A 72,089-nucleotide genomic window follows, 5' to 3' on the forward strand; every position below is an offset into this window, starting at 1 on the left:
AGGCTTTTGTGGTCATCCTTGGCAGTGTGAAAAAGAGGACCTGCAAACGAACAGCTGCCACTACATTCTTTACAAGACAGCCTTGGCGATGCATCATGGTGTTCATCACATGCAGAAAGCCAAGGAATCACTCAAACTCCATGTAGAGCCTTAAGCGAATTAAGAATTATAGTGATAGTAGGGATATATATTTCCTCTTTAGAGAACCAGAGTAGACATGGATCGTGGAGGTCTCATTTGCTCAGCAGCCTCTTCAAAAACAGCTACTCTTGATGAATTCTTTGTGGACGCATGCTGCAGAAACTGTTTCCTTTTCTTTAATCCAAAAACATTTGTCAAAACTGAAGAAGAGAAGGGCATATTATTCCAAAATAATATCCAAACACAGTAATAGTTACAATTTACAAATCAGCACAACTTATCTTTAATTAATAGGGAAGAAAAAGAAATTGAATAGCTAATATACCTTTTTCAATTTCTCTCTCTAAAAGCACTTCTTTCTGTCTACTCCAGATTCTTATTTCAGCATTATGATGCTACCGGAGACAGATGTATATTCTTCACCACTTAGTTTTTCTCTTTCATCCTTCCATCTGTTCCAGCTATTACAACTCTATAACTATATTAATTATATTAATTAATAAATTATAATTATAATTATAATAAATTATAATAATTAATTAATTATATTAATAAACTATTATTTTCAACAGAGATGTATGCAATATGCAGATTTATCCTGCAGCTGTTGTCCTGAGGAGAAGAGGCATAGTTTGTAGTAATTCATAACCTGGTTCAGGCCTACTTGTTCTAGAACAGGTCATTTGTCTTTATGTAGTTTCATTCTTTCAAGCATTCAGAATGACTGTGAGTATATGTGCATGCATGAAAGCTGCCCAAAACCAGCCTAGGTTTAGAGCCCTGCTGAAATTCTGTTGTTAGGACTATATTCCAACTCTTAATCAACAAAGTTGCGCTCAGCCTATTATTGTATAAGAATCATAATATATCACATCTTGAGATTTAGTACTTTTTATGTGGTAGTTTTCCTTAAAAACTTCTGCTTGTCCAGACTGTAAGCTAAAGACCATTTGCTGCTATTTTCATGTTAGAGATAAGTGGGTGTAAGAAACAAGGCATTGAATGATCTTCTACTAATGCAACTTCATCACAGCTCTGAGTATGAGAATGCCTTGCACTAGGCTTTTGGAGTAGATGCAAATCTTTTGGCTTTTGAGATTTTGGCCACCAGGCTGTCTCAGACTGCTGAAAAAAGTGCGTAGAGGATGGGTGGGAATAATATTATCTGTCTGCGAAGCAAACAAAATAAAGAAGGCATGTGCTTGCTGCCTTTCTCTTGCTTTTCAAATGCAAGCATTTTTGATTGTTATGCTTACAGTTTCTGCTCATGGTATGAAGAGAAATATTTCCTTATTCTTGCGTATCCAATATTTATTTTGTTCAGAGAAATATGTGAATATCAACTGATGAAACAATGATTATGGATATTTCCCTCCTAAGGAGAGTTTTCCACATAACATTGTGAAGTTGGTGGGAGTTCTGTGGGCTGGTTCATAATAAATAATACATGTGTTTTAGAGCACAAAGACAAATGAGAATTGTTAGAAATGAGCAGGGAATATAAAGCACTGACACAAGTAGTTGTCCTTGACCAGACAGTGTAGAAGCTGGTTGTTGGGAAATATCTCTTATCTGCTTTCTGCCAGACAAAGGACCATTTATTCTTCTGAGACAAAATCTAGGGTCAGAGGAAACAGTGAATACTGGAAGATCTGAAACTGGGGAAGGTTGGATTTCAGTGATTGGCTAAGTGCTCCAGATGTAGCTGAATAGCAATTTATCATTTCATTGTCATTGCTGATTAAACAAAGCAAACATGGAATGCACAAATTGTTTGAGTAGCAAAATTACATTGTGTTTAGTTAGGATGAGGTAGTGTGTAAACAGCACAGTGATTGCTGAAGGTATTTTCTGAACATTCTTATAACTTATTTCAAGGAAATAAGCTCAAATCTGAATGACTTTTCAATTATAGTTCATTTTTCTCCTTATCACGGTGAAAAATCTTTCCAAAGACCTTTCTGGGGGTCTGCTGAACACACTTGCGAGGTAACCCTCGGTAGGCCACAAAGTGACTTGTCAGCACTCCTCGGTCTGTAGCTGCAGTACTTTGCATTGAAATTTTTATGTAATATTGGCTGGAAAAGGAGTGACAGTGAAAAAATAAGGGAAAATGTGAATTGTATTTGCTATTTATTTGTCTGACAATTTATGAGCCAGTCAAACTACACTTCCACTATCTTCCAAAGATCTCCAACTGTTAATTTTCAGCAGAAGTTCTAACCAGGTCTCCAAAATGTTATCATTCAATAGCAGGTCCAACTTCAAAATTATTTACAGAGTTTATTTATCTGCACAGAAGTGAATTGAATCTGCAGTCTGTAACAAGGAATTTCCAAAGAGTACGTACAAATAGCTGGATTTGGTTCTTTCTATTTTTTAGTAGCACTTGGGCCTATATGTTGATTTTTGTTACTAATTCTGTTCCTGCCTATTAGGGTAGAAGGCCCGTCTTGCCCAGGCTGAGCAGCCCTAGCTTTCTCAGCCTCTCTGTCTGTCGATCATCTCTGTGGCCACTCACTAGGCTCCCTTTGGTAATTCGGGAAAGGACTCTCTTGTACCAGAAGCAAGCGCTGCACTCAGCACTACAGATACAGTGTTGAGCAGAAAGAAAGGATCAATCTCTAACCTGCAGCCCAGGATTCCATTGGCCTTCATCTAGGTTGGAAGACACTGTGACATAAGTCCTTCCTGATCCAGTGCACAAACCTGAATTTCCACTCCACTTTTCCCAGATGGCTACTCTAGCTACTGTACTGTTCAGACTTTTTGTGTGAAGGTGGGTGTAACCCTGTTGCAGTGCTGCAGTTTGAATGTAGTACCATTCTGGGGCAAAACCCTGTACCTCTGTATTCTTAGTTCCTCTCTGATGATGTCGTTCTATCAATAGGCTATTGAATATTTAATTATTTGTCTTTATGTGGGTTGATCAAATATTTGATCTCTTAGACCTATGTGGTCTTATAGTACAAACAAGCATGATGTTTAGTTATTTCTCATATGATTTACTAGTCAGTAATCTATATTTAAGCTTATATTAAATTATACTGGATTATATTCTCCCTAATTTTACAGACTTTTTCAAAGACTAATCCAAGTTCTGCTAATGTACCTTCAGAAACGTTCCTCAAAAAAGGAAGATTTTTATCCTGACTTGCCATGAAGTTCTTCACATTCAAAATTTTTAAAATATTAGTGGTAACATTTAAAATGCCACGTACAAAAGCAGCAGTTCTACTTTGCCAGTGTTGCTTCAGTTCTACATCTGCTGCCATCCTGTTCATACGGGAGATAGAAAAAGAACATGAAAGAGTTTGGAGATGATTTGTACATTCAATAGAACAGTATAGATTGAGGTCAACACTCAATGACTTGCAACAACTGCCTTTTTATGAAATAATGGTTTCTAGATGAGCAATTCTTCTCTCTTTGGAAAAAAAAGTTAGAAAAAAGAAACCAAACAATAGTTATAAATATTAATGTCTTTCTTGAGGCTTTATAGCTGTTGAAATGGAGGGCTATATGCATAAGCTAAAAATCTTGTAGTGTGAGTGAGAGCAACACATTTTTGTTAAAATTATCACCGCAGAAATAAAATGTTCACATTTATCAATATAATACAAAAACCTTATTTATGTTCATTAATAAGTTTGCTTTCCAAATTCCATGCTAAAGACACTTCCTTCATAGATGTGACATCTTGATTCCATACTTCAAATAATTAGGTTAGAGTGTTCACTGCAAAAAACTCAGATTCTCCCATCTGCATCAGCAAACCTTTGGTGTTCTCTGAGTAGAAAAGCATCTGATATGCAATTATTTCTTATTTCTCATGTCCTGAAATATTTCTGTTTCAGGATTTGAAATGTTTCCCGTTTCTTTTCTGTCTCTACTCCCTAGATTGTTGTTCAGTTCAGTGACTCCTTAAATCTAATTTTGTGACTCAAATTATTAGTTCTGTCACTTTTATTTATATGTAGCTTCAGCCAGATGCATAAAAGCAGCTCCAGTTGTGTTTTCCTTCTTGATAGATTCTCTCTACCATTAATAATTTTCTCTAACGCATTAGTTTAACACAAGTTGTCATACGTCTGGAGTTACAAAATGGATGCATGGGATCAGGCATTTTGCTTCCCTCCCTACAAGACTAGAAGTGTTAACAGCAGAGTCTGAGAGAACACCTCACACATAGTCTGTACATTCCCATTTTTATACTGACAAGAGTATACCTTGTTATTTGTGGCATATTATGTGCAATTACAGTAACAGTTAAGCTGTTTACTGCATTCTTCATTGGAAAGAAGTGTGCTGTAATGGTGGAGTTGGTGATGTTTTCTCTGTGCTGTTATGTAAAGGTGACCTAGAAATGGTTTCCATGGTAGTAGCATGTGCTACACACTCTCAATGGCAGCTCTCAGAGGGGCCCTGGGAGGCTGTTGTGTTTAAAATCTAAGCACATTCAAGAGTCTTTCAAATGACTCTCAAAACCCGGTGACGTTTTTGGGTGACTATCAGTCTTTCAGTGGATGAGGCAGTGGTGTCTCAGCCCAGCACATGACAGATGTTTGTTCATGAGCAATTAGCAGCAGCACTGACTTCTTTGGGTGTCCTCAGAGCTGATCCCTGCTGGTTAGAATTACAGTGCTTGACAAGAAAGCAAGCAGTACACAGTGCTGGACTAGCACTGTGAATGTATAATCAGTTTAAAAACAAATGACCTTCCCTTGCTATTGCTCTTTTTTTGGGCTGGGGGGCAGGAAGGGGAGGGATGTCTAAATATGGTTAGGGCAAGTTGTCTCCTTGTATTTTCAGCTTTCATGTGACCCTCCATGTATTTTCTGGTTTTGCTTTTTTTCTTGTGTTTTTTTTTTTTCTTCAGTTTTTTTTTTTTTTTTTTTTTTTTTTTGCCATCATCCAGACAGAAAATTCCTGATAATATACTGAACATTTACTTTATCAGAGTAATTTTTTCCACTCGTACTTGGAAAAAAAAAAAAATCAATAATAAAGAGTCAGCACAGCCAGAACAATGAAACTTTCTTCAAGAACTAAAATTATTTTCAACTACAGACACTTAGATCTTACGACCTTTTTGCTTTGCAGTGAGGATGTGGGTAAAACCACTTGAATGGTGATATTTTTCAATGTCATCCTACAGTCTTTGCTTACTCCTTGACAAAGATAAGTTAGCTCATAGTTCTTTGAGGCAGAATCATAAAATAGTAATTTGTAGGGTAATTGTGCCATGCTCTCAAGAGTGCCATTCATACCAAAAAACCCACACAGAATAGAGTATCTGAGTGTAGTTTGGAGCACAACTGAATTGCACACTAAGAAACACACTCTGGTGCTTTTGCATTATGCAGAATTATGAATAAAATTATTAAACAAATAAGATAATGTAAATATAAAAGGATTGAATGTCTTTAAATTCCATTAAATTATAAATCTATGAGAAACCCTTCGGCTGGTAATGCGATAAGACACACATGCTGGGAATATGTATTGTCATTCTATCATACCTAGCAATTCCATTTTATGCAGCACTGTTTAATAGTGTTCTTAGCAGTAAAATGAATACGAAGACTGAAGTCTAAACAGTCTTTTATCATGAAATACACCATCTAGTAAATTAATTGACCGTATCATAAAGGAGAGGAAATTCAATGTCAGCAAATTCAGCAAACATACATGCCAATGCCAGGGATTTTTTTCTTCCCAAAGTGTATGCAAACACCAGTTTTGAGCCTTTTAGAGCAGCTCTGGCTGGAGACTTCCACATTCATTTGGTGCTAAAATTCTGTAAATCCCATAGGTGACAAGAGGTCACTTTCAGCTGTTTCAGAGAGAAGTTCAATGAAAACAAATGGTTTAATCATTATATCATTTTATATGTCAGATGGAGTTTAAAACACTAGTAGTTCATAACTTGTAGTAAGTAAAAAATGGAGGAGACTTGTAGGGGTGAGGTCAGAAGTGCTGGACCATTCCAGGCAGCTCTTTGGGGAAAGGGTGGACATCAGTGTTAAAGCGTAATATCTGAGAGCCTGAGGACTTACTGCTCTGTAGTTAGTGGTGAGCAAGGAACTCCCTGTGGGAAATTAATTATATTAGGGAGTTCCAGCAGACGTGAATCAAAGGAAATTTTCTGTTTTCTGTAAGAATGGAATTACTATCTGGGAAAAAAAAAATGTAGATTTTGGAATGATCATGCTGGTGGCAGAATGAAATCAAGCATGATATAAGGCCGAAGTTCAACTACAGTGTCTCAAATCCAGCATAACTATTTAGCCCTTTTAGTCTTCTTAGCCCGTTTATAGATGCCCGCTGGCTTTTTAAACAAAGACAATAGTTCGGTTATCTTCTACAGCCAAGACCTAAGTGACCTTTCACCAGCTGGAACCTGTGCAGCAGAGCTCTGGTCTCATCTGGTAGCATGCCATGTGTGCTCTTCCATACTGTTCTTCCTACTGAACAAAGAAATGCTGGGAAGGTATGTTCTGAGGGCTTTTGACTATGTATGCAAAGTTTTAGATGGGCAATTACACTTGCTATGTTTGCAGCACATGTGCTGTGAATTTTTTTTAACTGACAAGTAAACATGGAAGTAAATGGCCATTTTATTACCGTGTGGTAAACATAAAAGAAAAGAGTTTGCAGAGATCTGTGATAGGGGTTTGCAGTTGTACTTTTTAAATGGGAGGCTCTTGAATGTGCTCTGTTATCTTTTCAGTTTTTGTCATGTGGACAATTTTTTTTACAAAAGGTGATCTGTTCCCTGCAATGTGAAACGCTCACCTCTGAAAATCTAAGATCCACATGCTAATGAGAAATCACACAGCAAGGGCCATTCAAAGGAGGTATTTGTTATGCAGCCAACAGTGCGGGTCATAACTGCTCCCACATTAATGTTTGAAATGGTGTGAAGATAATAACGAGACATGATCAGGTATTTCTGTTTATTTGGTAAAAATTCAAACACTACAAAAGGCAAGATTTTTTTTTTAATATATATATATAAAAAGAAGCTGAAATCTGCTGAGGTAATTGGACTGAAGGAGGTCTCCAGAAAACCTAGGGCGCTGGGTTTGCTTCTCAGGATTTCTATACAGTCTCTCTTGAATGAATTCCAAATAATAAATTAAGCTGTGGAAGCCTACCTGCTTTTGAGGCAGAGCTAGAAGTTTCTCAGTTACATTGATCTAAAATCAGATTTATACAGCTTTGTATTAAATATTAATCAGCCCCAGTAACACTGAGGTTGACAGACTTAGTATAAAACATTGAGGTAAAAGTATTTCAGAAAATAATCAATTTTAAGGTCAATAAAGAAGGTCTTTAAAAAGCACAATGCCTTATTCTGCCTCTGATTTACAGGATATGAGGGCTGCCTCTTGATCCATCCTGAAGAACATTCTTCTTAGGAAATACTGTAAGTTTGACTTGCTCCACATAAATTGCCTTTTGAAGTTAAAATAATCAGCCTTTTTTATATGCACCTGAATTGCTGCAGCAATGAAACATTCTCTCCAGCTACACTGAAAATAACAGAGGGAAGTGCAACTCTAAAGATTAATCAGGATATGCTGATGTATCAAAAATCATTTTGATATAGCCATTTCTAAGGAAATAAAGATGTTGTTATTTGAAGCTAACTTAACAAGATATGATTTAGGTGTTTCCTATGTCAGTTAAATGGTGTCTGTTTATTCAGAAAATCTTCCATCTATCTCAGCTGTTTGCTATTTCCTTAACACCAGCTTAGGTGATAAGTGGCATTTTCCAATTTCTGTTTACGGCTCAACTGCTGCTTGGCTGAGCTGGGCAGCACTCACTCAGACTGTATTGCTCCTCCCCTCTTTTGTTATTAGCACATCAGTCTGCTTACATCTACAGAAATAGATGAGAAGGTTAAGTAGAAACTTGGTGAAAAAGATACAAAAAGTATACAATTAACATAGCACTATTAAGGCATTGTTAAGTATATATAATACAAGTACACATGCATATGTATATCTAGAGTGGATACAGTAAATATTACTAATTTGGATGCTGATAGAATCCTGCAATACATTAAGGTAGCCATAATCAGGCATGTACGTGTATTACAAACCTATTTCTGAAATGCTCCTACTGCCAAATATACACACAGATCATGCTTATCTAATAATTTCATGACATTTTCTCTCTTTCTGGGAAAGTCCTAGGCATATATAAGCTATAGAGTGCATTATGAACAAAAAGAAATAGAAATCCTCTTAATCCCCAAATTGGATTGTGGCACGGATCTTTTTTTTTTTTCATATGAAATCAATTTTCATGGAAAAAAAATTCATATATGCACAGTTCTGAATTGAATGGCCTTATTTCATTGCTGGCACTGTCTCAGGCAAATAAATTCATATTCTTAGAAGATCTCCAGTGCATTTTCTAAATAACGTAAGTTCAACTGAATGGTTTAGGGACTTTGCTTCTTAATTTCTATGTTTGAGAGTTGAATAAAACAGTGAAAGTATTATGGAAGCAATATGTATTTTTCTTCCAATTCTGCCCCCAGGAATTATTTGGTTGCTGATTAAAATGACACCACGGTTAGGCTCAGCATTTTACTTTAATTTGTTTGCTAGTGGGGTCCATCTTTGTGTAAGTCCACTTGCACTGAGGGAAATTAAATGAGAGAACAAGGTCAGGTACTGCACATGGCTTTTGCTTGTGCAACAATGGCAGCTGCTGCAAAGTGAATGCTTCAGTCCTTCCCCTTGGGCTGGGGAGCAATGTTGTATTATACCTTTTCCAAGAAGTAAAATGCAAATTTTAATATAAAATCTAAGCCTTTTGTCAGCAAGGGCTATTGTAGGCATCTGTGTAATTGCAAATATGAAATTCAGCATAGCAATAGCAAATCTATCTTTAGCATTAAATAAAATGAATAACTGAATCACATATACAGACGCACACAAATATATTTTATACATGAGTCCTTAAGACTTGCACTACTGGCATACACTTGAGTGTATGTTTTTAATATAGTCAATTGGTTACTTGTATGTTACAGAAGCAGTTTACTTGCCACTGAATACATAGGCAGACTTTTGCTTTTGAACTGACTTATGAAAAAAGCTAGAATTTGTGCTCAGGCAGCGCATAACCAGGGCTGTAAATCTAAATGGGTCAGGTTGATGTATTTGGAATTCTTTTTATTTGGTTAACCAGTTCAGTTCCAGGTCCATTGTGCAAGCGTGGCTAAGCTGCTAAGTAAGGTAATGCTCTTTAACTTAAGGGAGGACGTGATGTTAGCTGACAAACCAATGCTCTTCCCAGAAATGGCAGATGTTTGATATCATGGCTTTATTATTCTGTTGCTCTTCTCCATTACTGAGCTACTTTGAATTTGACAAATCTTATTCATTCGTCCCATCTTTGAATGAATGAGAGCTGTTGCTCAGTTGGTCGTGTGGCTGTAGCTGGCACTGCTGCTCAGCAGGAGATGACCAGTGGGTTAGACAAGGACTGGCGACTCTGAGCCTTCTCCAGAGGCTGGCTTTGTAAGATTTCACAGGCTGTCAACTCATGGTAAAGAGTATCTAGGACTTCAAACAGGTGGGCTTTTCCTTTAAAAAGAAAATGGCAAACATTATCATTTGAACAAAGACAGAAATTTGCACTTAAGCTATCGTAACTCAAGCTGTCTTCTTTACAGGTACCAGTGCAAGTAGTTAACAAACAATATCTACATTCTGAGATCAAATGATGAATTCCCATTTCTACAAAAAAAGGGTCTGCTTTCTTTACTATTTCTCTTGCTTTACTCACTGCTTGTTGAGTTCTCATGTACTTGTATAAAAATTACTATTTTGTATCACAGTAAAAAGTTGCTCATCCAACCATCCGCTTACTTAGTCTTGTCAAACATGTAGGAAATGTTTGATTCAGAGACTTAGGAAAGCTGCTTAAGTCACATTAAGTGCACAGTCAGAAAATGGAAAGCAGAGAAGGTGAAGAGCTTATGGCAATGGTGATACAGAATGTACAGAGAGCTTCACAAGGCTACTTCAATATTTAACTCATTTTAGAAAGCTGAACTGTGCTGCAGTTACAGAGGGAGGTAGTTTGTTTCAGCAGCATCATTCAGAGTCACCACTCCCCTGCAGCATGACTAGCGCCTTTGGACATGTGCAGTGTGGATTCTCCCAGTCTCCTCTTGTGTTTGACGAGGCAATACCTGATCTATAGGTCAGATACAGTTTCTTTCTGTATGGGTGTCTTGGAGCCAGTTGCTGCACACTAGTAACAGCAAGGCTTTGGAACAGAAAAACCCAGGATGCTTTGTATTTGTTCTTTCTAAATCACTGTTACTAATATTCTCCAAAACCAAACCTTTGGGTCACATCTACTCTTCTATAATCTTGTCTTTGATTACCATCTCCCTGTTAAAAATCCCTACAAACCATGTTCTGAAACTTGGTACAGAATGTTCCTTCTTTGAAGGTAAGTACAAATGCTCTGCTAATAGGAACAAAGTAATCAAGTCTAAACCTCTGGGCTGTGATCCCTGTATAGTTCCTACAAAGACAGCTCTGGTACACTGGACCATTGTCCAGGGAGAGGATATTGCAAGCTGAATTTTCATAAGGGGAAAATGAAAGATTATTAGAGGAGTTCAAGGTTGAAGCAGTTCATGAAAATATTTTTTTAATCCCTTGTTGTTGCTGCAGAACAAGAACATGACATGCACCCAGAGAGGAACCTAATAAATAGCTGGCTTACATATTCAGCGTCATGTTTTTGAATGAGGCCCTAATGACATTAGTGGAGTACTGAACTGTTCCCCTACTGCCAAACTCCAATTACAATCTAGCTAAAAAATGCCATGGATGCTTTTCTGTTTCTGAAGTGTAGTAGACTAGAAAGCATCATTGTCTCCTCGTAATCTTCCTGGATAGTATTTCTTTCTCCCCGCCCTCTCCCCCAGCATTTGGAATATTTTTTTCACACTCGTTTTTTCATTATCCAGTGTTGTTCCTAAAAGGACTATTTTCATCCTTCTTGGTCTTCATGCATGATTTACTTTCTTACCATGTTGGGGGTCATGACAGGATTCCAAAGTGCTCAGCAAGATTTTCCCCAAGGCTCGCTTAGATATGTTCTTTGAAAAAACAAAATAATATTATGGCACAATTATGTTCTTCACCACTTTAAATGTAGGCAGTAAAATCTATGCACAATGTGTTTGCATTTGAAAAATCAAAACAAAACTGAATCCTGATGATACAAGACCTGGTACTGGCTTTATTTTCATGCATTTTAACTTAGATACTGCTCAAATAACGGCAGTTTGTCCCCAGTCCCTTAATGTGGATGTAAAAAGAGAATCTGTAGTCAGTCAGTGTTGTTTTCTGAGTCTTGTGTGTGAACAAATCTAGATGGCAAGCAGTGTAAGCAGCAGGTGCATAATAAATGTTCAGGCCTCTGCTAAGCCTGTGTTGAAAAAGAAATGGTCAAATATTGTAGTGTTATCTCAGAAGGAGCTTCTCAGCCCCATCTGTTCTAAGATTTACTGGGGACTATTTTACTTGTAGACAAATCAGAGATTGTTTATGCCATGTGGCAGGCCTGCTATTACCTTGAGATTGAGATGTAATAATCATTAGCAAAAGAGGACTGTAAAAACTACATAGGATTTGGACAGTCTGCTTTACTAATAGTTTTATATTAGAAATTTGTTGTGATGTTCATAATAATCTGGAAAGCAAACTCTCTTAATTTTGCTATCTAGACACTAATGCATGCTTTATGGGAAATGTTCTTGCAATTATTTTAATTAACGCTTAGAGCCTCCATGTCTTCAGGGACAGATTGTTCTTGTTAAAACTTTGCAAACTGAAATTAGATGAATGCTGTTCTGGAGGAAAGATGATGCACCTACCAGCAGCTCAGGCAACATTGTCACTGCTTTCTAAAGTCGGTCATCTGCCTTCTGCCTATCTGCCCCAGTGGGGCTGCTGCACAGTGAAAAAACAGGTTCACAGAATCAAAAATAACAGAATCACAGAATCTTAGGGGTTGGAAGGGATGTTTAGGGATCGTCAAGTCCAACCCCGCTGCTAAAGCAGGTTCCCTATAGTAGATTCCACAGGAAAGTGTCCAGATAGGTTTTGAATATCTCCAGAAAAGGAGACTTTCGTGGCATGCTAGGATTATGCAGGATCTCTGCAACACTTTGTGAGCTTTTAATACTCCTGACAAAGTGTGTTTGCCTTTGGAAAGTCATTGCTCTCTAGTAGATTCTGTTGCAAATGAGATACTGGGATGTTTGTAACATGAAGGAATATGTAATAAAAAAAAAAAAAAAAAAAAGCATTTAAAACTATAGTTACTGATGAATAAGTTTTCTTTTGCTTGAATTGTAACCCATTAGAGATTTAGGGGATCCTTGCTCAATTCTACTGGGAATGCTGTAAATTTCTTTGTTCATTGACAACATCATTGTCCGTACTCGTGCTATGGAAGCTGGCAGCATGCGATGGCTTATTTCTAGCAAAGATTAGCATTAAGTGCTATTATCACCAAGACATGGCACGCTGGGAGATGGATTGTCTCCTAAGCAGAAATGATTTGCAATAATATAAGTGACCAGTGAAAGACATGTTGAAGTCTTGACACAGGAGGTTATTATGCAGGCTGCCACTCATAATTGTTACTAGTTTAATCCTCCACTGGATTGTTATTGATGCATATGTCAGACTAACAATATGAAAGGAGAATTTCCTTGTCAAGTGTAGAATAAGTTACCACATTATGAGATATTGCACTTGTTCCCTGGAGTCATCAGTGGAACATGAACATGCTCCTACCAGAGCACAGTGCTCATCTGAGGAAGCATTCTCATCTCGCACAGATTAAGTAAAGCTTTGCTGAAAATTGAGGAGAATTCTGAATCATTATCAAAGATATTAGCTCCCAGCAGTACAGTATGGCTCCCAACATACCCCATGTTCTGCAGATTACCCAATTTGCTTGTCTTTTGGCTGGCCATTATCAGTCCCCAAGAAAGAGACTGCGATTTGTTTTCTAAAGGCTTACCAGCGTGGCCGTGTACTTCTGTGATGTCCTTGTATCCACCCTTATAAATCCATGCTTGGATTATTAATCAGATAAGAAACTTCTCACAGAAAAATACAATATTGGTATATGAGAAGGGGTATTTTTGCTTTAATACTGAATCAATGCTATTGTAGGATGCAGTTTAAAAAAGGCTCCCAGCTTTTTCTTTCTTTTTTTTTTTTTTTAATTTTGCTGCAGGCTTCCTAAACTGCTGAGGAGAAGCTGGACTCTTATTCACCTACAGAACACTGGCTTCAGGCTCAGGCCTTGGCCTCCATTGGTGCCATGAGCCCGTGCTTTGCAAAGGCAGGATCCCTCTGATCAGCTGCTATGGCAAGGCAGAAGATGCCACTGTGCACGGGTGCTGTACAGCACGTAGAGCCTGAGCCTGAGCACAGTGTTGCTGGTGCTCCTGGACAAGCTGTCATGGAGTGCTCACTTCCTAGCTTTCTACAACTTGTGACTTGAGGCTGAGACATAAAAAGGTTTGTGAAAAAAGAGATTAGAGTGTTTTAGCCAAATTCTAGTCTGGAAGGCCACTTTCTGCTTACCTAAGTACTTGACAAATATTTTCACTTCCTTCACCATAACGTCATGTAATGTACTGAAGGGATGGTGTTGTTGCTGCATTTTACCACACCTCCGTGTAGTCCATGCTGATATGTAATTTCAAAGGAAGTTTATCTTGTTTCCTCTAAATAATGAGAACTTGAGGACCCACATCCAAGGAGACCTCTAGGACTCTTTTTGAAAGTCATCCTGAGTAGTTTAAAAGTTTTTTGAAATCACTAGGCAGTTCCAAAGGCAAATGCATGTAAAAATGTTTCTTGGTGTAAAGGATTTTGTGCTGAATGGAATGTATGAATATCATTTTTTGGTTTGAAAAAACACTATCATAAAGAGCTTTAAGTTACTGGACTACTTTCTTGCCATACCAAGTCTCGCAGCTGTTGAAGAAGCTGTAAAACATCCATGAGCTTTTCTTCCACCAGTGACAGCCTAACTCTCTCAGTCTCCAACATCTGTAGCTCCATCTTCAACATTTCCGTTTCCTCCACCTTTTGCTGCAGTTCAGTTAGCAATGGGCCTTTCATCTGGATAATGACACAGGAATTAAAGCACTGGAGCTTTTAACTTTCTTGCCTAACAATTGCAAAGCTGAGTTATCCCCTTTATCTGGTAAATGTTAGTTCTCTTGAGAAGATTATCTTGAAAAATACATTTCTTTAATGTACTACATAAAGAATTAATAGTTGCTAGGAAATGCATGCTTCACACTTGCACATAATGGCAATTCATTCAAGTTTGGATGCTAGCAGATCATTCTAGATCTTGTAAGTTGTAAGTACTGGCTTTCCTACTTCAGCTTTCTAACGCTTTGCATTCCTGTGGTCCTCTATAAAACATAACTGATTTGTGTTCCCTCACCAATGTTGTTGTGTTTTGGTCTTGCAGCTTCTCCAAGTCAGTTATCTGTATATTCACTGAAACAGGAAGGTAATTACCCAATTTCTTCAAAGTATTTTGGCTGAGGGAAAAAAAGTCCTACAGAATGATTTCCAAGATTCTGGTTCTGCAAAACACTGGCACGCTTTGCAACTAAGCACATAAAGGTCCAGATTCAGCAAGACTTTAGGATGATCTACAAAAATTCTGCACAGGAGTGGTCTTCTTAGATCTGGACCTACCAAAGCTGAACCAATGTGTTAGTTTTCTAAACCTGCCTGTGAAAAAAAATGTTTAGGATTTGAACATTACTTTTTAATGCAGAACTTAAGTGACTAATACTGTACTAGAATGCCACTGCACCTTTTGAAAAAGTGAATATCTTTGCTTGACACAGACCCACACCCACTGCAGATGCATTACTAAATTGAGCCTGGAAAGCATCCTCTGGAAAGTACGTCACTTATATGTCAATTCTGGACCTTTGAGAGCACTGACAGATTTCAGTTTTATGAACTTCATTTCCCACTCGTTGCTGAACCTAGCATTCTGAAATTACCAGTTTATGAAATTTCTTGTTGCAAATAGAATCTAAATCTGTTTATTAACATTACACTGAAAACCAAAATCATGTGAGGTAAATGCTAAGTTTGCTGGCATTTGTTTGTCATCTTTAATCTTTACTGCAGTTTTAGGAGTATTTACAGAGAACCAGAAGGGCTGCAGACCTCAATATATGCAGTACTTAATAGATTTTATTTGTGGAGATTTCAATCCTAATGGATTTTTAATAAATGGGAAAGAATTTCAGTTCCCTAACACATAAATGTCATTAGAGTAAAAAAATAAATTAGTCCCTGATTCACAATGAGCCTTGCAGAAGGGTTTAGTTTCTGACAGTGCTAAAAGTTGGCTGTTAGTTGGCACTTATTGCTCCATCAGATGCAAATTTCCCTGTTACATTAACTCTCTGTGTGCTTTGCTGTGTGAGGCTTTCCAGCTCATCTGAGCTATACATCTCAGAACAGCTACAGAAGCCTGTATCACTTAACCTGGCCCATCTGCAAACAGTGATTTCAACATCACTGTCTGAACACCCTTTTAGACAAAGAAACTAACATTTTCCTGTATGTTGAGCCAACTTTGTTACCCTAACGTGGCAGCAGTCTGTCAGTCACAGAGTGGGATGCTCTAGAGGCTATGTGAGGCTTTCAGTGAATTAAACAGAAGGCTTCCTTTATTACATTGCAGAAAGCCTCTGCATTGTAAATGCCACCTGCCACAGATGTTCACTAAACACAGGAAGTGGTTATATTTCCCTGTAGAGCAGAAACAGTCATACAAAGTTACACAAAAGGAAGAAATGTCATTATTTTTATGTGGGAAATGGACTTTCCAAAAATGCAGTCAGATGCTCATGGAAATGGATAACTGGTGCCCATCTATCCTGGTACACCCTGCCAGGTCCCTGTGCCCATACCATCACGTTGCCACTGCTTTCAGCTGCTGCTTTAGTCGTGTTGGCTTGTAGTGAACCTTTTTTCTTAGCTGTTTTAGTATAACGGTCTTCTTGTCCTATGTAAGCGTGCTAGTTTCTAGATACTGTTATATTTACATACATTTGTATGTATGTGTAGGGTTTTTTCTCTCATGTGCTTTCAGACAGTAGCTCAATGTAGAGTTAAAACATTCTGACTGCTTTTCCTAGATAGGTTACATCTAACAGCTGCTGATAACATTTGCAAACAAGAAAATGATGATTGTAGAGCTATTTTTAAAACTTAGATAATGAGGAGGGGTGGTGAATAATTGGGTTGCAGGGCTCAGAGGAGTGGGTTGTGTCCTGGGTTCTACCCAAGTCCCTTAGCACAGCCCGATTTTGGATCTGCGTCTTGGTTGTGAAATGGAAATACTACCTTGCCAAATGCCAGTTTTGAGAATAAGCCGTTTGCTGGTAGGTGGTACGCTTAAAAAAGAGAGAGAATGCTACAGGAAAAACCTGAGCTCTGGAGTACAGCACACAAATAAAGCTAGAATAATGAATAAGAAGGATAATGAATAAGAAAGATGTGGAGCTCTTGGAGAGGGATCCAGAGGATGGCCACTAAGATGATCTGAGAGCTGGAGCACCTCTCCTGTGAGGAAAGGTTGAGGGAACTGGGCTTGTTCAGCTTGAAGAACAGAAGGCTCCGGGGAGACCTCAGTGTGGCCTTGCAGTACTTGGAGGGAGCGTATAAACAAGAGGGGGAACAGCTGTTTGTGAGGGTGGACAGTGATAGGACAATGGGGAATGGTTTTAAACTGAGACAGGGGAAGTTTAGGTTGGATATTAGGAGGAAGTTTTTCACCCAGAGGGTGGTGAGGCACTGGAACAGGTTGCCCAAGGAGGCTGTGGATGCCCCATCCCTGGAGGCATTCAAGGCCAGGCTGGATGTGGCTCTGGGCAGCCTGGTCTGCTGGTTGGTGACCCTGCACACAGCAGGGGGTTGGAACAGGTGATCACTGTGGTCCTTTTCAACCCAGGCCATTCTATGATTCTATGATTAATTAGTCTGCAGAAGTCCCTGAAGGACTGGATTGTATTTTCTACTGAAGTTAAGGAGGCTGTCATATTAGTCTCATGTTTGCCAGCAATGAAGCTGAGAAAAGTTTCCCAGAACAGGAAGAAAACAGCAACAAAACTCCAGAATGAAGTGATGAACTGTGCTGTGCAAACTATCTTTTAAATCAATTCACCCTCAAAGGAATGGAGGGTGGCCAATGTAGCACCAGTTTTTAAGAGATGCTGCAGAGATGATTTGAGGAGCAGCACATCGCCTTGGGAGTATCAGTTATGCTGTCTGGCAAATTGTCAGGAACTGTAATGCACAAGGGACTTGGTGAATATGTAGACAAACATAAAGAAGGAATCCATTAGATATATTTGAGAGTGTGTATGAATAATGTTAATTCAGATGAGTGTATTTTGAAAAAATAAATACAAGTTCTTCTCAAAATAAAAGTTTTGAGAAGATACATAGCCAAAATGTAACTGCCATAGGACAGTAGTGTAGGTAGCTCCTGCTGTGGACTCACAGTGATTAAAAGATGGGGGTTGAGCACAGAATGGCAGACCCAGACTGGAGGGTCAGCATTCACTAGCAAGGATCTCACAAAGATCTGATTTAAGACCTGAGCATTTTCATTAATTATTTTGAGGAGGAGTGAACATCAAAGTGTTTGTTTGCTACTGATACGTTTTGAGGGGGTGGGAGGAAGGATGTAATCAAAGCTGCCTGCAAAGAATTACTGCTGGATTGCATGAAACTGAATAACTGCAATAAAAGAGCAGAAGAAGTTCAATGCCAATATAGCAAAATAAGGCATATAGGAAAGGTACACCATGTCATAAACATGCAGTGATGATTACTACAATTCAAGGAGATCTAGGAGAGCTGTAATCTCCTGGGAATAGCTCTGTGGTCACCAGAGATCAAAAGGATATTTGCTAGGAGCTATTAGAATAGGAAGTGGGAACAGAACAGAAACAATAATTATGCTGTGATGGACTTGTATTCAGCTCTTCTCATTCAAAAAAAGGGTAATAGAGCTTGAAAGGTACATTGAAAAATAAAATAGAATAAGGGAAGGAATGGTTTCTATACAAAGAGAGCTGAAGCAGACTAGGAGTAGTTGGTTACACTCACTGCAAAAGACTATAAGCTATTTTTCCCAAGGAAAAGAACTAAGTAAGAGTGGATGATTCAGCGACGGATTTAAAGTGAACAAAAACAAGTCCTCAAAGCTTGTCTCTTTGTAACTAATTTGTGTGACTCCTAGCTGGGAGATACCAAATGCATTGACAGCGAAAGAAAGAGGATGTAGAGAAAGTAGATGTTAAATAGCTCCAAAACTGGCCATTAAACGTGAAGCTGTCAGTGCAGTGTCTGGTTGAAGGTGTGTCTGTTCCCTGTTCATTGGAAACCAGGTGACTAATACGAAGAGGAAAATTCTCTGTACTGTTTTTCATTCCTTTTCTCTAAATAACCACTGCCTGTTGCCATCAAGCATGTGATGTTAGAATGAACTTTTCATTTGAACCTGTATGACAGATCATTAATTACTGTCTTCTAATTAGACTGACAGTTTTAAAGGGATCTTTTAGAGAAAATCATTGGCATTTCTTTACAACACAACACCTGGCAGCATCTCTCTGTATTTTTAGAATTTGGTCATATTTTCTCCACCCGTTGTGCCCCTGTCCTGACATCTTCCTCCCAGGTCTTCAGTATTTTTTTTTAATAGTTCAGTTGTTTGAAAGAAGAACTTTCAAGACATGAAAAAAATTCACCCTGGTTTTACAGTGTTAGATTGGATCAGTTATTAATCAGTGTTTGAGAGTGTTGCTTTGCACTTGCCTGCCGAGTTTCCTTGTTAGCTTTGCTGTTATTTCTCTATTCTTTTAGCCTTGAGCAAGTCCAAACAGAAGTACATAGAGCAACACAAAGTATTTTTTTCAGCTCAGAAGAAGTGTTTTGGTGGTTTGTTTATTAAACCACCAAATATATTTATTTGCAAATCAGATCTGAGAGAGCATTTCTCAGTCTTCCAGTTAATGTGGTACTGATTACAAGGATGGTAAACGTCTTGACAGAAATTACTTATTACTCTTCTGCTTGTATTGCAGCAACAAAAAATACCAAAAGCTGTGCACGAGATACTATACTGGGTAAGTAAATGTAAAGGACCTTAAGAATACATTTCTACCAGGCTCAAAATGACTAATCCTTCTGATTTTAAATTTACATTGCAATGAGTCAGCAATCTGTCTTATTTTCTTTCATAGAAAGATTGATAGTATATAAATCTATGTCTTTCATTGGCTGCCATTTGCAGGATTTAAAGTTACATCACACGGGACTATCAGGATGCTGCACTGAGGCTTTGAACTACTATGGTTACAACTTCTGTTAAAGCAAAGATGAGCATGCTGCTAAACCTGGGAACTATTTTTTGATTTACAAATATGCTAGTTTTAAATCTCAGAGCTGGCCAGACTAAGCTAAACGATTTTCTTTTAAGGATAGAAAAACGGTGAATATCTGCATCTCAGTCAGCTGGAGGGATTTCTTGAGAAGTTGTTGTGCTCCTAGAGGAGTAGGAGGACACGAAGTGTGCATCATCCAGAGCTGAGGGACCACTGACAGCTGCCTATGGTAACCCTGTTGTTAGCACGTTGCCCTTTGGGCTATAGCAGCACCTGTCCTAAACACACTATCAGTGAACATCTTGGGCCAGTTCAGTAAAGAATAGTATTTGAAGAGCTTGGGTTTGACTGCAGCTGGTGCACATTTCATCCTCCAAACAAATGGAGGTTCAGATTGGAGCCATGCTGAAAATGCAGGTGGCACGGGAAAGCATGACATAGTTTTGCAAAAGAGTAGCACAGGGAGAAATGCCAGGGAGAGAAAGTGGAAGGGCTAGAATAAAATTCATATGGATACAGGCGTAGCCACTTAAAGGTACAGAAACAACTGCTTCAACATATGCTTGGCACCTGTTACCTCCTCCATATCTGTTTCCAGTTTCTTCACCTCGTGCCCCTTAAGCTCCAGCTGCTCACAGAGCTGGCTGATTCGCTCCTCTAGCTCCTCAGCAGCTTCATAGCCCTCAGCACTGCTGGTCTCCAAGTAAGTCATGAACTTTTTCCGTTTTTTTTCATCACATCTATGAGTACATATATGAAGAAAAAAGTGAGTGAAAACTCATGATGATCTGTGTTTTAAAAATACATATAAAACAACATCAAAAACACACAAAAAAACCCCCAAACCAACCTTCCCCCAGATCTTTTGGCAGAGCAGGTAATGAATAGGTCCCAGCTGATGCTGATTAGGATTAGGTGTGAGCATTTAGGTCATTGTTTGCCCCATGCTGCACATGGGCCTGCTGATTTTGGTTCTACAAGATTACTGCCTCTTACTGAAGCCACAGTGCCCACAGATCACGAGGAAACATTCTCAAAGGGCTCAAGTAAAACAAATCTCAGGAACATACCCACTGCCACAGCAAGGGAGCTTGGCCACTGTTTCCTTTACATAGGCTGCCTGGGGCTGCTGGTCTCCTGCCCACTTCTCCTCCTCTTCATCAGAGGCCGCCTGGCCCTCCACTGCCCGGAACAGCTGCTCATCTGCTAAGAAATCAAAGCTGCTCAGCTGCAAAACAACCCCAATGTACCACAGCTGTGACAACTAACACTAGTGAGACAGAGGTTTAAATTGCTTGAGTAAGGCACAGTACTGGGTCTTTCCTCACCTGTGGAAAGAGGCTTAGAGCTTGGGCAATGTCATCTCAGCAGAGATTATTATTTTAGGAATGCTGAGCACTTCAGCACCCTCTTGCAGGGTCAAGTAAAGGTTTCTTTACTTTTATTTAAGTGTGAATAGATGATGTATTATTAAGGAGCACAGTTACCTTTCACGTATGAAATTGAATATATGATCTTCAGCAGGTATGAAACTGTTGTATTTGTTAGGGTGGGCTTTTTTTTTTGTTTGTTTGTTTTTCACCTTCCAAATGTGTATCTGGAGTGCAAGAGTTTGAATTAATTTTTCTCTGATTTGTTGTCTTACTGTTTTTTATGGGGAGGGTGATTTACATTTGACCTGTAGGTACCAACCTTAGGTGTATCTCTGTAATGTAAACGTAATGCCTCCTCATGTGCCAATATGTTACTAATGATGTGCCCATAACGTGTGTATGCATACATGTACCGCTTCAGAAATATTTCAATACTTTTTAAGCTGTACGTTAGAAAAGCCGTTGTATTTACCTCTTGCTTCTACTCCAAGAAGGTATTTGCTGGATCCCGGGAGGCTCGCGCTGCTGGAGCGGACGCAGCGCTCCATTGCGTGCCGTTGGAGAGCCCAGCACCGCGCCGTGCTGCTGGCAGGAGCCCCTCCGGGGGGCAGCCGCGCTCCGCCACCGAGCCCGGCAGCACGCGGCCTTCGGGCGCTGCCGGCTGAGGGCGGGCGGCCCCTGCTGCCTGCTTTGCCTTCGGTCAGCTCGGCACGTGTGTGTTAATGACATTTCGGTTCCAGTAGCGTTCAATAAGTTACTGACTGAACACGAATAAACATTATTCGGGAGCTAATTCCTTATGGTTTTTTTTTTTTCTTTATAGGCATTTAAAGGGGTAATGATCAGAGTTCACAAACACAGCGAACGCAGCACTATGCAGCCACTTCAGAACTTTGAACTGGTACGTGTAATCCACTGCATTCCGTTTGCACCTGGTTATTATTTTTGCTAGCTGATACTCGGGTTAGATTTTTAAAAATAAACAAAAAGTGTATGAACCTCAAAGTATTCTCACACGTATCTGAAGAATTCCCAATACTTTCCCTTTCCTATGTGATAATTTTCTCTGCTCTGTTTGAAAATGCATGTAGGAAAGGCTATTTTAGGCATCCCTCATGTAGGTTATGATTAGCAAGTTTGGAAGCCAGAAAGGAAAAAGCCAAAGTTCTTAAGTATCTCTCTTTATGTAAAGGCAGTATTTTAACAAAACACTTCCATTCATAAAATCACGGAGCACTTCGTTATTGTGACACTTAAGCAGTAATTTGTAACAGTTAATGCAGAAAAATTTGCACAATTCCATTGATCCAAGTGCTCCTCTGCTGTGAGAAATTAATATTTGTTAAAGTGTAACTAAAGATTTCTGAAAATATCTGGATTCACACACCTATTGTATCTGGGTTTATCCCAGACGTCCAGGCTTTTTTTTTTTTTTTTTTTTTTTTTTATTTGCTCAACTTTACAGTTCTGTTCTGACTCATTTTTCTTCTCTGGCTAACTTATTTGAGAAACTTTTGCTAGAAAGCTCTCTGAACTTGAACTGTGACATATATCAGATGTAGAATCTATCTTTGAGCTGGATAAGTGCCTGATTTAATAATGTTTGTGTATGCAGGTTCATTTTGTAAGCCTAGCCAAACGGAGAACATGCTGTAATGCTGTGCTTACGTTTATTGTTTTTTTGCATCCCTGAGCAGCTGCTTGCCAACTCCATTACATACCCCAAGCCTAATTTTACGCATTAGAAATAGATCTCTTAGTCTGTGGTAAAGATGTGTTATTACTTGCAGTTGATCTCAGGTAGCTGTTTTTCACATCTTTGAATGAGATGTGTCAAAAATCACTGAATTGAATTGCAGCTGGATTTGCTTTGCTGTTGCTGTCTACTTGGCATTGAGCAGGAGGTTGGGAGAAGTTTGGCGTTGTCATAAATGTCTCTAACGATCACGGCAGTTAAATGATCCACCAGAAGTTGTCATCTCTTTAACAGCCCTAAATCCTAGTCTAGGTCAGTTTCAGCAAGAGCCTCTCTAAGCAAACCTGAGGATCTTAGAAGACTTTCAAAGAACGCTTCATTGAGTCCCATGAGGAATCTTAAGTGAGTGATGCTATGACAGTGGTTAGGGCTACGTGTGCTAAATAAGTTGGATCTTCTCAGAGCTGCTGAAGCAGCCAGAATGTTTCCAGGTATTGTGATTAAACTGTTTTCTTGTAAATAATTTTAGCTGATGTTCTGAGGTTTTTATTGTTGAATTAAATAAATAAAAACTTCATACTTCTAAGAAAGGAAGGCTGCTTTGGTAAGGCGAATAATGAGGGAAAAACAGTTACTTTAAGTCATAACACTAAGTGAGATGTTCAGTCTTGCATGAAGCAAAACTATGTTGGGAGGGAGAAGTAGAAAGCTGCGATATTACCTTTCATTTAAATCTAGGGTTTCAAGCTATATTGAGGCTTATTTGTGGCTTTGGTGGATTAATATCTAATCAGTTTTCTGCTGAGGATCTTTAAAAATAGGTGAGGGAGTTTAGTACTGGGCTTGATACCGTTTTCAGAAATCCCAGCTCTGCCCATGGGAGATGTTCGATCTTGTTGCACAACAGAGAAGCAGCATCTTCCATCTGACAGCGCTGCTGCATCTTTCTGCTCTGGGCTGCTTCTGGAAGCAAGCTGAAATTTCACAATTTCTGATCTGGAAAAAAAAGACAAAGTAAGGTGAACTTGTAGGAAATTTGGAGAAAACACAATGAATGTCCACAGTGTGACATATGAACGATGAATGAAAAATACACTGTTCAAACAAAGAAAGGGTCATCATCCTTCAATGCCTGTGAAATCAAACTGCCAGGGACTGCATTGAGTCCTTTTTTGCTGGAATCAAAGGAAGGTGCATTTCAACTATTCTTATATTTAGATAATAAGAACTAAATATTGCCTGTAGCTTTTAGTTCATGTCAAGGGCATCTGGAAAATATATATGGAAACAGTCTACTCTGGCCATAAAGTCTCCCTTCTCCACTGGCAGTGATAGAGCACATGCTTCATTTTTAACATGAACACACTTATAGCTAGGGTAGCAAGTCTTACATCCAGTCACTTAGAATGGTATCCAGGCTTACAAATGTCAGGCTACAGCACTGAACCAAGACTCAGTTCAGCCTAAAGACCAGCAATAGAAAGCAGCTCTGCAAGAATATCATCTTCCTTAATGCTGATATTAAAGGCTTTTTGTGAGTCCCTCAAATCAAATTGCAGGGAACGAGGTGCCATGTGGATAGCAGTAGCAGCCAGCAGGGTTGTATTTCTCAGGTTCAAACACTTCATATGTACTCAGCAATTGGTTTTCATACTGCCCTTGTCAGACATTTCAGTATACCTTATACGTAAAAATACGTATTTTGTGGTCTGCATTTCATAAAGACATACAAAACTTGTTTCCATTTGTTTCAGTGACACTGAGATTTGAGTTATTTTGTTTGCAGGAGCTTTTAATGATACTATGCACTTAATTCAAAAGCAAAGTTAAGATTAGTATGAAGTACTTCTGCCTTCTAATTCTGTGCTCAGTTATTTATAGCAGAAGACATCATTAAGGTGCCTTTAGGCAGTTCAGATCCAAGTTTCCTGAGTACAGGGGATGAAGAGACAGGAAAATCAAAAGGAACGACACGTGAACAGAGTCACACACCTGCAAATGGGATCACTGCTCTTCTGAACTGCTAGCAATCCTAAATCTCTCTTAAAGAAAACGATTTTTCAAAGCATGCTACTCCTGTCTTTTTTAAGACAGGGAAATACCCTGATTATCAGCTACATTAGACACAAGTAGCATTGCTTATGGATTAAAAAAAGTGTACCTGATGAATGCAAGTCCTTAAACTTGTCAACAAAATCTGTTTTTTTAAATGTAGCTGAATTTATGAGAAAATAATGATTATTTGAACTGAGGAAATCATAGTTAGCAAAATGGACAGAGTTGAGGCAGTACCTTTAAGGAAATTCAAAGTAGGAGTAATAATACAGAGTTAATTTTCATGCAGTTGAGATTAAAATGCTCTAATGGATACACTGAAAGACAGTGTAGTTATCACCATTGTTACTTTAGACAAAATACAATGGCAGTGTGCAATATTGGTGACAAAGGAAGCGAATCCAGATGATCCTATTTACATCCAAAATAGTAGAAATGCAGTTCATGAAACTGAGACAACTGACAGTACTGAATTTATTTCAGCAGTCCAGTTCTTTTCACTATGTATTAGTAACTCAATTCCACAAATGGTTAGTGAAATTAGAGTTACGATGGAATTCTAAGGCCAGTTATTTGTAATAAATACATAGTCGTATCAGATAAATGCAAAATCAGTCTGTTCATAAACTTTGTATCAAGTATTTTCAGAGGTAGGAATAAGCAGCCTTTTGGATATGAAGCTCAGTGAACAGAGACAGCTCATTACAAGGCTGTATACATTACACGTGTATGCTGTGTATGCAATGAAATGTAATATACTTCATTAGAGTACTTTTCTATTGTTTCCTTTTCTACAACTTGGAGAACAATTGACTTTCAAAACTGAACACCAGTATACTTTCCCATTTACACCACACAAACAGCACCGTCGCATTGTTTTCCCAGTAGGAGCCATCACATAGTTCATAAATTTTCTTCTGCATGTAGATAGCAAAACAAATTCAGATCTACAGTAAATTAAGTTCCCTCTAAACACTTCCTAGGATTAGTTTTGGTTTGATGAATGCTGATTATTCCCTGCATTTAACACACTAAATATTCATCAGCAAAAACTGAGAGTTAAAACTCCTGGAAAATTCTGCTGAAGCGAGTTATAGAACACAATATTTCTGTGCAAATCTTACAAGTATTTCCTGCCAGTAAGTTCAACTACTGCTCAAAAAAAGACATGACATGTAGTAAGATGAAAACTGGTGCCAAGTTAGAGATAAGTATTGCTGGGAGCTTTTGTTTAAAATACCACAGCTGCCGTTGGTTTCTGAAGAACCACAGCAGTACTGGATCTCATGGTGTCTGTGGGTGTACGTGCACTGGGTGAAGACAGTTATGAGTTTAACAAAACAGAAAGTCTATTTCAAAAATCTTTAGGCTAAAAACTTGAGGCAAACCATGTTAGAAAACGTTGCTTCTTTTTCACTCCCTCCAATAGAGCCAACTGCATGAAAATTAACGATGTGTTTTGTTTACAGCTTATGGTATTAACTTAGCAACAATCACACTTCCTGCAAAGTCAAGGGAAACAGCAGCCTCCAGAATGAAGCCTGGCTGGTCGTTTAGCTTTCATCAGTTCAGGGAGTGGGAAGAGGGAGGGAAATCATTAAGTAGCCTGCAAATAGCAAGTCTGGGAATTCAAAATGGAGGCTCCTGGGATCATCACTACAGGGTTTTGCTGTGAGCTTAGTGCTGTAGTTACTGACTGTGAAATAGAGCAAAGTATTTCCTTTGACAAGGATGTTACACTTCATTTTTCTGAATTATGCTTATTTCCTTTGTTTCTGAAGAAAAATAAGTTGAGGTCTGATATTCAAGAGATGCCTGATCAAGGGATCATTGATAGTCTTCTGATGGCTGTCTGGTATTTGTAGGTGGTTCTTTTAATTTTGAACTACAGTGTAATTTACATATGTTTGGAGATTTTTGGAGATACTGAGATCTCATGGACTACTAACTGCAGTGTCAAAGCTGGTTAAAATTTTTAACCCATAAGAAACTCAAAAGAATATTGAAGTATTTTGAAAATCTTTTACACTAAAATGCCAAGTGCTGTGATGTTTAATGGGAGAAATGTTGATGGTAATAATGTATTACATCTGGCAACCTTGTTTCAACTTAGCTTACAGTCCAAAGAACATTGAGAAGTTCTGATTTTTTTTTTTTCATTTAAAAAAAAAAAAAAAGCAAAAAAACCCCCACGTTTTAAAAACCCTTCCCATAAAATTCAGTGCCTTTGTGAGGACTTAGATAATAGACTACATCCACTCTGGCCAGTTTCAGCATAGACATAAATAACACCGTTCACTTCTCCGCAATTCTTACAAAGGAACTTAAAACTAGCTGATGAAATACAAAGTACAATCTCTGTAGTAATTCTCCTGAGATGTTGTCATCAGCTCTCTTTAAATGTTGAGAAAGAAAGAGAGCCGTACAGATGGTGTGTTATGTCTTCCTGCTCAGTGCATGATGAAAGACACCCATGTTATTCTCCTCTGGAGATACTCACCTGGGCAGCTAGAAAGGGAAGCCCTTTGAGCAAGAGCCTTCAGACCCGGTGCTTCAGAATCAAGATTTAGATCTGGCTCAGGCTCTGTTACTTATGCCTTAGTTTCTCCAACAGAAATATAGCAAAGCTAGAATTTCTTATGCCCTAGATAAAGGGCAAAGATTACTAAAACTAAGCATAACAAGTGTGACTATTTCAAGGAACTTGGGAATGGAATAAATTTAAATGTGTGAAGGAACACATGGCTGGACAAGCTGGAATTTCAGAGCTTTTCTGTGCCAGATAAAAAATGAAGAAAATATGGGAGGGCGAAGTGAGTAAATATGGATATTTTTAATAGAAAACAAACAAAATACCCAAGAGACTTTCTATTTGATGAGCTAGAATAAAATGTCAAGGATCTGTTGGAAATAACTGCGCTGGAGATAAATTGCCATGGTGTGCCTTGCCAGGCATCCAGAATGTGATGTTGGCTGCAGTTTTTATCATAGCAGTGAGTGGGGAAGGTAAAAGGAAAGGACTGATGGCCGTGAAGGGAGGAGGTGCAGGGATGGGAAATGTCCTGTGCAATGGAGTTTTAAGGAAGGGATGTATTAAACAATTGTTTCTCATTCCTGTAATCCAAAACATTTTAAGACAAGTCTGACAAGTTCAGAGCCAAAGATCAGAGAGGCAGAGCCAGAAGTCTGTTTGACTGTATGGAAAGTTGGGGGTAGGGGGAAAGGGAACTGCTGCTCCTCACATTGCTGCAAGGAAAAGTTGGGCATTCCCATTGCCAGACACTGAATGTGAGATGGATTCTCATCTGAGTTTGAGCACGGAATTAGAAGAGTAGATTTACTTAAGCAACGAATCTTTACTGTCTACTGGAAGAAAGGGACTGTTTATTTTACATGAAAATAGAACTCCACGTTGAATATTTCAATATTCAAAAAGGCAGTAAATTTGTGGCTGGATTTTCTCAATTCTTCTGAGCTTAAAAGTAGACTTAAACAAACCAGCAGCATTTTGTTTCGTGCTCCACGCTATTGGAATACACAGTATTTCATACCCCAAAGTGAGGTGATGGAGGCGTGAATGGAGGCATGGTGAGGTTGTTTGTGGTGGTGGAAACACCATTATCTCCTGATTTCTCATCATATGATTTAACCACTACATTATTTTTTCTTACTTGAGAGCTTTTTATTGTTCAGTAAAGCTTAGAGTGAGATCCAGACACTACATTTTAAACTGAGGGGGGATCCCAGGAGTTAAAGAACAAGCATAATGAAACAGGCCAAGCAGTCTGCATTCTCTGTCATGGTAAGTGCATAAAAGAGGAATCTCCACTCATTCTTAAGCGTTGATTAAATTCTTTTCTCATTAGTATGCATGCAGCATCTAGTGGGTCTTCATAAATGAGAAGCAATATGAATAAACAGCACGTTTGTTTAGGGCAAAGATCAGAGGGGCAAGTAGTTCTGGAGGTGCCTGGGAAGCGTTTGTGTTGGGTGCAGTGAGGTCTCCCTGGTGACAGGCACACAGTGCCCATGAATGTTGGGTCTTTGTAGTGAGAATAATGGGCAGCTCCAGAGAAGGGAAATTGAAGAGCAGAGAGCTGGAAAGAACTGGACCTTAAAGTAATATCCATGACTAATTGGCTTTTAATTGGCACTGCGCTTATTGTTATGGAAACTTCTAAGTGCAGCAAAACTGCACCTGCTTCTGGTGCTAAACAAGTCTGACTTATATAATTCCTCACTAATCATAAGATAACTCTAAGGAGTTATTTACCTTCACGTTCATAGATCCTTAACTGTTCCCTTTTAGAGGCTTACTTAAAGCAGATCAAACAACTGTGTGGGCAAGTACGTGGCCCAGAGGACCAGTTAGACAGACTGGTAAGCAGTCTGGTAAGCTAAGCTTTGTTTTGTGTTTTTAACTAAAATCGGTGTGATTTATTTTCGTGCTACTTTCACCCAAACTATAAGAATTCAGGGAACTTGAAATGATTTTGGTTTTGACTTGTCTCCAACAGGGAATGGCAGAGCTCACAGTGTGTGCATATTTTGTCTCATTTTTGGCTTTTCACTTATCATACAGATGAAATCTGTTTTCACTCTTGAGGTAAGAGAATAAATCTGCCTTTGGTTGATGCTTTAAGCTGTGCACACCTCTGCAACAGAAATCAGATTGAATGAATATTCTATGAACAACTTAGATTTTAAATTGCTCAATCTATAAGGCATTAAAAAGAAATTTCTGAAGGCACGATTTTTCTTATAAAAGGATGAGTAAATATCCTGCTTTTAAACTGAAATAAGGGCAAAATTGTATCATAAGAGCTTCAGTAATACTGGTTACAGTTTGGGGAGTTCTCCTGTTACTAGCTGATCACTTCAATTTTCTTGCCAAAATCACCATTGCCCAGCAAAAGTCATTATGCTGATGGCAACACGTTGTCTGGCTGAATCTTTCCATCTATTGTATAGAAACAGGCAAACTTGCAATGGTACCATCATGCATACCAGAGTTATGATTTGTTTCATACAGCTCTGTCTATGATGATTTCAAGCATTTTTGAGACAATACCAACACTTTCCATCTTTTGATTTTTGGAGAAAATATTAACATTTGGATCAGTGCATAGCCCCAAGCATTGCATTTTCCAGGGAATGCAAAAATGCAGGGCTTTGACAGGAGAGCAAAGCTGGGAGACAGACCTTTCAATCGGGAAATAGACAACTGAGTGAGTTGTAAGGGCCAAGCACACTCCCTAATGAAATTTCATATGGTATCCAAATTCTTGTCATCTTGCCATTCTTCTATCAGTAAATAGAAGAATGAAGAATATGAATAGAAGAATGAAAGAAGAATAGAAGAAAGTAAAGTTTGGGAAAAAGCAGCCACAAATTAGCTTCTCTTCCCCTCCCTCTGCAATCCGCATGGAAGATGATAATTTACTGTGCTGTTAGCTGTTCACTTAGAGCAGAAATCTGTGAAGAGAATGTAGAGAATCTGACCCTGTTGGTAGAAAACAGATGTCACGGTGCTGCTACCTGACAGAAATACTTACGCTTTAAGCAGATTGTTTTTTCCCAAGGCTCTCAGCTTACGCAGTGTCATAAGGCTGCTTTAAGTCTTGGAGCACATACATTACATTAGAGTTATTTGTGAGATCGCCGTTTATTTTTCCTATTTGACCCTTGCCCCATTCCTGAGAAGGTTCCTTATTGACTGTTGCAGAAGCTGCTAGTATCCAGTCAGGTGAGGAAGGATGTTATTGTTAAGTCAGCGAATTTCTCTTTTGTGGAAGTGGGCTCCTGTCTCTCTGGAGTCCCTGCATACTGCTAGGCGAATTACTCTTGTTAAGCTTTCATAGGTAATTATTGTTACGTATGTACAGTTAATAACTGGGTCCTGATTTTGCATGGGATTTGAGTCTTTGGGTATGAGAAATGCATTTGAAACATGGAATCACAAAAGCTATAATTTGTGTTTTGCTCTAAAATACTAGGTACTGTGAATGTTATTGTAAGTCAGGGTGAGCACCTGAAATGGCTAGCGGATTTTGATGATAGCCTTTCTTGTCTATTATGTTATACTGTGAGATGAACTAATATTCGTATTCAGACTAACACATAAGGCTACTCACATTATATTAAGTAAGAACCATCTAGATGCCTTTATGCATGGGTGCACACACTCATACAGTTAAATTTGTTACAAATATATGAGAAAGAAAGCTAAACTGAAATGGCGTGGCCAGGTTTTTCCTGTGATTTGCAGAATGCATGGCTATCAGCTCTGAAATGCAGCTCAAGATCTAAGCACTGTATTTGATGCTTTCCTAAACTTGTTTGTCTTTGAAACTTTAATTTACCATTAATAAACTGTTAGTCACTTGGACTGCTTAATGGAAGATGGAAGATAATTAGGCTAAACAGAGGAAGTAATTACAATGCTTTTATAAATCCTATACTTAGTGAGGGATTATACTGCATGGTGGTAGTTCTGAGTATATATGAGATGAATGAAACTGCTCTATGTGGGGTATTTTGTGTTCAGTAGCCACTGATTTATCTAGGAGAAGTATGCATCACTTTGGAATTATGTCACTCAGATATTTCTGCACCATTAAGGAATTGTTTTGTAACAAAATAAAGGAAATAATTTCCAGATGTTGCTCTACTGGAATGAAAATCTATTGCCACACCCTTATTATCTAAATTTCTAGAGCTTGCATGCATGCAATTCAGATTTAATTAAAGCTAGAAAAATATATATCACTTGTTCTTGGTTTAACCACTAGCTCAGAAGATATTTATTAAAGCTTGAACAAAACTTCTTGAAAGTGTTTTCACTTTCTTGGTGAAAACCCTGGGTTCAACCTTCCTACAAGGCACGGAAACGGCAGTCATTCCATTACTCCTTTTTTCTTATCTTTTATACAGCTGTGTCTTTCCCTTCCTTCTGCACTGGAACAATTATTTTAATTTACACAGATTGCTCTGAAAATAATGTGTCCTACTTATTTCTGTGGAAATGACAACAGATACAAAGAGCACAGTAGCACCGTTCCATAGAGCAAATTCTCAGCTACAAAACATTGTTTTCCAACACAGTCACCACCACTAGCTTTGCATTTTTGCTGGTGATGAACAAGAGTCTGCATGCCATGCTTGTAATGAGCTGCACCAGAGGAGGTGACCAACTGTCACTACTTCCAGAAAGCCAACTGCTTCACTGTGCTCACAACCACTGTTTGGTCTCTATCAACGCTCAGCAAGTGTTGATGAATGTCAGTGGGTTCTTTAAAGCCCACGACCAACAAAAATAACTAAAATACCACAAAATTTTAAACCACAGGGGTATATATGAAGAAGATAATTGATATGTGGCAGACAAGTGCAACAGAGCTGTAGTGCTGTAGATAGTTTTCTTCTGCCACTGCTTGTATTTATAAAGGAAAAAAGACCTTATATATTCAATTTGTATAGCCATGTGCTGTTTAATTCCTATGAATCTTTCTCTTACTTCCTGTACACTAGAGTGTATGTCATTGAAATCTTTTCATTGCCTCCTAGGTGAAGAGAAGTGTTCTTCTAACGGGTAGGGGCAGTGGGATAGAGATCCTACTGAACTCAGCTCATAGAGCTCAAAGCATTTGATAAGACACTGTTTCTCAGTTCTGTTTGCATGCATGGAAATCTGTATGTATCACTTAACATAGCAGAAACTGAAAGTTCATAGTTAATGTCACGCAAGTTCCTTCCGTACTTATCTCAGAGCTTCACACAGAGCCTAATAAAATCGGAGAGGCAGAGAAGGAAGGTTAAACTGTGTGTGAGTTATTTCTGAGTAGTCTTTATTAGGTATTTTGGAAGATAGGGTACTGATGTTAGCAAAGGAGGCAGTAGCCATCAATGCCCTAAGTCAAGTACTTGAGTTCTCCCAGGAAAGTCACGTAAGTGCCCAAGTGTTCCTCCAGGAGAGCTTTCCTGCTGTGAAAGATGAGCCTGGGAGCTCAAAGTGAAAGAGTGTAGGACTGCTTTGAGACCTGAGCCTGAGGTGTTGTTGCCAGCAACTTTCTGTTGTGAACGTGGGGAGTTTACAGCTTCCATGTTCCTCAGATCCTGTATCAGGAAACAACGATAACAATTACCTCATCATGTTTTGTTTTCTATTCCACTAATGTTTGTAAGACACCCTCAGATCTTTAAAGAAGGCTATTTAATTATTAGATACTGTTCAGTTCTCCAAGCTCCTCTATATTTAAGCTCTGTGCCTACTATTCCAGTGTTTGTTTTGAAGTAGTTTTAAGTTTCCTGAAAGCAGCACGTCCGTTGTTTTCAAGTTTTACATTCTGGTAGGTGATTTGCAAAACACAACAGTGCCTTTACAGTAATCCCCAAATAATTAATTTCCTTCCTCATAACTTATTTACCAGTTCATAGAGATCTGAAAAGTTTGCCTATTATTTGGTAGACTTTGACAGCAACTATAGGAGCTTCTGTTTAGCCGTGTGTTGCTTTTATAGCTGAATAAGAAATGTAATTAGGAGGAAGAAATGATGACAAAAATGTAACAACCATATATAGATGCTCCTTCTCATGAAAGAATTTATTTCTGATGCTGTGTGCTAAGCCTTCTCTGGCCTCCCCGTTGGTGGATCTTTGCTTACCTCAGCAGTACTTCAACTGACAGGTCTTCTGCTTCATCTGATGAACCTCAGTTCCAATAGGTTTGTCAAGCATACAAGATATCTTTTCCTACAAGAGCGAAGTACTTGAGAAGGTGTGTAATTTTTGCTAAGTGTAGCCTCATTGCCACAAAAGAGTTTAATGACATTTTATTTTCACTAAGGTGCCTTATTTAGGTAGGACCTTTAATCATATGTGACTCAGTGCTACACAGCCTCACTTGCTGAGAAATGGCTGGTTATGGGTGGACAGCAGACTCCAGAGCAGCCCTGCAGCCCTTCTCAAGTGAGAGAGCTAACAAGTGTGATGAAGGGGGGCAGATGGAAATTGTTACGAGGAAAATTCTTCATAGGAAGGTTGGATAACCAGGATTCACTTTTCCCAATCAACATTAATTTAGATTATTTTTGACAAAAGGTTTTGGCTTCTCACTTCTTTTTTTTTTTTTTTCTCCCCCTCTTTTTCTTTTCTTTTTCTTTTTATTTTTTTTAAGCTGACAATACTTAAAAAGGGAAAACCCTGCAGTTATTGGACCTCCTGCCATCCACTGCATCAGTGAGATGCAGTCTGCTCACATAGGCTCACAGCTGCCACTGTGAGACATGGTGCTGCTTACAGCAACAGGAGCCTCGGAGTGGCAAAGATGGTTCTTCTGAACAGTCTTACAGGTATTTGGAAGCAGATACTTCCTTTTGTTTTCATAGAGCTTCCTCAATAGATTTCCCCAGGAAAAGAGGGAAATCTGTATGAAAAACAGGAAACAGTTCTCAGAAGCAGAAAACTGTAACAGAGCACTAGGAGGAAGACTTAAAATAAATGTGGTTGTTTGAAACTGTAGGTGATACTACTTGTATTATCCTACTGCAAAAACAATGATTAAATTTAACATCACAGAACTAAAGTAAAAATTAAAAATAAAAAGGTATTTATAAAAATATATTTAGCCCTTCAATTTAGTTCATAGTAGGTGGCTAATATCTATACAGCTGCAGCCAGATTTTAAGCCATATTTTCCATTTCTGATTTCTTACCCTGGACAAGTCTTCTGGAAATTTCTCATATGCTTCAGCCTTGGATGAGATCCCAAACTTCCTAAAGCTGATCCATCCTCTTGCATCTGAGACTTAATATTTTCCCTCAGCTCTGTGTTCTACAATAAAAATTTCAAATCCTAAAATTCATGGGTGTGTTATAAAAAGCATAAAATCTGACATGCAGAAAAACTTGCTAAACTAAATCCTCTACTGATTTCACATCGAAGCCCTTTACCCATCTGTTATTCTCAGAGTCCCGTGAAGCACTAACTGCTTTGGAGAAGTTATTTTAACTTTTGCTGTAAGCACTGAGAAAGGATGTGAAAGGTTGTCCGTAACTCTCAACCTTAAAAACAAGTGTGGTCACATAAGGAAACTGCTGGCTGCAAAGGGGACTTATTAGCCTACGTAGATTTGAGAATGAAACTCTTATGTTTGTAAATCCTTGAGGAGAAATTGGAGCTTCATCTTACTTTCAGTTTGTATATTTAATAAAACCAAACTCCAGGAGAACGTGGGTTTGGCCTTCACAGTGTGTTTGTATTTGAGAATATTAGGGATAATATATTCTGTTCTCATTTAATACAGAAGTGGGTTAAAAAGAAGTTAGACATTATCACAGTGCAAATGCATCTAATAAATCTTCAAGCCTCAACAACAACAAAACAAACAAACAAAAAAACTAAGCAAACAAGAAAGCCTACCCAGAAAATGACTTTTTACCCACAGCATTTGGCTGGCAATGCTGCTGTTTTAAATTTTATAGCTGTACTACCTACATAATAGAACTTCATGAGAACATTTCAGACTTGGCGTATTGTACTTCTGAAATTTCATTAGGCTGAGTGAAAGAGGCTTTGCAGATCTGAAGCAGTCCCATTGAAACCAAAGCAGAAACAGGCTTGATGTGCCGCAGTGTTTTGCAGTTTCTTTCAGCTTAGTCCCTCAATAAAGCCTGCTGGTTTTTATTTATGTGCATTAAAACTACTGTGTGTACTGGTGTTTGCCTACACATCTCATGCAGAGCGTATAGATGTTGTTTGATTAGAGATGAGCTATAACAAAACAGTAATAATGTAGATGTTTTCTTATTTTTGTTTTCTGTGGATGCTTTAAACAACCAACTGGGGGAAAAAATGAATATAGTGCATGTGCAACCTGTGTATCATTCAGACTGAAATGTTCAAGTAGAGACCCCTTCTCATTCCAAAGCATCAGTTCCAGTTATTAAAATGATCTTGATGTACTTATTACTTGAAGGAACATGCAACAATCTGTCATTCTATGATGTTTCGATGCTGTACAGTGAGCCATTTTGTTCAGTAACTGAGCGATGCTAATAATCCTCCAACAGTGGATTTTTATGCACTGTAGTGATTAGGCCAGTGATAACAGCTAAGGGTGGAATTTAACTGCTTGTCCTGGACATCTGGTTATAAATTCCTTGAAACAGGGCATGAGCACCCAAACATCAAATAGCTGACAGGTCATTTAAAACAACAATAAAGATACTGGCAGTAAACAAAGGCAGCTGTGCATTTATGCCCTCAAGGGATTAATGACCACATCCCATGAGCATGAAGAAGTCTGGATTGCATTACCAAGGGCTCACTGAATTGTATTAATCCTGGCCAGAACTGGAACATTTAGGATAAATATTGCTTGTTTTCAAGCTTCTGTCCCACTGGAAATAGGAATGACTTGAGGTTTCAGATGTAAGGGCCACTACTAATGCTTTTTTGAGAAGAGATAGGCTCCAGATTTGATGAATAGTCTAGGCTGGTTGTTTAAAAAATAAAATATAAATTCATTTTCTAGCAGAAGTGTTTTGCAAGCCCTTCATTTCCAGATCTCTAGTTATAATCTATGCACAATGTTAATAACAGAAAGAAAGGATATACCACTCTCAAATCTATTTCAGAGGACTTCAAATCACATCATGACAGACTCACGCAACCTTTAGGCGCCTATTCTGATTAATACCTTATGGTACAAACTCTGGCAGCTGTTTTAAAAATGTTGTTTAGATATCCTCATCAAAATAATAGAAATCTAGGTTCTTGGGTTCGTAGCAGTGTGGGAAAGACACAGTGGCAGACATACAAGCTCCCAGCATCCCTTAAGACCACTGCTTACTTTGGTTCTTACGCTAGGCTGCATCAAAGGTTACTTGAGAGTGTATTGTTACTGTTCAGCAAAGGGTTTAGCAACATCTTGACAAATGGCAGAACTTAAATGCCTGCATTCATTTCAAAGGAGATTCTTGTATGCAGCCTTTTAATCAGGTTCAGGTTTGATTCTATGGAAGTGTTTTTTCTAAACTAAACTGCAGGATTCTAGGAAATACTGTTGTGGGGTTTTTTTGTTTGTCTGTCTTGTTCTGGTCCTGGATAACCTGATATTGTCGCTCTAGTTTTATTCACTTGATTGTAAAACTTTCCTGTTGCAAATGGTGCCTACAATATGAGGGCTATAATATAACTGCTGTTAAAACTAGATCATATTTAATGCATCCGCTTTGTGCGTGTTGCACTGCTCATTGCACGCTGTGTTTAGAGATGGAGACAACTGGAGTGCTATTCAATTTATCTTACTCTTCCAGTACACATATGGTAACTTAGCAGAGCCAAACCCAACTGATTTCAAGTTTTGGGATGTGTTATTGTTGCAGCTAACCGTATTTATTTTCTGTACTAGGGCAGAAGTCCACAGGGACTCATGAAGTAAATAACAGGTGTGCCAGCAAGTCACTGTCTGAGACTTCCACCACTGTTGTGGGCAGGATTTACATGACCTATTCATGCTAGCATTAGGGTGAATTCCTTGATCAATCAAAGGGGGAATCTTTGATTAAGTTTTTCTTAAGTCTTTATGCTTAGGAAATTGTAATTGAATTCTGCTATTATTGTTGTTTTAGCTTAAAGCCTAAGATCAAATAAGGTCTCATCTCTTACCTGTTAATCCTACTTTGTATCACCTATGCACAAAATGGTAGCCTTCGCTGTGGAAGGACCAAGGATTCCCCTGTTACAATTCTAAAGCCAGAGTTACTTCTGTGATTATCTGTTCCCTAAACCTGTATTTCAGAGTATTTGTACACATATTCACAGCAAAGCTGTCTGCCCACCATGCTACATGCTAGGCAGACATGAGCTTGTGCGCAGGTTAAATTCTGTGATAAAATATTTACAGAGAGCACTAGAATTATATAACATTAGTGTTGGTCAATTTTCTATTGAAGGCTTATAAAGAAAAATCATTTTGTGCGGGACTGAGTTGAATTTTAGAAGTTACTTGAAGCAGAGGTGGTTTATAAAGTTGATTAAAGACCCAGTTAGCACTGGGATTATTGGCTGCTATTGAACAATAATGGCAATCTAATTTCCATGCTTTCTTGAATAGAAATAAGCCCCAAAATTGGGAGCTTCATAATATAGAATCCAAATTTCATATCACAAACACTGTATTTTTGTGGCTCAGCTTAAGCCACTTGGAGCATAACTAAGTAATGATGTTACATCATCATTTAATATAAGTAACTGAAATCCAGGTGAAATGCACAGCTTTACAAGAATTCTTTTTTTAAATGAATACGAGACTATATATAAGAACTTGAGAACTACCATGCTAGGTTTAGAGTTTCAACACGTCTAGTGTCCTGTCTCTGATAGGGATTTACAGTGGAAGCTTCAAAAAAGAAACACACACACAGAGAAAATTTAGAGCAATGTTTTTCCCACTTCCAATAGTGAGCATTCTGAAATTTCCACAAATCTGATGTGCATATGGACTGCAGTGGTGTTTCAAATGACACATAGAAAACGTATCCTTAGTGATATGTAAAAGCTTATTTAGGTATTTAAACAGCTTCACAGTTCCCCAGAACCATATCATTAATTTTGACCATATTTATTCCTCTCCGTTGGGAAGGACATTGGTTGGTTAAATAGCATGGAGTGCCCTTTCTCTCTGAATGCTGGCTCTCTTTGCACAGTAAGAATGAGCCAAGCATGGGTTAGAGCCTATTACTTTAAGGTACTTTGCAGCAGTAGACACACACAGGACAATAATTCCTGCTGAGCAGACAGACCACTTCTTGCAGTGCAATAAAACCAGGCTGTGCTTATGTACAGTGGATTGGAAGGCTTCAAAGGTCTCACAGAGGACTTAAGAAAAAGATCACATTTACTCTTTTCAAGCTCTGTTTATTTCTGTCATCCCACTGAATTTTAAAGGCTGCATCTCATCAAAGTTTTGCTTGCAGAATAGCCTTTTTTTAATCCCTAAGGGTGGAATTAGTTGATGGGTTTTGACAGTTTCCATTAGGAAAATTGGATTTTGAGCTGTAGTTACAGTGCTGCCCTGTTCAGTGCTCTTCCTGTTATTGAATTCTCATGTCACTACATTATGTCAGAAAAAACATAAGCTGATAAATCTTAACACGTTAATGAGACGCCAGCCTGAAAGGTACTCACTTCTTACTCCTTAAAAACTCCTGCAGCTACCAGCAGGAACTCAGGGCAATTAGCACCTCTCCAAATAATACCTGATGTTCTTGAGATGCCCTAATCCTGTATAAGAAATGCTGAAGTCAAAGCAACAGCATTTTGAGGCAATATATTTATTTCTTCTACAAGACACATAAAAACTTTCAATGTAATGCTAATGCAGATCTCAAACTGCTATTAAATCAATCTCACCTCGTGCGTGGGTTCATTTCATAGTTACATGCTTTTTCTTTTCCTGTGCATATATGGCCAATTGCAAAGTGCTTTGGAGTTCAATTTTAGCATCATATATAAAATCTATTAGAAATGAGTTTTTTAAAGCAATGTCTGCTGTTAGGCATTTGCAATTATCTGTCAGCACAGAACCTGTAACTACTGAAAACATTTCTGAATCATAGAATCCACCTCTGTAATCCAGAGGAAAACTACGGTTCAGTATTTGGAATACTGATGAATTCTCCTTAGAACTCTTCTTAACTATTTTTACTTTTGAAAGTGTTTGAATTTTGAAACTCATGATGTTAGTTACCTAGAATTCAGGACATGCAGTCTTTTTCCAAGGCATTCACTGACAGGAGTAGACGCTAGATTAGATTTTCCTGTATTAATCTAAACAGATAATTTTGGCATGCTCCATACAAAGCTGCATCCTTTCCCATGTATGGCTTGTATTTTGTATCTTCTGTTCTAGCAAGTACACAGTAACTTCTGCAATAGTAGATTTTTGAAATAGCCAGTGTTATAATCCCAGTTCAGAATACCCAAAGGTCCTTGACCACCTTTGCACAGAACAAAGTAGTAAGGTCTATTACACAAACCTACTTTCTCATACTGCTGTTTACAATGGAGTTATTATTCTGGTGATGTGAATTATTTCAGTGGTTGAAAGGAGTTTAATAGTACAGTTTGAGTGGTCTCCATATAATTATTAATAAAAGTCTAATAGTACAGGAGAAGCAGCATTATTTAAAATCACATTAATTGTATTCTTAAGTAGCAGTACTGGTCACAGCTTGGAATGATTAATTCCCTAAAGAATATTCAAGACATAAGTAAATTATGCAGGTGGTCTGAATGTGTTCTTTAATAATTTGTATCATTAATTCTAATTAAGCTTTCTATTCTATGGGACAACTACTTCTGTCTGATTCTCTTCCATTTGTGTAGTCAGGCTGCTTTTATTACCCTTGTAGGGACTCTTAAGGGAGTGAAGATTCTTTTAATGCATTTTTAGAACCTCTTCATTCAATTATTTTTTTTCAATTATATGTTATAATATTGTATATTTCTTATTTCGGGACTACTTGGACTAGAAAGGGGGAAAAGCTCTCTTCCAGGGCTATGGAACACCATTTTTGCTCCCTGATGTTCTCTGGCAACATGTGAGAAACTAATTTAGACATGCATTTTGGGGCAGGTACAGACACTTGAAAATGCACTGTGAATGTGGCGTATCGTAAAGTCCTTTAAATGATCAAATGGAACCATTAATACCACATGCATATGCATGTAATAAGCAGCTAAGATTGAAATGAGGAAATGTGAGTGAAGTAATACCAATATGTCAATGACAGGCAGCTGCAAACAGCATGAAAGTCATGTAAATGTAAATGCTCCAGTACGTATTTTATTTCTGATAAACATACAGTATATTTAAAATTATCTGCTTGCCACCACATCATAAACTATGATGTTAATCATCGGCCCAACATTTATACAAATGATCTTCTTCAGTTATTTGGCTGCATGTAGGAAATATTTGCTATGCCAGCAAGTCAGAAACTCTAAGCCTTGATTTTCAGACTAAATTTTGCTGTATGCATGAATGGATCAAAAGGATCTTTGCAATATTGGTATGGTTGTCTTTCACACAAAAATTGACAACTACATTGAATAGTGTATGCTCGTTTCCAGCTCGGCAGGGGACTTCTGAATTTGAATGGAAATGAATTAAGTAATCTGAACCTGGACAATAGACATCTGTCAAGCTGAGTCTAAGATGTGAAAGCATGACTTGAAGGCAGGGACTTCTGCTGGGTTTTGTCATATTCAATTTTGGTTAGGCTCTTCAGCTACCTAATCCTACATCCTATTCATTATGTCCCATGAGCAGCTGCTTATGAGAAGTGTGCAAGGCATCCTGTGATAGGGTGTTAGGGGAAAGTGAACATAGTGAAATAGAGGGGTTGGAGATTGTTCTTAAAATCTAGCCAATATTTACCACTACAACTTGGAAGTTCTTTGTACTGGAGTAATAGTTTGTCCATTTTAAATTCCAGTAATCTCCAGGTATTGGTCATACTTTGTAGCAACAGTACTTCAAATATATCCTTGAAACCACCTCTCATTTAGTTACACAAAGAATTATAAAGGACACCTGTAAATTTATAGTTCATCTTTTCCATGCTAAAGGTAATTTTAGAAGCATTAAGTTCTGTGGGCAACAGCAGCCTATGTCTGTGCTTATTGTAATCTTACCTTTATAGATGAGAAAAATGATGTGAGAATAATTTCAGTGACTCTTATTATGCTTAGAGCTTGGATGCTCCTGAGTTTGGAGGTACATGAGATAAACCAGAGGTTTATCAGATTCCTCTAGATTAAGATAAGGCACCCTTAATTTTGTCATTTTATGTATATTAAAATTTCAAATATAACACTTCTATATATTTTTCTCAAATAACTACTTACTGTGTTGTATCCTTATTCTTTCCCTGGAAGAATGTGTGTAGACTGACTTGCTTGGTGACTCAGATATTTGCTGCTTCTGGAACGCTTTTCTAAAAATCTGTATTTTATTTACTTTTAAAAATCCATGTAATCTTTCATCAAACTAAGGATCTTGCAGGAAGGAATTCCACACTTCCCTTCACCTGCTGTATAATAACTGCCTTTTTCTGTGTGTTCTGAATGTCCCTCCTGCTTTCACGTGATAACCCACAGTTCTTTTGGAAGAGACTGAACAATTATTCCCTATCCATCTTGATGTCAGTGGAAATTTGATAGACGTTTCTCACAAGTCCCCACAGACTGATATCTACAAGTGGCTAAGAGTTTCCACATCTCTTGTAAATGCGTTTTCTATGGCTTTTCCAGTTTTATTCTATCTGTATTAGATGGAAGAATCCCAATATCTTGTGTCTGACGTAGGTGGCTTGTGAAACTGTGATTGTTTTGTTTTCTTCCCTATTGCTTTCCTAATAAATTTTAATAGTCTTTGATTCCCTCATTGCAAGTCAGCAACTGAACTGACACGCTCCTACAGGGACAAAACCCTAAGATCTCATTCCTGAGCAGTTATAATCAGCTCAGTCATCACTGTATCTGTGAAGCTGGACCTGTTTTTTTCCAGAGTGCCTGTTTTAATTAACACCATGTCACCTGCCATTTTTATCATCCAGTCGCTCAATACCCTAAGATCATTCTGCAGTTCTTCAGTTGACCCTTGTTTTTAACATCATGAATAATTCCAAGTAATTTTTTACTCCCACTTTCTCTAAAAATAAAATAACTATTTTTACTGTTATTTTGCCAGGCGATAGAAAGCACTGTGTTTCTCCAGCTAAAATAAAGACTAAGCAAAAAACATTTTCAGGTACTAATCAAGGCTCCCAATCACAATTAGCATCAAGATAGTGATTCAAATGCACTTTTAGTGAAAACTGCTCTGAGGCAGAACTTCACTGCATTCAATTCCAGAGGTGAATTCACCCTCAACTCTGAACCACAGAGTCTTCCGCGGTGTTTTTAATAAGATACAAACATTTTGACAGGTCGTGTTTGCTAATGTGCTACAGAGCACCTTCTAGCACAGGTTTATCTTTTTAAAGTATAAAACTTATAATGCCTACCATCTAGGAAGTATATTAATGATGTATGCAGTGTGAATTTGCTTAATTGAGGGAGGAAGAAAGGTCATTTAAATTAAGGATATACAATCAGGGCCATGTAAACATGACAGCTGTTTTATAGCACTCACTTCTGACCTAGAACTTTGTATGCTATATTCTGAGCCAGACCAGATTTTTATAGATTCATTTATATAGGGCTTTATATATATACAATATCTATCATTTGTGTAATCATGGCAAAGGAGCATATGTTCCCACAGTCTTGGGAGGATTACTGTCTTTAAAAAAGTGCTTATTTTAAAGTTGGTTAAAACACAAAGCAAACATTAAAAAGCATCAGTTTCCTTAACTTCACCAAAATAATAGAAACCTGAAACTGAATTAGGCTTTCTGCGTCCTGAACTGGAAGATAATTCGTGAAACTGATTTTAAAAGCAATACGGTATGTAGATATCTTTCCATGTTTCAGCAGCTCTCCCACTTCATGTTCATCTTGCCTCTTGTGAACTGTTACATCATCCTCCTTGCAATGCAGAACTTTGGTGAAGTCAGCCATGTTTTGTTATTGAAGTTTTATTTTGAGCCAGCGCTCCGGCCATTTCTGAGATCAATCTCATCTTTGTTACTTTGTTCTTCCCACTAATCCTGTTCCCTCTGACCACAGAATAGGTATCTAAGCCTCACAGTGTATTTTATGCATGCAGGAGCCATACACACTGTGCTTACAGTCAGAAAATGAAGGGGGGTTCATCTTCCCACCAGGGCTGTTCAAACACCGGCCTCTGTCATAATGAAATTGAGGAAACAAACAGCTGAGTGTTGTCTATCTGCTTTGGATGGGCCCCCTTTTTTACCACCCTCCACAGCCTCCTTTTTTGTTTAGTACAAACCATGCACTTTCATCATTCATTCTGACTGTTTGATTTAAGCTTCCATCCCTTGGGTCAAGAAAAGGCTGGCAAAGAAGGAAGGATGAAAGAAGGTGACATTTTGACAGCTCCTTTTTCACGATAATGAGCAAAAGTGCTTTTTCTTCCCCTGCTCCTGCTCTTCATGGCCTTTTCTTTATAGAGCCACATGAAGGGAGAAATTGCCAGTTGAGATCTGCCTTCCATGGACTGACTAGATAAACTGGAGGGATCCATGTGGCTTTTGTGAGCTCTGCCTATACAGTCACTGCTTTGTTCAGGGGCTATTTTCTGTGTTTTCTGTATGTAATCACAGGTAAATGCAGATTAATAGAATTAGACTTGAGTAGGTGGAGCACCAAGGCCCATGGCTCCTTGTATCTTCTCATGATTTGGTTCTAACCAGGCAGAACACTTTGTCGAGTGTTATATGAGTGACCAAAGAAAGTGCTTGACAGGTTCCATAATTGATAGCTAACAAACATGATTTCTGTTGCAGAACATCAAACTTAAAATGACTTTTCTAATCAAAGCATCATGTAGTTGCCCATTGAATAATTCATATACTGTCTAATATTTATCTAAACAGCTTTAAGTTTATGTACTTTATTTAAAATGCATTTGTAACCACTTGGAAACTCAAAATGATAATGAGCAAAAAATAAAAAATCAGACTGTAGCTGAGATGTAATAGAAGGGAGACAGGAGAACACAGCACACAAATGATAGGAAGGACACTACAATAGAGCTTGTTTTTTCGACAAGGGACAAAGTGGCAAGTGCAAGACTTGCAGCCCCAGAATAGAGCAAGTATATAATTCTGCTGTATGGAGATTAATCATAACCGTTCTGACAGGTATCAGCCCTCTGGCTACACTGAAAGGTCTTTGGTTCAAAGGTGGTGCATTCATCCAGGAATATTACCTCAGTGGTGGTAATATTTCACAGCCAGAGGACTTTCCCTATTGCAAAGCCAGGCTGATCACAACCAGGGCTCTGGCAGTACTGGCTCTGAGCTCAGTGGGCACAGTCACTGTCAGAGTGGTCCAGTTATTACCTTGTGCCAGATCTGTCACCAAGTCAAACCACTACAAACAAACACCTCCCTTGTTTTCGCTTTGCTCTGCAGTACAGAGTACCCACTGGAATTGGGCTTTTAGGGGAGAGACCATGTTGTATGGTATCAAAATCACATGAACTAATTGCAGAGAGCTGGTGTTTGAGTGTTTATGCATGCAGCTTTGAGGTGCTGAGAACGTTGTGCTGATGCTGCTCTAGTGCACTCAGCTCTGGAGGAGATGCAGTGGGTGTCAACTCCTTGATGCATCACAAAATATAGGTGTAACTCCAGTTGCACGTGTACTGCTGGACATCCCACCTTTGGATGTTTGCTGACACAAATAACTTGCTGCTCTGCAGTTTTCATGAGCACTAGCTTTGATTGCTCATTTTTCAGCCTTGTGTAATTTTCTGCTAATCAGAGTTCTGATTAGGCACAGAAGCGCCAGCAGTGTGAACGTTCCACGTTCAGAGCTCCGCTTAAACCTGACCAAGTTGTGCTTTCAACTTGGCTGACCTCACCATATGCAGTACCAAATACTTTTACATTACATGAACTAATGCCAAGGACATGAGATGGGGTCAAGTACAGAGAATAGAAGCAGAGCAGATGTGCTCTGTGTACCAGATTTTTCAGTGTTATGAGTAATGTGACATCATGAACCTATACTGAAGCATTATGCTATGAAAAGAAACAAAACACAGGGCCTGACTTTATTCTATGCATCTATTGAAAGGTTTGAGAGCTTTCCAGCATAATCCATTTCCCTATTTTCCCTATTTTCTTGAAATGGATGATGTGTAATGTGATTGCAATTAGCAACTTGAAACTCAGGCGCCCACTCTTGAGAGAACTTTTTTCCACAAAGGTGGAGGGTCTGCAACACAAAGTCAATCAGAGCCTCTGTGCTGTATTTTTTGAGTGGTTTTATGCTATGAAGGCTGAAGTTATTTGTTCCACAGAGGAACAAATCCACATTTTAAAGATGTGCCATGCTCAAGGTTTACATTTGACATTTATTATCCAATCTGTTATTTCATAAAGTATGTTCCCATGTACTGATTGAAATGACATTTGTGAACAGAATTCAGTCATTATTCTGTGATAAAAGGGATCTGCAATAATGAACAAGCTTCATTTCATGCTTCCAGTTTACATGTCTTTGAAGTTGACCCAAAACTTTGTGATCCTCTAAGGACACACATGCACATTTATCAAATTTAGTCAGATTTTCAGGTGGGCATTACTAGAAACTACAAAAACACATTTAAATGTCTTATAAATAAAATCTAATGCTCGGTTCTTAATATTTCTCACAACTTCCATGTTGCTGGAGTTGAGCATATAGATAATTAGACATCTGGAATTGTGGAAATATCTCCTCTTTAGAACAGACTGAATCAATACTTCAAACACCTGATCACCCATCTCTATTTCTTTCCTTCCTCCCCTTGAAAATGCAAGATAGAAATTCTAGTTTGTGTCCTGCTTTTACAGTTTGGGAATGTGAAGCTTTAAAATCAGATATGGAGACTGCTCAATCCAAGTTTTCATGACCGTGTAGGACATTCTTCCCTAGCTCTTTTCTAGTTCAAGGGCAGCAGTTTTGTTTAGGTTGCGTCAGTGGTTACAGTTCTGAATAGCTGAGATACAGACTGCCTGGCAAATCTGGCATGTATGCTGAGTAGATTTCACAAAGAAAAACCTTCAGTCAAGCACTAGAAAGGCAATACTAGTCTAGATTTTAATCACCTACATGGCATGCAGACAAGATGATGATAAAGCTGAAAAAAAATGTGCATGAAAACGAAGGGAAGAGAGTAGCAGAGTAAACATAGCCAATGGTCCAACAGAAATTATGACTACAGTGAGAAGATGGACAAACAGAACATGGCATGCCAGCAAATATTTGCAGTACTGCTAAATAACTGTCTTGTGTCATTGCAAGCTGCTTCTTACAAGTCAGAGGAGTTTGAGTTGTTTTTTCCTCTAGCATTTCCAATTTTCAGGATTCTGTGCTTTTTCCTGGCACATAAATGAAAAAAAAATATTCATTTTTAACTTTTATGTGCAAATCTTCCTTGAACTATTCCATGTGACTTCATATCTCATCAGATCATTGTCATTTTTGGGATGTATTCAAGATGATGCCTTCTCCCCTGCAGGCTATTAACCTTCCATATTCTGAGAATATTTTGGCAGAATGAATCAGTTTGATTTGTTTGAAAACTTAGGTGATCAGTATCTGTTTACAAATTATCTTATATATCCTGAAAGAGAGATGAGGAGCAAAGAATAAATAATTGCTTCTAATTAATGAAGTAATTTTCAGGTTTTATGTAGAAAAAAAAATTACAATTTTTTCCCTTTTGTACCTCCAGTGCAGTACAAGGCTTAAAGAAATGCAGAGTTCTTTGGTTGTTCCTGAGATATCAGCACTGTTTGATTTTCAAAGCAATTTATGTGAATTAACAGCAGAACTGACATGCACTAAAACCACTTGAAATAGGGCTGGCATGTTTGCTTTAGTCCAGCCTCTGGAGAGGCTATGTGGAGTCACTAAGCACTTGATGCTACATGTATGTTTGAGTGCCTGACTATAGTACTGTCAGCAGCCTGGTCCTCTCAGCATCTAGACTCTGGTATTTTCACTTCAGATTTTTGTCAGTCTTTGATGTCTAGGGAGACAGACTTAAAAGACTCAAGTTGAACATGAACAACTACTTTAAGATATAGTATTACTTTGTCTCACTAAACTGAAGAAATGGAACCTGAAGAAAAAGCAAGGTTTTAAACTATGGCTGGCTCCTTAATAAAGCATCTTTCAGGAAGATTTGGAAGATACTTTCAATCTGTAACTGATTTATCTCTTGGTTATGGTCTTGTTAGTCCTACAAGCAGAGGAATGCCCCCAGTGAATCCAACAGGTCTGACCATATAAGCCACAAGAAACACAGTGTGGCCCAGTCAGGCAGAGCTGTGTTAGTGAGACAGGGAAAACTGAAATGCTTAGGCAAACTTCCCTATCTGCAGATGCTCTTTTGCATAAAAGTGGTAGAACATGGCAGGTTTGTGTAAGAAGCAAGATAGAGGCAAACAGGTGACTGCAGGCACCACTAGCAGTCCTTGTAGCTGGATCATGAGGCTCCTAATGAGCTACGACACTCTGTGACAGGAGGCTTCACACTCCTGGCTCACTAATGCATTCTGCTTGGTAACATACAATTGTTCTTTTTGCACAGCTCTCATACACTGATGTTAGTTGGTTTACAGGTCAAGAAAGATGCATAAATCCCAGTCTTGTCAAACTGACAACTCCATTCCCAGAATAACCATGATGCAAGCTTTAGTTTTCTTTGCCTGTATCTGTATGCAGAGGGATCTGATGCATCAGTACTGCAAGCCCAATCATATCAAGCTTAATGCAGTTCTGAGGTCTGTAAGTTGAGCACACCAGCAGTGCACTTGGTGACGTCCTGTCACTGCCCAGCTGGGCCCTCAGACAGAATGCACCCAGGAAGCCCTGTGGCACTCAGTGGCACACCACCCATGTTTGGTAGAGGAGGGGTCAGGCAGCAGTTCATTTAACTGCAGTGCAGTTGAGAACTATTTATGATGTGTGCCTTTCATTTGAATTTTTGTTCTGGCAATAACTGTGGAGGTGACTGTTCCAAGCGATGAGCACAGCCTCCAGCAGGGATTGCATTTTTACAAAATAATGTGAAAGGTGTACATCAGAGAGCAGTTTTAGTTAAGGAGTTACCTTAGTGTGTGAAATTGATGTTTGCATTTTGCTGGCATAATCCCCATCGGATAACACATAGCAGCACCTGGAAAGTTTTGGCAGTAGGAGGCATCTTTTTTCTGGGTGAAGGACTGCAAAAGCCCAGGGTGCATGTCTGGGCAGCCAGCAGAGGGAGAGCAGTGCAGGGCTGTCCCAGAGTTGGTCGGGCGCTGCAGTAATGCCACCTGCACACTCCTTGGCAACAAGTGGGGCAGGAGGGGTTAGAATGATTCACACGATGCACAGAAGTGCAGAGAATGGCTTTAAAAGGCAGCTGTGTGATATTGCAGGTGACAAAGAGATAAAGTTAATTCCTTTGGCTCAGACTGCCTTTTTGTTGCTGTTGACTACAGCAAGGCTGCACACTTCAACATCCCAATTGCTAGGAAGGGCTGTACAACTGGGGCTGCTGGGTGACAGCTCCGGCCCATTCCACAAACGGCTCCTCCTCGCAGCTGCAGAGAAGCCCTGGATCCGGTGAAAGCATGTCCAGCCCAGTGAGCGGTCGGTGCCATAGATGAGCGTCTGCTATTGTGCTCGCAGTGAATGACTCCAAACACAGCAAACAAGGGCAGCCAGATAAGAAGGTGGGTTTAGTGAGGAACCAGGGAAAGCTTTCCCCATGTAATCATCATTGCAGCTCTGAAGAAGGCAGAAAACTGACTACATGTCATATGTCAGAATTAACATGCAAGCTTCCTTATGGATAAACGGACTTGCGTAAGTTTTAATGGTTTTAAAGTAAAGGTTTTGTTATTATTATGGGAAGTAAATATAATTTAAATATATTTAAAAAACAGTTCTTGCATTTAAAATAAACTAATCCTTCCATAGAAAGATGCTATACATTTTCTTCTCTGTACAATTATTTCTCCTATATATAAAAATACATTCCAGTATCCCGTTTTATAAAATCACACATTTTCTTTAAGTTGTTCCTAATGAGAGCAGTGATCTGATTTGATTGTTTAGCTTACGATTCCCCTGTTGCTAGAGACATGCAAATAGCCTAAGGCTCATATGACGGGAACGTCTTAAACTGCTACTGTTAACTTCTTGAAAAACTTTGGAAATTCTGACATTTTTGGCAGACTTCTATTTAATATATAACTTCTCACAGTCTTAGGTAGAAGAAAATATTAGATATAAGCAAAATATCATGAGTTCATATGAAGTCTGAATGTTCTTAGAGATGAGGACTCTATAAAGAAAGCCTGTTTAATGTCTCTGATCTTCATGAGTTCAGCTTCCTGTCATTGTTCTTACTGACTGTCACCATTGTTCCCTGACTGTCACCGCTCTAGTCCAAGGATGTACTTATCAGTTGTGGTTCTATGCAGTCTTTTGTGTAGTCCAACAAGTATACACTCACAGGCTCCATTTAAATTGAGCCATCTGATAAACTCCCAAAATGCACATCAGCTTACAATCAGCAAGTAGCTGATATTGATGACGCCACTCAAGTAGAAAGTTGTCCAGATTCTTTTTATTCAAGGTCTAATTTTCTAAATAAAAGAACAGAATGGCTAACTGTAAAATGTACATTATCATTCAGACTGGACATAACCTACTATTTACACCTTATTTTGTGGATAGGGTTTCCTTCCTAGATCTTTTCTTTATTCAGTTAAGAGAACTGATTCTGTACTGGTTAGGAATATTTCCATATTCCTTTCTTTTTCTTGGATTATTGATTTGGGTCTGTTTGGTCCATCTTGCTATGTTTAGAGATAAGGATAATCAGGGGAGTTAGAGAAAATATCAGGACACTGTCTGCTAAAAGAAAAGAAAAAATTGAACGACTTCTGTTATAGGGATAATCTAAAGTGTAACTATTTAGAAAGATTAACACTAACAACTTCGTTAGAGAGGAAGATGGGGGAGATGATGCTATAGAGGCCTCCATCTTCACGTTTATAAGAGACAGGGAGGAAAAGAAACAAGCCACACTGCATTCCAAGTAAAAAAGATTCCTACTCATTAACACATAGAAATGCTGATGGATAATTAAGTAATTTGGGAGACAGACCATGCATATGGGAAGCATTTTTGGTATTTTATGGCCCCTTTCACTGACCTATGTAATTACTGTCCTGCTGGCTAGCACAGCAACATAAAACTTCTGTGAACATCTCCATTATGAAGTCTGTGTAAATCCAAAATGACCCTTCCTTTTACTTCTTACACTAGGATGAAAAAAAAAAAAAAAGAAGGCTGTTAAATCCTATTATTCCCTCCAATGCTATTAAGGAGAAAAAAATGGTAAATTTTATTAAGTGATCAATTTTTCAGCCATCTACAATGTCGTATAGAAAACAGAGCCAATTTGTATCTGGCAAGAACAATTCATGTCATACCAATCTTATTTCCTTCTCTGACAGGGGAAATGGCTGAATGGAAAACTAGGAGTAGTAGCTAGCATTTTTGTGTGACATTCCTATGATATGCACCATAGGGCTATATCAGAATATATGGGTGGTGTCACCTTGAGCTGGAATAAAATTTATTGTGGGGAAAAAAAAAAGATTTCAAGGAATAGCTGTTGGTGATTTGCACTCAGATTAAAAGAATCAATCAAGCAGAAGTAGCCAGAGCCTGTCCTGGCACCACATTCAGTATGTTCTTTCATGCTTCCAACTTGCAAATATACAACTGACACCAAACTGGGAGGGAATGGCAGCATTCTGGAAGCTGAGTTTCAGTAATAACAAATGACAAGCCTTATACCTAGGAAAATGGAATCAAGTGTACCAGTTCAAAATAGGATTCTGTGAAGACCTGCATAAATATGTAGCCTGCATAATCTCTTAAACTTTCCTGTATACTGATGTAATAAATCACATATTTTTATTACAATACCACATGATAAGACATACAATTTCTTGTGACGTCTTTGTGCTCTAAAATGAATTTAACTCATGCTTTTCAGCAAGGAATTTTCTCAAAATTTACCTTTGAATTGTCTCAGCTGACTCATTAAATTGGTAGGGATTAAACAATAATTAAAGATTAATAGAAATTTCTAACAGTGGAGAAAACAGGGGACTAAAACCTGACACATGCATAGAGGAATACAGTGTGCATCTTAGGGTAAGGAAAGTCTTTGGTCTACTACGTTGGTTTAGGAATCCAGCAACGTGACTGGGAAATTTCAAACCCTGATGCAGCAAACTGTAAAATGACCAACTTGTTTTTAATTCACACAGCCATCAGTTAGCAAATATTTAACAGACCTTGATAGAAACTTTTGTCATGCGATCTACAGACACATGAATCTCTGGGCAGAAAAGGTGATTGTTTATAGGTACTCCAAGTCAGAAAAATATTTAATCACTTGCAGGTACTTAAATGCTTTTAGGGTTTATAATTTCAGGTCATTGTGATTCCAGGACTAACTGATGGCCAGATAATCTAAAATGAAGCTATGGATGCAGGATCTAGGCACCTACAGAGCTTTGAAAACTGGAACCTAAAGAAGAAATCATTTTCTTCTTTACCTTGGAAATATTAAAGTATAAAGAGGAGAGCAGAAGAAACTCATAGACTAGTCTCATTATTGAATATGGTCCTCTCTGAAGGAAACTGGACTTTTCCTGAGCTAAAATAGTGGTCATACAAAGCCAGTTGAGGTAAATTCTCAGGAGACAAATCTGCAGCCTTAATGCTTTCTGTAGTATACTAAATCCCCACTCACTTCTCTCTGCTACTACCCTGCAGCATTAGTTCTTGCCAAACCTAGATCCCGCTCATATGCTTACAAACTTTGTGGCACGTGGACACAGAGAACTGCCCACTGGAGTAGTAACACACTTAAATACCTACCAATTTCAATGAAATTACAATCAACTGTATGGTCTGAGAAACCTGTAGGATATAGCAGCTGTTTCTCCATCTCCACGCTTTGGCCAACTTATTGTCTTTCCCTCAGCATAAGCTTCCTTGCATCTCTACTAAGCTATGCCCAAGGGTTTTGGGTTTCTGCACAACAGAATATAGGTTTCTGTGAGCAAAATTAGTTTCTGACATCTGTACCACACCTGCAAGCAAGTAAATTGAGTGGGAAAAGCTATGATGTCAATGGCTGCATAGGGTAGACAACCACACTGGTGTTAAACTCTATCATCACAGTAAGACAGAGCTCTGCATTGCTTTATTTACTGTTTTTCTAGTTCTTTGGGCATCTCTGTACCACTGTATGGAATATGTGGAACTGCAGCATTCCACATATTGTAGACTGTGACCACAGGCATGGAAGTCATAACCATCATTAAGTGTTAGGCTGTTTATGCCAAGAGCTATATTGCATAGAGATGAAAATGGCTAACATGGATTCAAGACCCATTAAAAGGTCTTGCATGTGGATGCTGCCCTGGTCCTAGGGTCAATAAGCTGCATGGTCAGTCCAGCATCTTTCCTGAACCTTATATTCACTTTAAATTAGCATGCAATTTTAAAATAAATTACTAGAGATGAAAATATCTTACAAAGAAGATATAATTTGGATTTTGTAACTCCCACTATTTGTTTTGATGTAACCCATAGAAGTTCCAGCTCTGCAAGTCCCAGTTTCTTACTTTCCTTAAGTAGTTCATCTCCATCTATTTGATGGTGATTTTTAATGATTCATCGTACTTTGGAGAATTAATTCTGCAGCACAAGAACTCATCTTAAGTCTGTTCTGCTCATGCCAGGGAGAACTTGATAGATTAGAAAGTAGTGTCATCTACCTCAGAAGCAAGGGTTCATTCATCCAGACATTCCTGTAAATGACAGTCATCTGGACATTACGTGACCCAGTGGTGTTTTTAAAATCCTATAGACTTTAAAATAAATGTTTTTATCTTCCGCAAACACAGAGATATTAACATACACAATGCTTATAGACACCGGATAAAATCATTATTTTTAGAATTTCCTTACTTCATAAGGCAGCACAATAGCTATGATGCTACAAATAACTCACTATGAACTCTTCTCACAAGCAAACAGAGGAAGTATCAATTTAGGAAGAGACAAGGAGTTCAGAATAGATAACATATGATAATGCTAGTTTTAGTACTCTTAGTACTAGCATTAGCTTTACTTCAGATCAATAAAAATATAAACATTTCATTCAACAGGTCATTTGAAGCTCAGGCAGAATTACCTGGCTAGCAACAAAAAACCATCCAAGTTTTAACTAACCAGGTTTTATCAGAGATAAAAAGCAACAAAACCAGTGTACCATTAAGTTTGTGACCAACTTTCTTAGTTTTGGAAACATATTTATTTATGCTATCAAAAACTGTTTTCTAGTTAGATGATGTATTTTTTGTTTGAGACTCTCACTGTTTTATAATGTGGTTTTAATGGAAGTGTTTTAACTTCTCCCTTCTTGAACATTCCAGATTCTGCTGTAACTTCATCACTTTTTCACTGACAGAATTTAATGGCCAGAGGTTGGCCTTGTGTATTTTTCTCCAATTCGTGTGACAAGTTGAAAAGCTTTAGTAGTAAGCGGAGCATCAGCAAGCTGATTACAGCTGGTTTTGTATGTGTAACAGCCAGCGGGAAATTACTGAATTTATTCTAGTTAGTGAAGGTGAAAAATCAAGTGTTTTAGAAACAGACTGAAAGACTGTTAAGAATTGCTTTTGAGGTTTTCTTGAGTATGACCATTGAGCGGTACTGCCCTGTGTGTGAGGAGTAACTTCAGCTCTCCACAGATCAGCAGACGTACTTTGGCTTACTTTCTAATGATGTTCTGGGTTCACTTTCAGATTCCTACCTTGCTAAGTAGCTCCTAATTTCCCTCTGCCTGTATTTTAGAAGATGTATTTGAGGATTCATTAAGTTACAAGCAGTGATTTTCAAGTTAAATTGTGTTTACATACTGTGAATATATAGCTACTTTTTTGACAGACTCAAACTTACCTATAGTGCTGCAGTTCAGATTCTAGCTGCTGAATGTAAACTTGCAAACGTGGCACTTCGTTAGCTTTCACTTCTAGCTCCTTCACTTTGCCAAGACTGTTACGGACTGCCTGTCTCGCCTCTTCCACCTTTTTCCTCATTTCTGTTTGTTCCCTCTTCAGGTTACGGTTGCAGTCTTCCAGACTGACTAGTGCTTCCTGAGAGCTCTTCAGCTCTCGTTCTAGTTCTTGATTGAATCTAATTGCTTCTTCGATTTGCCCATCCCTGGAGCTCCGGATGAGTTCTACTTCTTTCAGGACACTCTGAAGGCACTTGGTCTGGGAGTGGTTCTGTGTTAACAGTTTCTTACTCCCTATAAAACAGGTTCCCTCTTCCTTATGGTTAGCGTGGCTTTTCCGCAGTCCTACCTATGTTGAACAGGAGCATAAAACAGGGACAAATTTATGTATTTTGAAACAACTGCCATTTTAATCAAGACCGAAAATGGCTTGATTGGTTTTTGTTTGTTTTCTTCAATAACATATAGGTGATCAGTGAGTAACAAACTGCCTATCTTTGCACAATACAGAGACAAGGAAACAATCTCTGGAAGAAAGATTTAAAATATGTATCTACAAATTTAATTTTTGAATGATGCAAGAGGAAAATTATTTTCTTGCAGCAGTTTCTATGTAGCTTTAATGTCACCACGTTGCTCAAAAGGCAAGTATTCTGGAAAAAAGTTTCTGATTTTTTTTTTTTTTTTTTTTTTTTTTTTTTTTTTTTTTTTTTAAGCTGTGCTCAGCAGAAGCAAACCAAGAGCAGCTAGTGGCTCTGGAGCTCTCTCTCACCTTTGTGCTCCTGATTCCTCCTGGGACCTCTGACTAGTGATTTCATTTGTGTCCCTGTGCATTGCAGGGCAGTTGAACTACATGACCTTTAAAGAAGGTCCCTTCCAGCTCAAATTATTCTACGATTCTATGATTCATGTCTGCCTCTGACTTCCCATTTGAAAACAGTAAAACTGTCCTTTGCCTCTGTACTGGACGCTATGAAGGTGGCCAGCCAGCTAATGCCAAGTGGCAGATATGCAGCAGCATTCCATGGCTGCTGTGATAGTATTAAATCCATCCTGATTTGAGTCACCAGGAATGGGAAACAGCCCTTGAGTGCTCTGTCTATTCTGTGCTATTTCATGCCAGAGTAATTTAACTGCTGTTAAGTATGTGCTCGTTTCACTCAAGCCAGTACAGCAGGAACAGGCCATAACTTCTGGGGCCCTGCACAGGAGCCAGGGGCTGTTCATCAGTCCCCAGCAGAACTGGTTCCAGCCCTGGGCTCTGATGTCCATGCTCTGAAGAAAATACACTTCTAATGTTTCCGAGTTCAAGCATTTATGAACAAGTAACTGCTTATGCAGGTATAAAGCTCCCAAAGCTGCTTCTATGAGTTATAAAACAGCGATGTGTAAATGTTATTGAGCTGGCTGGCTGCTGCGCGACTGGAAAAAGCAGCATTATGCATACAGCTTCGTTAAACCCGTCTGCAATTTTAGCACGACGGTTTGCAGAGCGTCGCCTATGTGTAACGCTGCCACAGCTGTGAGCCTACAGCATTTCTGCCCGAAGAGCCAAGGGGGAGCGCAAACGAAGCTTCGCTCCGAGTCGCCGGGGCGGCAGCAGCCCGGGGCCGCCGCAGGGCTTCGCACCCTCACCTGCAGCGCCAGGCAGCGCGCGTCGCTGCTCTGCAGGGCGGCCCGCATGTCCTCCACCAGCTCCCGCAGGCTGCCGTTCTCCTCCTCCAGCTTGGCGATGCGGTCCTCGGCCCGCTCCAGAGCCACGATCTCCTCGTAGCACTCCGGCGAGCACGGCCCGGCCGCCCGCCGCTCCGCCGCCTCCCCGCCGCGCCGCCCCGAGCCCGGCCCGGCCGCGTCCCGCCGGCGGCGGCGGCGGGGGCTGCGCAGGCGGATCTGCGTCTCGATGTGCTCGCTCTCGCGGCCCAGCGGCAGGCGCGGCACGGCGCTGCCCGCCTTGGTGCTGAAGTAGCCGCACAGCCGCGCGTGGAACTGGCGGAAGGTGAGCTCGGCCGACAGGCCGTCCCACAGCGCCGCGCACTCCTCGGGGTCGGCCGCCGCCTCCGCCGCCTCCTCCAGCCCCAGCACCTGGCACAGCGTGCGGAAGTCCTCCCCGGGGATCCTGCCCTCCCCGGCGCAGTCCAGGTGGTGGAAGATCTCCTGCAGGTACTGGTCCAGCCCGGTGGCCAGCACGACGATCTCGTTCTCCACGCCGCGGTCCAGCCCGTAGTGGTAAGCCAGGGCGCTGACCAGCCACTGCGTGCGCCGGGCCGGCCGCCCGTACGGGTCCCAGCCCTCAGGCGGCTCCATCGCGCCCGCCGACCATCCTGCCCGGCCGCGGCCCCGCCGGCAGCTGCGGCGGCTGCGCCCCGCCCCGCCCCGCCCCGCCCGTGCCCTGGGAGCTCTGAAACTGCTTGCACGTCCCGCCGTTGGATGAGAACAGTGATCCGCTTCCACGGACTGAATAATCGAGAAAAAGCATCTTTTACAAGAAAGTCTCTTAACTGTCCTCTACAAAAGATCCTATTTTTCATCATTTAACTTGGTAGACTGGCAGCATGCAAAGCTGTTTCAATGAAGATCTCCTCCTGGTTTTTATGTTGCAAGACCCAGAGTTCCTCCCAGGGAAGTCAGTGTTCCACAGAATCAGGCTTCCGGTGTCCAAGGGCTGTGTTCTATCCACCGATGATCTTCTGTGTGTTTATGATTCAAAACAGTAGTGTGGCCTTTGATTTTACAGTAATTAGGAATCTAATGTTCAGTTTATGGATTTACTTCTGGTTTTGTTTGTTTGTTTTTGTTCTGGGTATTCTTGTATCTTTAAAGATACAAAGATATTGTCCTCTTGTTGGAATTGATATATGATTAGTAACTCAGGTTTTTGATTGGCGTGAGGAGTGACTGGATGAACTGATAAGTTTTTTCATGTTTAACATATACGTATATATTCATTTTCAGTAGCATAGATACGTATACCTAGAAAGCTTTTTCTTAGTTTGATAACTATTTTATCACTATTTAAGGTCCACCAAATGTTCAGTGCTGGAAAGAAAGAGACAGGAAAGACAGAACGTAAACTGTGAATGCTTTTAGCAGATATTATGTAAATCCACATCTGTTATCCATACACAACAAATGGGCTGATCCCAAACACCACCTAAAGCATAAAGGCCCTGCAGCAAGACAATGCCGTAATTTAAGCTTGTTTTGGCCTAGCTAGTTTCAATTGTAAAAATATTTATCAGGTTGAAATAATTGCTTTAAAGTCTGACAGACTCCCTGCAAAGCTATAAACATGTCAGCATAAATTTTCCTTCAGCACCAGTTTCCAGTTGGGTTTCTTGGTGGTATCTCTGGGTAGAGGAGAGGCATTGTTAGCAACACTGGGGAACATTTGGGCCTTAATTGAATTTCCCATTGCCCATCTGCTATTCTTCTGTTTTAAAAGAACGAAGGGTGTAAATGGCACAATGAATCTTTGGCTTTCTGTTTTACCACTGCATCAGCAAAATGAGCTTGTTAGAATGATGCCAACAGAGTTTCACCTCTGAAAGCAAGCAGATATTAGATAATAGCAAAAAACCCCAAGCATTTGGTCTTTGTATCTTATTTGCTTTTTCAAGAAAAGATCTAATGCTGGACATTTTTGTTTTGCATCATGTTTTTGAAAAGAAAAAACCAACAGTCAAAGCCAATAATTTAAACACTAGGCAGCTGGGCCAGAGAAATGCCCTTCCTGTAACCAGGGGTTTGGATTCAGTAGAACTGAACTTTCTTTTTGCAACTTTTTTAAAGCAAATAAGCAAACCAGTAAACAACAGCAACAGCAACGAAACAAAACAAAACAAAACACACAAAAAAACCAAAAGAACAACAAAAAAAGCCAACTACAACATAAAACAACAGCATGAATTCCTACACAGCCTTTTTTCCAGTGCACCATTACTGATACCAGTCATACAGAAAAGCTTACTCTAAGTGTAATGACAACTGCTGTATTTGCTGCTGACTTCAGCAAGACTCAGGTTTTACCCAAGCCTGGCAAGGTTTGCTTGATCCCCCGCTTATTCTCTGAACTTGCCCTGATGTCAACATTTTACCCAGTGCTCAAGGACTTTCTGTTTCTAGTTCTGATTGCGCACTTCAGCATGATAGGATGTGAAAAGAGTCCTAACTGCAGATAAGAGCTGATGGCAAAGCATGGTTTGGGTGGAGTGACTGTTTCTGCAGCGTTGTGATAGTAGTTGAAAATTAGAAGTATATTAAAACACTGTGTTTGGAATTAATTAACTGGAGATTTTTACTTTAAGAGATTTATAGGTGCCACAATCAGATTTAAGTCTGCCGACATCATTGATGAAAAGCTGTTTTGAATTGTATGAGGTAACAGTGGGATTAGGAAAGGCATATAAACTGTGTTTACAGAGAAAAATGTTTTGCACTTAATTTAACTGTGCTCATGCTTCATTTCACAGTTTATATATGCGGTGGGGCCAAGGATCAGCTCAGTTTGCTTTTGTGTCTCATGCCCCAGGGTATCAGTAAGCCCAGCACTTGTGTGGGCTGTCATTGAGTCGTGCTGCACACAGCCAGAACTGTTTGGCCATGAAAGGCACTCATCTTGCAGCAAAAATCTCTTCATTACTGTAAAAATTATTTTCTGTTGTCCAGAGTTCCTCCTGACAAGAAGAAAAGTGAAAATTTAGTGCTTTTTCTGACCTATTCTAACAAAGTCATACTGTGATGCTAGAGATCATTTTTTAATTGTTTGGTGCTTATGAAACAGTTGTTTTTACAAGGAACTTCAGAGATGAGCTAAAATAACATTAGTGATGTGATGTTGTTCTTGGCATGTTCTTTCAATTTCTTCTAATTCCTAAAATCTTAGGCGTTGTCATCTCTTTTGTTTTGCAGTGTATTTGGAACAGCCCTGTGTGCACAACACAGTAAGAGAAAGGAGGGAAACATAATGGAGTGTCCCTATCTGTCATGTAGGTCTGTTCCTGCTTGCAGATTTTTTTCATTTAATACAAGTGTGAGTAATTCTAACCTGTGTAATAAGGTGTTCTGTATGTTCAGCTACATGGAAACAGGAAGGAGTGTCACTAATTTAGGGAACCTCAGTGAGCTTCTGAACATAAGAAAACTGTATATACAACAAATGGAGAAGAACGGAAGTTTGAAGACTCTTGTGTGGAGCTCATTGGAAACCACTGAGGTTAATGAAAGATCTTAGGTACCTGCTGCAGTTTGTTTTTTGTCCTGAGATAATACCATTGCTAATTACATTCTGGTCATTCTCTTGCTGTAATTCACTTGGAGGAAGAAACAACATTACGTAGTCTACAGAGGAAACAGCTGCAGCTCTCTGAACAACCAGATGTGTTGTTTGACATTTCTTAGCTATTCAGCATCTGGAGCAGTTTTAAGGATCTTCTACATTAATTAAAGAAAAAGAAGTCTGCTGCTTTCAACTTTTATTCGGTGGTATTCATGAGATGGTTCTATTTTATTTCAGAGTAAATGGAGGGGGAAAATCACAATAATTTCCTATAGCATGACTGAGACCAGAGCATGGCTCATGGTGCTGAAGCACTGCTGGCTTTGTGCTCCTGCAGCTAGGGAGTCGGTCTGCAGTTCTCATGGAGGCTGCAGGTAACAGAGACGTGATCTGAGCCTCTGCCACGAGGTTGTGAGTCCTGTTCAGAGTATGTATCTAAATTACTTCAGAAAAGTATTTTCCTCCTAAAACGGCTGCAAAACGGCTCTGAGGACTGGAATGGAAGGCTGGTATCTAGGAGTTGGGCTTTGATCTAGAATAGGTGTGAAAGGAGGACCAAACTTATTTTAAGAGTTGGATCCCGTAGCAGAAAAGCGAAGTCACAACATGAAACAGTGATGGAGCCCCTGATGGGAAGGCAGGGCTAATCCAGGGGAGCTCAGGTGCGTACAATGCAATGCACCTGAGTGACCAGAAGGGGTGAGCCAAGATCCACCTCTTCCTCATTTAAGGGTTGGCAGTGGAGGCAAGAGGCAAGAAGTATCTCACTTGACATTCCTACCTACCCGTGGCCTTCTAAAGGTAAGCAGATTCTTTTCTTTGTTTCTCTGGCTGTTGCATTTGGGCTTATCTTTGCTTGTTGCTTCTTAGGACTTTGCTATGCTATATATGTATGCACTATTGTTGATGTGCTTTCCATTGCAGTATAGTTCTTTTTTGTAGGTGTGTCTTTTGTTATTTTCAATTCTGTATGAAAAAATCAGGTGCTGCTGTTGGATCTGTCTGAAAGAGATTTGCAAAAACCCGTGTGTGGAGGCAGTGGCAGGTACAGGAATGGTGTACAGTAATCCATGCACTCTTTCTTTCCCATGGAATGCTCCCCAAAACATTGAAGATCTTGTCTGTTAGGAAGGTGTTCCATTACAATTATGTTTTATTGCCTTAGCATTTTAGTTTCTGCCCTGCTGCTGCTTCTCAGACATCAGCTCCACAATCAGGTGTGGGATGTGGTTGTGTGGAAAAACACAGAACAGGGATCTGTGAGTTGAATTGCTTCCTGGTTTTTTTGCCTTGTTTGTATGAAATACTGCCAAATGACCTTAAATATTGAGCAGCCCATCTCAAAAACGGGGCGTTGTGGTTTGTGGAGGAAGCCCAGATGTCCAGTTTGGAGTTGGTTTGTAACTGTTGAGCTGACCCGTAGTGGTTTTGCTGCTCTGAGCAACACCTGGGAGTTGGTTGGCTGTGCTCTGCTGTGCTGGGGTCGAGCTGAGAGCAGCCCAGCGGCAAACCTCGCCTGCTGGGTTCCCGCTTCAGAGCTCGCCCCGCTTTTCCTGCGACAGTAACACGGGGTTAAATACATCTCTAATCGTATCTCTCGGGTTTGTCCGTATTTCAGAGCCCGTGCTATGGTTACGCTCCTCACATTAGCAGGAAGCAAACACGCGTCTTAGTGATCTGCTAATGCCAGCGGCTGCTCTCACACCTCGCGCTGCGAACAGCAGCGATCGCCCGGGGCTGAGCGCGGTGGAGCGGAGCGGAGCTCTGCGAAGCAGGCCCGGCCGTTCGGCAAGCGAGGCGGGGCGGCTCCTGGCGACGAAGCGCCGCTCGGACCCAAGCCGCGGTAACGAGGCGACGGTCGAAGCGCGCCGCCCGTCCTCCTCCGCCCTCAGCGGGGGGCGGCTCGCGGACAGGTGCCGGCAGGACGAGGGGGCGAGGGCTGCGGGCTGCCCGCTGTGAACCGGCTGCCTGGCCGCGCAACGGCGGAGCAGGAGCGTAAGGATTAGAGAAGTGAGCGGGTGAGGAGGAGATGGAGGAGGGCGGTGCGCAGGAGGAGTTGGCGGAGCTGGGCGCTGGGAGCAGCTGCGCGAGCTCGGAGCGGGGCAGCAGCCCTGCGGGAGGCGCGAGGCAGCCCAGCGGCACCCGCCGCGTGCCGTGCCTGCTCACCGTATCGCTCGCTATCCCTGCCTTGGCCGCCAGTAAGTACTTGGCCCAGTGAACCCTTTATTTATTGCTTTATAAACTCGTGTTCAGTGGTTTAAGGAGGTAGTGTTAGAAAAGGTGCTAGCTGATTTGGAATTTTCTGGGTAGGTTGTTAAGGAGACTGTGTGATCTGGGATCATTGCAACCGGTGCCTGAAAATGTCTCCCAGCAGCCCCTCAGCAGCCTGTTACTCAAGTGTTAGCTGTTATTTATCAGTCACTGTCTAATGGTGAAAATAAAGATGTTTTTGACACATGTGCTCAGTTTAGGTAGTTAAGGGTAGGAGTGTCCTGTTAGCTGAAGGGAGCAGCTTTTCAGATGAGGCATGGATCTCCTGCAGCACGGAGGTTTTGGGTTTTTCCTCTGGGCAGCTCTGCTTTATGCCTGCTGTCTGGGTGGCAGGACGCATGTGCTTTGGGAGCTGCAGGCATGGGGTCATGCTTCAGGAAGAGTGGGTGGAAGGAGCAGTTCCTGGCATTTTGTGGGCCCTTATGGCAGTTAAACCCGAATAAGGGCTGCGTGGTTGGTTGAGCTCTGGGATAAGGGTTTCGTGTTCTGCAGCTGTGGTCATCATTTTTCTGTTGTCACTTTTTAACTCCTGTTGCCATTTAATCAATGCACAGTGTTTCCCACGAAACTATCATGTTTGATCACACTTGACACTTTCGGATGATTCTCATATTTTTTTTTTCTCATATTCTCCAGAGCAAAAGCAGATAACAACCAGTCCTCCTAATAGGCGAGGAAAGGGAGCTCCAACTGATGAACTAAGAACGAAGCGTTGCTATCACATTGAGTACTTCCTTTTACCAGATGATCTCGTGCCTAGAAAAATGGATTTGATGGTGTCTGGGACGGTTGCAAAGCTATTTGCAGAGTCTGATTCCAAGGTAAGGGATATGGTAAGACTGGGTAATCCCACACATCATGCATGGGGTGCAGGAGGATGTTTTCCAGAGCGAATTTTCTAGTTGTATGTTCCAACAACTGCTTAGACCCTACTTGCACACATAGATTTGGAAATAAGTATTGAGGATTAGAAATGAATGCTCCTAATCTACATCACCAGGTTTGTAATCAGAGGTTGTTGTCTTTTAGAGTGTTTTTATAATTTTATAATATTAATTGTAAAATTACATTTGTGTAGATTATTGGAATTGTATGTTTGTACTTCAAAGATAGTAATTTGAAAGCAAGTGCACATTCCATTAAAAGATGGGGGAAGAATGAGAATTATGCTTCTGATCTTTGTTGAGAGGAAGATGATTTTTTTTTAAGATACTTGAAGAATGTTGCAGGTGTCTTGTTTAGACACATCTGGATAAACCCTTTGTGTTCAAATCCATCAATCTAAATGTTGGATGTGTTGTTCTGAATTCACCTTAGTTTGTTGAGAAATGATTTCAGCACTGACTTTTTAGAAATAATCTGAAAGAAGTGGGAGACTGTTGCTTTTAAAGTACTGTGTATCATTCTCAGCCTGTATCTGGATAATCCTAGTAAAGATAGTTTATGTGACTCGAGTTAATTCTGTTTACCTAAGTCACAGTGACCGATTATTCATTTGAAAGCTTGTTGCATTGTTCTCGTTAATACTAAGTAACAAAATTATAGCTGTCTCTTACCATATTTTCACTTTTTGGTGAAAATCCTGCAAGTAGGAAGAATTCAGAACTGGTGGTTCTGTTCATTCACTATTACATGCAGTTTCTTTTAGTATTCGTCCGTTAATTCATATAGAGCTATAATTATGCGTCAAGTTACATAAGAAGAGAAGACTGAACTTAAAGTAAGCCCGGATTTTTTTTTTTTATTCACAGACCTTTTAATGCGAAGGCACAGTTTTGTAGAACAACTTTCTGGAACAAGTTCAGTAATACCCTGTAGCAAAGAGTGAATCAATTAAATAAAAATAAAAGTATTTGCTGTTCAAAATCTCTTGTACTTTTGACTACCCAGTCTTTCTCCTCCCTTGCCTCTCACTGATCAGCAAAGAGAACAAACTAAGAATTCTGTACCATTCCTAGTACTGAAGGTACGATAGGTAACATAGTCACATCTTTCCCTTGCCAACTGTACCTGACTTTTAAGTACGTAGCATGTAAGCATACTTATGTAACAAGCCAAACAATAGAGTGGGTAGGCTGCAGTGTAAATGAGCTTAGTCTGTAGCCTGTCTATACCACAAGAATAGGATGTGAACAATCTGTATAATGCACAGGTTGTTAGATGCACACATAGGTTTACCATTCATAGTACAGTTATGTTAACTATGTAGCTAGTGTTGCTGAAAGATGAATGACTTGTAAAAGAGACATAGGAAATGCTGTGTAGAGTAGTGCTCCTGGTTTTCCTTTGTTAATACTTGTTTTTTTTTAAAGTGTCTGTTTTAGCTTTTGTAGTATTCCATTATGCTATTGGTGCTCAGTGTCTTGCTGAACAATAGCTTAATTGCTGGTCTTCATGTCAGACATTGGCTTGATAAGAATGGCTTGTCTGAATCCAGCAAAGTGTGCTGACGCAACAAGGGGGTTCATATGAGACGTAGCATGATTTGAAGACATAAGAAAGGCACGCTTTGAGAGTAGTAGTGATGGTGGTCAGCATGTGAATTTAACCACTTCTATTCTGATGAAAGCCTTTATTGGAGTTCATCTTTGTTTTAATAGACTATTGTGCCATGGCTTGAAAATGACCAGATGTGGATCTCGTGGAACCATAATACAAATGTCAATGTCACTAATGAATTTCTAATAAAATTGAGAGATCATAAAATAACCTTAAAACTTTGGGACACCAAGGACAAGGTTTTCTCAGAAGCAAGGCTTAGTAAACCAGATGCGTCCTCAACAGAAAGAGATGCAGAGTCAGTTGGTAAGTCTAATGCAAATAGGTGTGTTATCAAATGTATCTTGAAGCTGTGACTACACCTATTACGAAGTTACTGATGAGATTATCTGATACTTGCCTGTCATTGCCATTAAAATAATTCTAGCTTGTTTGTACTCTGAAGGCTTTAGTTTCTGAAAATTCTTAAGGTAGAGAAATGTAACTGGGACTGTCATCTGAACCTGCGTGAATTGAGGAGCTATTTTAGGCTATTGGATGCTAATAGTAGTAGTGAATATGCTAACTTTGTTTTTCTTTTTGTCCTGAGAAGATGTGGAACTTGTACAGCTGTGTTTTTATGCTGTGCATCTTTGTTTCATCTCTTCCTCTTGTTACTTCCCACAACTTTGTAACTTCAGTCTATGCCTAAATTCTGGCTATGCTGAGTTGAAGGTCAGAGGTGTCAAAAACATCTTTCTGTTGTGCAACTCTGCTAACTTTTACTAGTTGATTTACTAGTTGAATTAATTTAATTAGAGGACAGAGACCTTGTTAGAGCTCTTATGGACATGTATGAAAAAATACATACCAGAGAGGCAGCCATGAGATGAAGTGCACAGGAAATAGGGTATCCTTCATTCAGCAGATATGGAACTACTGTTAAATTAAGCACATTTGAATAGTACAGTTAATTTTATCAGTAGAATACTGTAACTGTTTTCTCTCTACATATTAATGGATAGTTATTGGGTGATGCTACACGATCTCAAATGCCAATTAGTATGGCTTGGGTTTCTTTTTGATTGAACTAATATTAATAAGTATTTGCTCAGACACGGTGGGCTTTGTGAATAACTGAGCTTTGCATCTGTTTGTGTTTGTAAGATAGACTGAGTGTCTCAGTAGCTGTTGTTGAGGAATGGAAATTTGTCAGTAGTTCTTTCTCTTCTGAACAGCTGCTGTAGAGCTTAGCAACAGGGGGATTAAAAGCTTTCCTTCCTGAAACTGCACTGTTGCAGGCATCTGTGTGGAGAGGTCCTACTCACTTCACTGTCAGGGCTGTTTGCTTTGTGGGTAAGCCCAGTATTCTTTGAGCTCTCACAAGCCTCACCTGCCCCAATGTTTTCCTAAAGTATGCATTGTTGAGGAGACCATTTAATGCTGGATTCTTCAGCAGGCTTGTAGGTAATTCTGGTGCTTTTCATTCCCATATGCCATGGGAAAACAATTGCTCAAAACTTGAGTGGCCCAAACAGAACAAGCAGAAAAATCAGGGGTTTTATTTATTTATTTATTTATTTCCTTCTCCTGGTAGGTGGAGTAAAACACACAGTACTGCTGCAAAGAAAATTGTTTGAAGGGAATCAGCCAGCACCCAGCTGTACAAAAATTAGAGAAGCAAAGGAATCCAAGGCACAGAAAAAGTCTTCAGCCCTTCCAGTCAAAGGTATAATATGACAACTAGAACTGGCTTGTGGGCTGAATGGGAAAGAAAAAGCATAACTGGCAACTTGAGTAATGAGCAAGCAGAGACATGGACTGAGGGAACAAGGTGCTGCAGGAAGGCTGAGGATATTACAATTGGAGCAATTTTCTTATAGCTTTGGTATAGACCTCTTTTGTACCTCAATTCTAGCTGGCTCATGGTAGGTTTTTAAGGAACACTAGAAAATAGTGTTTTAGTTGTGCTGCTGCTTCATGTTTGGAGGTGATTGCATTAATGTCTAGAACTTTGTCCTGGACAAATTTCTGCATTCTTACTGTTTCTCAGTTGTTGGTAGCTATCTGTAGTCCAGTACAGGATGTTTTGTTTCCTTTGAACTGCTGGTGCAGGGTGAAGTATGAAATCTTATTCCTGACATTGATGAGATCCTGATTTTATGGAGTTTATGGTGTTGCCTTGTGCCAGCTGAGAAATTGCTGCAGAGCTGCGGGAGGTTAAAAAATGTGATGTGGTGTTCAGCTGCGGCAGCACTCGTTAAGCCAAGAAGGGGAAAACGTCTCCATCTAGTGGCAGTGTTGTTTGTAGCCCATCTTAAAAACTGCTGGTCTTGTCTGTATTGGAGCCTTACTGAGTCCATTGACTGGAGGGCTGCCCCTGAGATTTCTTTGCACCTGGGCACTGTTGAACTGTGCAGAGTGCTTTGCTGTCAACTCCAAAAGTGTGTGGTATCAAAGTACTTTTTAACTTAGCTGTTTGTTTTCACCATTAAACAATAAAACTACTTTCTCTCCTTTTGCTACACCTACAATTTTTGTTAGATTTACAGATGAAATCTTGGGACTTGCCAAGTATTTAGATAGAATTCTCTAAAGGGAAGTGCAGTGAGGTACCAGGGATTCATGGCTTCCTCCTACCTTTAGTATCTGTTGAAACACTACATCTGTCCTTGTGGGGAACACTGAGTCACCAGTTTCATATGATTTGTCTATAAAATTGTTTTTAGTTTTTCTAACAATTCATGCCATGCGTCATTGAAATAGGAGCAGACAAATTGCCGGTGTAATGAGGCGGCAGAGTGCATCTGCATTTTGGTGGTAGTGCCATCTGGTGACAGGTCGAGAGAGGACTGATGGACCAAATGAGGTGTGATGGTCAGTACACTAGGAGGTAAAGGATGGGAACATAGCTTCCAGTTCAGATGAATGGAAAAATGCCAGTGTTTGCCCTCAGTGCTCACCTGGTCTGCATTAAGAAAGAAAGCAATGTTGTGAAGGTCTCCTAATGTTTTTTTCATTGACCTTAAAAAATCATGCGTGTTATTGGGTGTGCAATTACTGTGCTCTGTGCAACAGGTGAGTATTAATAATTTCTCAGTGTCCTATTTATACAGCTAGGTAAAAACCTAATATTCCATTGATCCATCGTTGCTTGGTGATAGTGGCAAATTTTATTCTTTATTGTGTGACACTTATTCAGCTAGTTAAGTGCAGACTTTTCTTGTCATTCATACCATGTTGATTTGCTCTGATCTTTCTGTGAGTAGGAGATATATCCTGTAATTAAGACTGATACATTGTGAGGCTAAATGTTGAGTAATTAACACGTAGGTCTGTGACTGTAAATTGTTTTTCTGTAATTAAATGACATTGAAGCCAGTTAGTTATAGTATACCATACTTGTGGCATATATAAGCACTGATCAAGTATCAGAGCACTTCTGTATATCGTGTAAGAGATCTGCACACTGGGCATGTCACTTTTTTTTCTTTCTCCCTGGTTTGCTAGAATAGCTATTGGAATAATTTGTTGGAATAAGGCAAAATAATGCATGATTTCTTATGGATGTGCATTAAGATAATGTTATCAGTACCTACTAATGTACAGTTAGGATATTTGCTGGTAACAAAATATTATTAGGGTACACTTCATTTTAATTACTTTTTAATTTCTAGTTTTGTTTTGAGTGATAATTACTGTGGGACTTGATTTTCTAGGCAATAAAGCTCGACTTATCATATATTTGTTCTTGCATGATCTGTCAAAATGCCTCAAATTATTTTATATATTTTAAGCTTATTCAAACTCAGCCTTGGCACAAAGATGAAAGTTAAACAGATTGTGGTTCTGGGTTACACATCAGCTTGCATTTGTGTGCTTTGCAGATGCACTTTCTTGGTCTTATGAGACTCATCAAAAGTAGACGAATTTAGAATTTGTTTTACTTTCACAGAAGGAACTGATCAGAGAGGACTAGGAACTTCAAGTTATAATGTACTACATCCTTCAGAGGCAGATGACTTCCTTACAGTAAGGTAAGCGTGCTACACTTCCATGGGAAAGTGTTCATGTCCTAATAATACAGTTGAAGATGCATATTTTTTAGTATCTATGTTTCTTTTAAGCTTGTTGTAATTATACTCTGCTTTTGGAGATGGCTGACTGTTGCCGTAACACTTTTTGCAGTCGTGCCTGCTGATCACAGGGCAGGACCGAAAGCATTGCTGTCTAACAACCACCTTAAGAATTTTAGTGGTAAATTTCTAACAATCAATGTACAACTTTATGAAACTGAAGATTCAAGACCTGAGAAGCTATAGCAGTTTTAAAAAAATCAAAGTGTTTCTTGAGTTTTGTTCATGATGGAGAACTTTATTATGTCACTATTGCTCTTCCAAGCACCTAAGCATTTTCATTCTATCTGTATTAAGAATGATATTTCTTTCTATCTCATTGTTCAAAGGAATATTATTATTGTTATGATCATTACTTGTGGAGGGCTAGGGATTTATCTGACAAGGAAGCTGTGCTTACTCTAAAAACACATCTGAGATTCAGAAAGTTACATTTCACCTGTTTTATTATTGGCAAAGTTGTTGCTGATATTTTGAATGCCTGGAGAAGAGTCTTCTTTTCTAAAGAGCTAAAGAGTCGTTTTCCCTTGTCACTCACTTTATGTCAAAAGCATACATAAGGAAGTACAATCATCATGATCCAATATCTTCTATGCTTTTGCAATGTGCAGTGGGGAGATTTCCAGCAAATCCACCAAAAAATTCCATGCTATCTCCACAAACTCCACAGTACGATTTCCTTCACCAACTCCTAACATCTGGAGGTTGCTGTGTATTGTGATGGTTTCCAGGGCCTTTGCTGTGATTTTCTTTTATTGATGCAAATGAAGCATCCTTATCATTTTTATTTTAGTGGATATATATGTAACTTTTAATTTACTTTTAAAACCACGTGTAATTCTGTTTTAATTTTGATTGCTTGTTTGTGTCATATTTGCTAGAAACAGATTTGAGGGTAAGGCCCAACTTCTGAAACAGAAAGCAGTTGCTGCTCCTTTGCATAATACAACTTCAGAAGAAACTGGGAAAACAGCCAACAATGTGGGAATTCTGATGTGTCAAACAGACAAGACAGCTACCTTGAATGGTAAGTTCTGGATGGAATTATGGCATAGGGCTTATGAAAGCTAGATTTTTAAAAGATAAGGGGTTCTGTTTGTGTATTATTTTTTAAAAAGAATTCAAGATTAGAGAAGTGTGTGTTACCAGACCTGCATTTTAGTCTTTGCTTTCTGTGTTTCTTCAGAAGCAAGTTATATTCTTGTTTTCTTAGCCAGTAGAATAAAGCGGGGATGCTGATGGCCCTTTTCCACCACTTTAAGTGTTCCAGTGGTGAAATGATGGATATTTGCAATGGCTATGAGTGTGCAATAATAAATTTTGTAAAACATTTAAAAATTAATGTTGTAGCTGAAACAACTGTTACAACTGTGAGACTACCAAACTTGGTATTCCACATTGCTTGTGCTGCAGTTGCCACTAGAGGCCAGGTTTTCATCTGTGGTTTGTAGTCCATATTTATTTCTAGTGCTTCTTCAAGCTGTTAAATGAAGAAACACATCTCTACTGACAAATATTTTGCTCTCTCATCTGTAGCTTATGATTAACTAAGTTTCTATGAAAGATGATAACCACAGCAACAATGAACACTACCATATATGTTAAATCACCCATGTTGAATGTCATGCTTGTCTGACTGAAAAACTAGCATGGTGTCCCAGGGTTCCTGCTCACATTATCCCAATATACTTTATAAAAAGGACATTTGCTTATCAACAAGCATCACTGAGCATGAATGTTAACATTCAGCTGTAGTTCATTCAAATTGAGTGAATGCATCAATATTGTCAACCAAGTCCTTCCTTGACAACTATTTTGTAGTTGGGCAGAGTGTCTGAAGATAGGAGTTACATAAGTGGAGGCTGTGGCTAGTTCTGCTGGTATTGATCATGTAAAGATTGAATGTGAGTGAAAGGAATGTAGGGAATAATCACTCACCATCTGAGTAAACTGGATATTGATTAGCTTGTCTTGGTGATATCCTTGGGATTTAGAGGAATGGCAGTACTCCTGTTTTGTGGGCACAAAGTTAAAAGATGGAGGTTTCTGGAAACAGTAAATTACGTGTTGATAAAAATTGTCACATATGCATCATAATACATATGTGAAAAGGAAGAATAGTAAGATGGCAAATATAACTTTAATCTTGGTAATTCCATTAACTTTTAATGCCTACTGCTGTAAATTTTTTTTGAGATTTCATATACTAAAATACAGTGAACTGTGCAGAGGAGTTCTGAGTGTATTGAAATACTAGCCTAAGTTGGTTTTAGAAAGAAGAATTGACATCTTTTTCTAAGGACACGTAACTCGCTGCATTCTGCCTACAGTAAACTTTAAATCGTTTCCTCCTTTCTTGGTCTAACCCTGCCTTCCATCAACAGGTAGAAAGGATCCTGGTGCTAAAAAGGACATGGGTACTACTAGGGCAAACATTGCTTTGCTGCAGTTGGATCTCATGCCTCTCCTCTCAGGTATTATTCTGTAAGGAAGAGGCAGGGAGGGAGCAGGATGTTAGATGTACTGTGTGTCTGAAGCAGCTGTGCTGGTGGGTCTGCCTGGTGGAAAACGAGCTGTTTAGTTCCAAGTTTTGGTTGTTTTTTTTTTTTTAATCTGTTGAGAATGTGTTGGAAATAGGATGTTGGTCAGAAGAAAGTGGATTCGTTCTGAGGCTTTCTGACTGTAACTAGATTAACATCACATTGTCCTGTTTTTGTGTGTAGTGACGTAAATCTTTCTGTGCTCATAGACAGAATTGCCAAGGTGTCATAGAGGATGAAACTCAGCTTCTGAGTACATACAGCAAAATTTAACATGCAGAAACATTTAAATATGCTTCTGTACCTTTAACAGAGACTTCAACTGTGATGAAAAGCCTCTAAACTGTTTTAATATTTATGTGAACGGTATATTTGCATCTTCAAAGTGACAGAAAACTTCAGTACGCTTTTAGCTCTTAGCCCAAATGAGACTTCTGGCATTGTTCTAGATTCTATTTTCTTCCCCACTGCAAAAGGTAAATAATATATGAAGCAATTATTATTCATTTTATTTCAGTACAAACTCAGTGGAGATTTTAAATTTAATCAAATACTGATGCCTTGATGAGAACTTCTGTAATAATATTTCATCTTGTTTTTAAAAGGAGAAAACTCAGTGATCAGTCGACTGGAAGAAAACAGTCCTATTCTTTCAGATGCTTATGTGTCTTTCACTGTAGAAACACCTCTTCTGTCTGAAAGACAAAGGCATGAATTGAATCCACTGGTTATAAAGATTTATTCAGCTACCAGCCTCCCAAACACACCTATACCAATAGAAGAGCTACAGGTAATGCATCCCACTCCTGC

General features: G+C 39.3%; 1 protein-coding gene across 1 annotated transcript; it reads right to left on the reverse strand.

Annotated features, from left to right (window-relative positions):
* Nucleotides 1-9,618: 9,618 nt before the first annotated feature.
* On the reverse strand, nucleotides 9,619-56,883 carry EFCC1 (EF-hand and coiled-coil domain containing 1; the record flags this gene model as incomplete). The annotated part of the gene is made up of 8 exons (XM_079540491.1): nucleotides 9,619-9,752; nucleotides 11,218-11,287; nucleotides 14,181-14,339; nucleotides 20,235-20,397; nucleotides 20,728-20,860; nucleotides 23,577-23,722; nucleotides 54,522-54,928; nucleotides 56,215-56,883. 8 exons carry the CDS (start codon nucleotides 56,881-56,883, stop codon nucleotides 9,619-9,621), a joined length of 1,881 nt encoding a protein of 626 aa, XP_079396617.1.
* Between the last annotated feature and the right edge of the window lie 15,206 nt (nucleotides 56,884-72,089).

This window comes from Tetrao urogallus, assembly GCF_951394365.1.
Source record: "Tetrao urogallus genome assembly, chromosome: 10".
Lineage (NCBI taxonomy): Eukaryota > Metazoa > Chordata > Aves > Galliformes > Phasianidae > Tetrao > Tetrao urogallus.